The sequence below is a fragment of the Metopolophium dirhodum genome, chromosome 1, assembly GCF_019925205.1.
Source record: "Metopolophium dirhodum isolate CAU chromosome 1, ASM1992520v1, whole genome shotgun sequence".
Lineage (NCBI taxonomy): Eukaryota > Metazoa > Arthropoda > Insecta > Hemiptera > Aphididae > Metopolophium > Metopolophium dirhodum.
The window spans coordinates 3377962-3450050 of NC_083560.1; the positions used below are offsets into that span (position 1 = coordinate 3377962).

The 72089-nt window shown below is 30.2% G+C and overlaps 1 protein-coding gene and 2 pseudogenes across 1 annotated transcript; 2 read left to right on the forward strand and 1 right to left on the reverse strand.

The window, feature by feature from the left end:
• Positions 1 to 4013: 4013 nt before the first annotated feature.
• On the forward strand, positions 4014 to 8610 carry LOC132935776 (putative nuclease HARBI1; annotated as a pseudogene).
• A 16027-nt stretch (positions 8611 to 24637) lies between these two features.
• LOC132935150 (deformed epidermal autoregulatory factor 1-like) lies at positions 24638 to 29555 on the forward strand (annotated as a pseudogene).
• Positions 29556 to 49874: 20319 nt separating this feature from the next.
• Positions 49875 to 69306, reverse strand: LOC132935910 (plastin-1-like). Its single transcript, XM_061002548.1, has 11 exons — positions 69232 to 69306; positions 55347 to 55511; positions 55008 to 55270; positions 54678 to 54897; positions 54450 to 54604; positions 54278 to 54383; positions 53184 to 53397; positions 51556 to 51694; positions 50858 to 50997; positions 50209 to 50462; positions 49875 to 50100 (listed from the first exon to the last, which is right to left on the reverse strand). The coding sequence occupies exons 1-11, from the start codon at positions 69304 to 69306 to the stop codon at positions 49921 to 49923; spliced, it is 1911 nt and encodes a 636-aa protein (XP_060858531.1). The 3' UTR covers positions 49875 to 49920.
• Positions 69307 to 72089: the final 2783 nt, after the last annotated feature.

A 72089-nucleotide genomic window follows, 5' to 3' on the forward strand; every position in this document is an offset into this window, starting at 1 on the left:
TATTCTTCGCTGTGTGTCGATTATTATTTTGCGTTAGTGCAGTGATTCGTGATCGCGCCGTCCGGCGTGCTATTATTACTGTTTATACGTATGGTACTGTGGTGCTATCCCTCGTGTGACGCCAAGCTCGGTGCCGTGAACACGTAACGTGCGTATTACGCAATCCGGTCACTCGCCGTCGTCCGGTGCCGTCGCCAACAGCCGCCGCGCCCCGTTCACCTGCTTGGCATCGCCATCGTCGCCGCAGCTGGCTCAGCCGTCGCCGCCGACGATACACCGCCCCACCGTGGCGCTTGTGCCGACCGGTAATATTTTATCTATGGTCATTATTGTTATCTACGCCTATCAATATTATTATTTGTTCCTTATTATTGTTTTCGAGTATTGCAATACACACCTTATTATTATTATTATTACAACGATAGTGTTTTTATTATATAATATATCGGTCACCTATCCCGTCCAAATTTGAACACCATTTTTTCGTCACTTAGTAAAGTAGCTGCTCGGCCAAATGCTAGTGAATAGCCGGCAGCCCAAACAAACATAATTACTTAGAACTATTGATTTAAATACTTACCAGATTTAAAAGACCTTTGTTGTATAGCAACAAACTCTTCCCTTCTAAAAAAATGTATTTCAAATTAAATTTGAATATAAATATTGTATAACTTGGTTACATTATCTCTTCAAACAGACATCACTACATATGATATCTTCACAACATAAGATGGTTGATGTTTAGAAAATATTATTAACAACATATCATATAATATGGTAATAATAAAGTAATAATAGAAGCCCAGACAAATGCCAAAATGTATTAAGGGTGCCAGTTTTTTAAATTTTCCACAATTCTATGCAATTTGCAAACTAAATTTTATATTTTAGTTGCTACCTCAATTATAAGACATTTCCACAAATCTACTACACGATACCTATAAAGGGGGGGGGGGGGGGTGTGGATAAAGTATATTATATTGAAAAAAAATGACTTTACGGGAATAACTCACAAGCGTTGTAGAATTGTCGGATTTTGATGACTAATTTTTTATATGGAAGAAGAAGACTTCCTACAGTCCGCATCAATTTCTGATTTTGTATTTTATTTCAAATAATTGTATTAAAAAATTTGTGAAAAAATGCTTTTCATCTTGTATTTTTTTAGACATATTTTAAAGTTTGAGAGTAAAATATTGAAAAACAGAGTTCGATGCGGGCTGTAGAATATTTTTGTGTAGCAATTAAAAAAAAAATTATGAAATTTGGTAGATTCTACAAGGCGGTATCATTATTTTCGCAGTGTATTTTTGAAGACAAAATGGCATTGGCACTGGGCGCCTTAAGTATAATCGGTTTCCCTAAATTGATAAAAATAAAAAATGAATTTAATATTTACCAGAATCTAAACTAGAATATGACATTTTTCATTGTTTTTTAGATTTTATTTCTTCAGCTGATAATGAAAGATCAGCTCTGTACTTTGAAAATTGTTTCATATTTTCTTCACAACTGTCAGAATTGCCTAAGATAAAAAAAACATTTTATTTTTAAATAAAGAGAATTTTAACTTGATACTAATTCATAGTAGGTAAAATGAATAGTATTCATAGCCCAAGCGCTTGCTATCATATTTTGAATGCTTGGTTGTAGCTCAAGTGCTACTTTTATAGAGAGTTTATAAAGTTCAGCTTCATCAGGTTGGCCAAATATTTTATTAACAGCGGATTTCTGAGAACATACAAATTGTATTACTTTAAAAGCATTATCAATCAAGAGGGAACTATGTTTTTTTGCTATTTATTACTTTTACCTGATATATTAAATGAAGTGCTTTGAGAAAGGTTTCATTTATTTATTGTGTAGGGTGAATATCTTTAATATGTATTTTAGACTGTATTGAACTTGGTTAGGTTTGTATTGAAGAAGGTCTTCCTGTGATATTGTAATATTGTTCTTACAGTTGAATTTATTACCTAAAATATAATATTAAATAATATATTAACAAAAATACTATCTTTAATTATCAAACATTAATTCCTATTTAGGTAGTATATTCAAATTTGTACATTTTTAAATTTCAATTCAACAAATAATTTATAAAAATTGTAAAACAAATAAGGCTTAATTTAACTCACTTTAAACTATTTTTAAGAGCAATGATATCATGTTACATTCAGTATAAAATGAGGTATAAAATAAATCTAGAATACCAAGAACGGAAAAACTACCAGTTAAATCAATTTAACCAGTTACGGAAACTATAAAACTAAGCCTTAAAATATTTTCAAATAAAAAACTAAATAATCCACCTAAATCTGTTCTGATAGGTGATGAAGCGTTTCCACTGAACACTTATTAGATGAAACCATTTCTCAGACAAAAAATATACAATTATTGATATTGCCAAGCTGGACGAATAGTCAAGAATGCATAATATGGCATAATGATAAGTCGTTTTTAAGTGCTTAGAAAAGCAATACAATTTACTAGATACTGTTAAACAATTAGTAAAGGTATCATGTGCCCTCTACAACTGTATAAGAAAGAGTCGATATAGAAAACCTAGAACCAGTTGATATTAAAGATTATAAAAGAGGCATGTTAGACCATGGTCGCGGAGACATGGATATGAAAATAATAGATTGATAAGCTTAGCATCATCACAAAAAAATTACTGCATTAAAGCAAGAAAAAAAAAGCGGCATTTGCTGACTACTTTATGGCAGAAGGAGCAGTACATTGGCAACGGATAACCCCTATACGGATTTAAATAGTTAAATATATTATATTTAAGAGGACGTAACACTGATATTTGTTGTCTCCGTCTTACAAGTGTGTAAAAATATGCGCACAAATTTACAATCAGCAGAACACGTGTAGCTTTGTTGGTTTAAAAATTAGAGTGAATTGACCTATTATGAAACTTGATGGCAAGAATATTATCAGTGTTTGGATGTTGGTTTTTTGAGTTAGTTTAATTTTTCTGCAAATTATACGTATATAATATACCGTAAATTAAAAACGCTCATAACTCACTTAAAAACTGAATTATCGTAGGTAATAACCAACGTACAAACCCAGATAATGTTCTTACCATCAAGTTTCAATTCACTCTAACGTTTAAACTAATGAAGCTACGAGTGTTCAGCTGAGCGTACAATTGTTATGTTATGTACTGGTAAGACGGAGACAACAAATACCAGTGTTACATCCTCTTAATATACAACAAAAGTAAAAATAATAATGAATTATATACCAAAATTTAATATTTTTCGTTAAATTTTTGTCTTTGGTAAATTATATAAGATAAAATCTGTACCTTCATATGTTGTGTTTCCTAACAGCTCTGTCAAAATTGCCTGAATCAATAAATCATTTTATATCGAAAATATAATTATGTTACAGTCGTTGCCAGATAAATTGAGACGGCAGTGATGATATTTGACAAAAGTAATAGGAACGAAAATTCACACATCTGCAACTGAAACTGAGAACTCGAAAAGACGCAATACGGATATTGATAATACTATCGTACTATAGCCCAATGAACCAAGATTATGGTATAATCACGGATGTGATATTTTCCTAGCTCTGTGCTCAGCAGCAACAGGCTGTCTCTCTTGTTTTTCTTCGTTGAAATTTAGGCTCACATAAGAAGCGTAGCTTCAATAATATATTCATATATTTATAATACCTGTATGGCTATATTTTATATTTTATGTTTACCTACGTAATTAATATGCCACGTAATAAATGTTTTTATGTTGTATTGAAATATCTAATACTATAAAATAATATTATAATACTGTATGTGGCGACTGTAGGCTGCACTGCGGGGTAGTGCTATTTTGCGGTAGCCGTCAGCCGGTAATGATATTTGATAAGGTCAATGATTATTGAGAATTGTCGTGCCCTACGTGAATCCGACAAATACGACAAAAAACAAAACAGTTTGTATTTCGTCGCATCGGCGTGATCAGAATAGAAATCGTCGGATCTACGTAAGGACTATGTTCTGTTCTAAGTATAACAATATCCTAGGACCTAGGAAGTAAAGTTATAACGTTGTAATGTGTGGCGTGTGAAATGGATTTTGATTTGATAACATATTTTTTTCGTTAATATAAATGACATCGAATTAAGAAACAATTTTCAAAGGCCAACACATGATGCTTTCGCGTTGACCGATTAACTGTTTGTGAAGAATTTTCGGCTATCAAAAGAAATTGCGCGGTATTTGATTAATATATTAAAGTCATACATTGTAGTTGATACTCAAATGTCTTCTATTGTTATCCAAACAAAAGTAAAGTAAAAATGTATAATTATTAATCTAGTTTAAGTAGTGTACATTCAAATTTTTTAATTTAAGTTTACGATAACCATGTTGAATAACATGGGATTCGGAAAAAATAATTGATAAATTTGTGTGAGCGCTAAACTGGATTTGATCTGTATTATCATTTGAACTTTAATTAAAAACTGATGTTAATAATAATTTTTCTTTTTAGGTTTTAGTAGCTTTACATTTTTTTGTTACTGGGTCGTATCAAACGTCAATTGACAATAGTAATGAATTTGTCAGTCATCTGTATCTAGATGTGTAAAAAAATAGTTGCTGCTTTGAACCAACTCAAAATTTTTAACACTTGGGTAAAATTTCCTAGCAATATTCAAAAGCTTGATGGTCTCCGTAACATACAGTATGTTAAATTATTTATTTATTTAATATTAATTAACGCCTGTTAGGGCAATTTTACAAAGGTAAAAGTAATTTTTGAAACACTTATTTTTACAATAGTTTTTACTTAGTAGTATACTTACATATTATAAATTATTATAAATTAAAAATGTACATTATACAATTTTATGTGCTGTTTGAAACTAATTTTGTTAAAACTGTGAAGGTTTTATAGAAAAACTGTATTTGGTGGAGTTATGGGATGCTTAGATTTTACCCACATTGTACCTCATTGTATCTCCTTCAAAAAATTTGAATCTTGTGGAAATGTAATATCCGGAATATGTATATGTCAACCGCAAGAATTACCATTCAATTAATTTCAGCTAGTAGTAGCTAGTACCAAAGTAACTACACAATGCTCCACGTTTTAAATATAGGTATGTGATTCAAATCTAAAACTACTGAACGTAATAGCACTGTTTCCCCGGAAGTACTCACAATGTTCATATATAGAACAACAGCAATGTTTCAATCGTACTCGAAGAACTACATGCACATAATTATAGTGACTACTTTTTATTAGGCAAGTTGTATTTAATAATACTAGCTATCCATAATAATTTGTGTACCTACTAGGAAGATACATATTATCAACTTTTTCACGACTTAAAGTGGTTATTTGATACAACCAGTTGATAAAAAACTAATTAGAACAATATGTATGTTTCGAGTATAATTATTAAAAACTTTTTTATATATTTTGATAGGCGATTCTGGTTATGCTTTACGTCCATGGCTCCTAATGCCCATTGCTCAACCAACGATAGCAGCCGAAGAAGATTACAACAAAAACCAAATGTATATAAAAAGTGTAATAGAAAGATGCAACGGTGTCCTAAAAATGCGGTTTTCGTAGCAAATCAATATTTTCTCAAGTTTTATTTATTGTGTAGGTAATACCATCGGTACTGTTAAATCATGTGTAGGAGTCTTTTGAAGAACAGAGTACTCCATTATAAGTCAGAAAAAGTCACTGTTATAATTAATGCATGCATTGTTCTACACAACATGTGCATCGAGCACAATATTGCTAAAGTGATGAATGTAACTGTAGAAGATTTTGATTTTGGAATGTATCACAATCAAAAACCACTCAATGAACACGAGAATGATAAACGCAATAGAAATTTGATGTTAGGAAGAAGACAACGGGACCGTATTGTAGGGTTTCTACAAAATCAATTTGTACTACAAGCATAATCAACTGTTTCAATTTTAAAAAGTATATTTTACTATGTACGAGTATAGTATAGTCATTATAATTTATAATTTATAATTATTACATGATAAGTTCCTTGATTTTTTAGGTAACAATTATTTTATCAGCAAGAAGTGTCTTTGATGAAATTAATGAGGCAGCATCTCGGGTTACGTAAATGATAAGTTAGCAACGTCGCATTGCGTCTCTGAGACCTTCTAGATGGAATGAGGCATTGTCGTAAACTTCAAGTATTAAGTAAGTACACTTATATTTAGATATTATATCATTCATAACTTATTTGCCAAAAATATGAACGTATCCACATGAGCGTGTTCAGACATTTCTCCCAGGTAAGTCGTACATAATACATTAACACATACACATAATATTATATATATTCACATTCATTCCTAAGTTATAAAAACTAATAGATGCAGTAACCTCATTTAACTACATATACCTTAGTAAAAAAAATATTTTATATGTAAATAAAAATAAAATAATTCAAAATATTGAATATTGAGGGGGGGGCTCGCTGAGTATTTAAGTACCTACCATGACTACCTGGTGCACACATTTATGTGTATGGTGTATCCAAACATACATAATATATAGGTCATTTAAGGTTATATTTATATACTTATTTTTATTTATTTTATAGATTAATTGATAGTCAATGTTTGGCCACTGCGATAGGAAAAACTTTGTTATTGTAGCTGGGTTTGTTAATTTAAGTATTTTCAATATCAGAAATACTACATTTTATTGGGTTTTGTGACTTTTCAGATCTATGTTCTCAGACCATGTACAAAATCCAAGTGTACAAATATGTAAGAATTATTCATTGAATTATTTTTTTTGATGTACCTATTTATTAACTACATAATATTGTAACTGAATATCATACTTACAAATGTTTACTAATCTATAAATTGTTGAAGGTACACGCATATGCTCCAAGGCAGAGCCAGTCACCAGCTTTCGTTTTAAGTGCATACGTCCATCCGTGGTCAAGCTTATACGTGTTTGTATTCATGTCCACACTGTCGATGACTATTTATGCAGAGGCCTTTAGGTAAATTGTGTCAGTCAGTTACTTTCAATAATAAAATATTTACAATATAAATATTAGTTAAGAAATACCTTACATTATTGTATTATTATTTAAATAGTTCAAATGGCTTCAATGAGTGTCACACAGGCTGCACACAACCGCCTAAAGCCTATAATTAATGCAGCACAAAATGTCTAAATGTTGTACATAGACTGGCACAGATACGGTCGCCAAGAAGAAGATTTATTTAATTTCCTTTGCCAATTTCAATGAACTCTTCGTAATCCGCAAGAATAATTATAATATAATATAATATTTTATGATATGTACCACTCTCACCCACACTATTACCGGTCTTTAAAATATGTCTTAGTTAAGCATATTAATGTGTTATACATTTTGAAAATTGAAGACCTATTAATTAGCATGATAGTCAAATAATGGCACTTTTTTACATGTTCTAAGCTTATGTTCTGCAAATTTTCCAATACAGTTAAGTTTAGTGATTTTTGATATTAAAGTGATTTTAACCTTAAAGCGAGTTATAACAATGTTTACGTTTTTATATTGTATAACTAGCCTTGAAATTAAAATATTGAAAAAATCCACGAGAGTTTAAACACTGACTTAGTAAACACTAATTCAAAACACTAAAATACTGTATTAGAAATACAGAATGTATTTATTTATTTTATGATTAAATTTGATTTATTCTAATTTTGATTGTGCAATCACTGTTTTTCTGCTATGAAACATAATAAATCCTATAATTTTTTATTATATATTGGCAAAAATTTGTATTCTACATATTATCTAGAAAATATTTTTTATAATTTTTAATAAAATACAACAGAAACCCACAATTTTAATAAACTTGCAATGTATCTTTACGTAATCAGTATACTCCTTTTCAAAAGAGAATATACCGCTTTCGCGCATGTCGAATGATTTGATTGGTGCGTCGAGAACCACGTAATCACGCTAACAATAGGGAATTGGTGGGGAATGCACGCTGCCGGGCATAAATTGGTGGCCGCCGGTATATTTTCTTTTGAAAAGGAGTATAGGTAGGAATTTCAAATTATGAAATCGTATGGTTTAAAACAAAAGTGTGTGAATATTAAAAAAAATATTTAAGTATAATTTTAGCTAAGAATATATCAAAAAATCAATTCTAAAGCTCAGATCTTAACCAATTTGCTTATTTTTTCTTTTTCAGGAATCGCAGAATTGTTTTTTTTATTTATTCTAATTATTAATATTTCCTTGTAAATTTTTATATGCTACTTACATCATTATTGTTAATACCCACATGTTTTATAGTTTTTCACTTATTAATGTCAAAACTAAGTTATAAGAAAAATAATATTTATAGTTGTATTGTAAATAATAATAATAAATTTCATAGTTTGTATGTTATCAACGTTGTATTATGTATTGCGCATCTTTGTCAGTTGAGTTTGATTGCATTAAAGTTGAATATATGTCTTCTAGGGTTTTATATATAATATTTAATGTTTACAATGTTGGGTAGAAATGTAATGAAAATTACAAATTACTGTAACGAAATTAAATCGAGTTTGATTGTATTATAATTGAATATATGTCTTCTAGGGTTTTATATAATATTTAATGTTTACAATGTTGTGTAGAGATGTAATGCAAATTACAAATTACTTTTAGAGTAACATTGTAGTAATTACGTTATAAAAAAAAAATTAACGCATTTAGTTTTAACACATTTTGTTCATGTATAACATTAAGTCATTAATAATATACCTACCTGGCTAACCTATAAAGTGTATATAATAATTAATAGTGTTACCACTATTTATTAGTTTTTATTGACTGATTTTGTAATTATTTTGTAACTTCCTACTTTTTGAATGTAAAAGTAACATAACATGATAAAAATAATATCGGGAAACGTGAATGTAATTTAAATAAAAATTATTAATGTAACTAGTAACGTAATTTTATCACTATTTAAAAGTAATTTACCCAACACTGAATGTTTATAATATTATATAGTTGTAATTTTCTGTTAAAAAAATATATAAAATAGGTATTCAGCATACACTGTGTGCTGTTTATAAATGTAATATACCCTTAAATAATAAGATATTTGTGTTCAACAGAATCAAATATTTTTTTAATATCGAGGAAAATGCCAAGTATATTTAGTTGATTATCAAGATTTTTATAAATTAATTTAGTAGTTGGTATTGTATAATGCATCATTAGTTTTAACACATTGTTCCTAAATCCAAACTGGTTATTGTGAAAAAAATTGTGTTATCTAAGAATTCTAATATCCTAATCTTAAACATTTTTCAACAAAATTTGATATAGTTAGAATTAGACAAATAGGCAGATAATTATTACATTAATTTTTTTCGCCAATTTTTTAAACTGGTATAAATATTGATTCTTTGAATGACCTTAGAAATTCACCTTGATTAACACAAATATCAAATACTAAGGATAATGGCAAAAGATTTAGAATTAACTGTACATTTTTTAATATTATTTCTTAGTGAGTTATTACAGAAGAAATTAAAATTATTACATTTATTAATTTAATTAACGATTTCCAATGGTTCAATTGGTCTTAAGACACAGACTTAACAGTTATTATTTAATTCACAAAAGTGTACTGTTTTAAAATTACTATTTTTAATATTCATAGATATTTCAGCAACAAAATTGAAGAAAAAAGTATTAATAATCTTATCTAATAAGTGCAATACATATTATTGTGTTTGTTGTTCATATTTATAAATTATACATAACATATAACCTATCAACTATTTATCATGTGTATAAATAATTTTTCTTACATTATTAGTTAGCTTAATACTAATTATTAAGTAGATTATATGACAGCAACTAATTCAACGACGTGTTAGGTAAATGTTCAGAATAAAATTTATTATTATTAAAATTTATACTCCAAAATCACTTAAAATTAATCTTTAATTTTAGTTGTTTTGACATTTTTGTTAGTATATTATTTAAAAATGGAAAGCTACATTTTATCAAATAAATTATAGAGCCTATAAATATGATTATTTTTTTCCAAACTTATCTTCGGAATATTATAGGAAGGTACTAAGCCTAAACCTAACCTAACCGAATGGAAAGAATAGCTCGAGATTTCGTACAGCTGCTGTGGGACACGCGACACAAACAACAGAAACCACAGCAGCTTACGGCAGACTGACTCGTTGTCGCGCGCACGGATACATCCCACAACAAAACCATCCGTGATAACGGACAATGCGCGACGGACGAGAGATATGGGCAAAGTTTTCGAAGACTCCTCGTCCGTCACGCAGACCAATTCGAGGAAAAAATGCGGCGACTTGAACAAACACTATCGTAGGCCCTATAATAAAATATTTTTTTTTAGTTTATTATCCCTAAATGATATTATACAATAACACATTTATTATTATTAACTAGATCTAAAATAATTTCAGTTTTTAATTTAAATTCAAAAAAGGTGGATAAGTGGATGTCGTTCTGCTGTACAGTAGGTTACAAGTGGGTCACTGTAATGGATGGTGTTAAATTTGAATTCAATGATATAATATCATTGTATAAGAAAAACGATTCTGAGCGAAAACGGTCAGTCAGCCTATGATAGGAGCCTATGAAATAAGTATATTTGATGATATTATTGTGAATTAAGTAATTTATATATAACCTATTTACGTGGAGCCTTGTTTTAAATTTTCAATCCTTAGCCATAAAAGTTAAACATTTTATACATTTTTAACTACAAAATAATTAATAAATTATAAATTTGATAAATGTTTTCAAAATTTGAACTTTAAATGCTTATAAAAAAAAATTGTGCCTATGTATTTTTAATATTTTCCAACTGCAATTGTAACATTATATCAGGAGCTTTGCATTAAATTTTCACGCTTTTTTACACAACAAATACAATTTTATTGATATTTATAGAAAAAAAAACTAAAAAAATTGAAAACTGACTATGTCCGTAAACAGTTCAAAAAGAGTAAATTATTTTTCAAAATTTTATGGTGTATAGAAAATGCTAATATAAACATTCAGTGAAATTTTCAAGTATCTACAGTCATTCGTTTTTTAATTACAACAAAATAAGAAAATCGTTACATGAGATATCGAGTGAATATCAAATGTTGTAAAAATATAAATGTCAGACGCTCATAAAAATTTAATTTAAGTTTCTTGTAGACATTTTTTTTTTTTGATAAAGGTAGAAAAACTTATGAGTAATCTTATATTACATTTTCAAATCTTAGATTTCAAAAGAAAAATTTTTATGAATTCTCAACTCAAAATAATTTGCTAATTTTCGTGATTTTTCCGTATTTTGTCAAAATTTGAACTTTTAATGCTTATAAATAAAAACTGTGACTAAGGATTTTTAAATTTTTTTCATCTGCCTTTGAAACAATAACCTAGGAGCCTTCTATTAAATTTTCAATTTTTTTTACTCAAAAGATAAAATTTTATTGATATTTTTAGAAAAAAAAACTAAAAAATATGGAAATTGACAATGTCCGTTAACAGCTCAAAATAAGTCAAAATATTTGGAAAATGTTATGGTGTATAGGAAATGCAATTATAAACATTCAGTCAAAATTTCATGTCCTTACGGTCATTTGTTTTAGAGTTACACAAAAAACCAAAATCGATTTTCTCCTAACCTAACCGGACAAACTTCGTTTTGGAGTTATTGATGAAAAACTTCAAAAACTACATTTTTTTTGTATAACGCGAATTTTTTTTAAAAAAATACTTAGAGTTAAATATCGATCAGACAAAGAATCGAAAACATTCCCCGATTTGTTGTGGAAAACTACCTTGGGCAGGCCTCTGAATTAAACATAGTTTTTAAAAAGAACATAATCGGCTAACGTTGCCACTAGCACGCTGCATTTTTCTTAATATACTGTTCGCGCCGCCGCGGTCGTCACCGCCGAACCTAACCTAAGCGCCACTCGCATATTGTAATTATACGTACTCGCAGTATATTCCACCGACCGACACACATACACACACAAACACATATTCGTTATTGTATGTCTTATTTTTGTAACTTTTTCTGTTGTGTATTATAATATAATTGTATATTACGCCCGCACAGTTATCAGCCGCTGTTTGTTGGGCGCGAATCGCCAGAGTTGTATATTGTTTTTTTATATAATTTGTTATACTGTGCGCGCTAATCGGCACTTAACGAGTCGTCGTATAGTGTGAACCTGATAAGACTTATTATTACTTAGTAATAAGTAATAACTAATAACCTATTATTGTTATTTTGAAGCAGTGCGCGCTAATCGCCACGGACATATTATTATTATTATTATTCAAAGGCGCCAATCGCGACTTATTATTATTTTCTTATTTGTTATTTGAATTATTGTCCGGCTCGAATAGCCAGCGATTTAAACTTATTTTTTTGTTTCAAGGGCGGTAATCGCCGCAAATTTATTATTGTATTTGTAAGCGCGATTCGTGCATTTATATTATATTATGATTTATTTTGTAAGCTCAAATCGCTACCTACATATTGTTATTTCGTTAAATACTGGCGCGATTCGCCGTTCATTCTCTCATTATTGTTAGTGTGCGCTAATCGTCACTGATTGTATTTGGTATTATTGTCAGTTCTCGAGCTTTTATTGTTATTTATTATTATTATTATAGGATAGGAGCAGCTGGCGGCCAGCCGTGCTCCGTCTAAATTGTGAGTTTTTATTATACATTATTATACTATAATATTTGTTGAGCCAAAAGGGCTAAAATTATATACAAGTATTTGTCGTGCCAGAGGGGTACTATATTATTATTATGTTTATACATTTTTTGCTAATTATTATATTTCATCTAGTGCATTATTTAGTACCATTATTTGAGTTACCTATTTATCTTAGTTTATAAGTACACACACACACACATATACACACCTACACATCCACCGCATACTAACACTCGGAGTTTTGATAGGCGAACCCGTTCACTTCTCCTGAGTCCTGAGACGCTATACGCCTATACCTGACACACACAAATACACAGGTCGGCCGGTGTGCAAGTATCACGCATAAGTATACGCTGAACGGGCGCACGGTCTATAATTGTACCGTACCCGGCGCGAACATATACAAATCATAGATAATATAAGAATGCATAGGGCATGCCCATACCAGTTTCATATGGGGCTGTGTGTTTTTTTGGGGAAGACAGAACGTAAAGATAGAAAGATATGGGGCTTGGTCCAAAAACTGTTTACAATATTTGTCAATTTCAAATTTTTATTTTTATTTTTATGCTTGTAAATTGAAATTGGAATACTCAAATTACTTTAAACTTTGCGTACATAATTAGTTTTAATTAGAATAATATAGATCGTTAATTATTACTAATTAATCATTTATGTTATTTATTATCATTTATCAATTATCATAACAATATTGGCCCCATATAACCTTAAAAACGTATCACTAAATTGTCTAGTCATAAGTTCTTATATCGATGGCTAAGAGGCCAAAAGTTGTAAGTCCAATTTTCTTCAAAATCGTTTTATTACTCCATAGGGTTTATCTGGGTCGTCATTTTGATTCGGTAAAACATTACAAGTCAATATCATAATTAAAACATGTTTTATTTATACTTTAATTTTTGTGTTTTTAGTGCAAGATAGATTTTTTTTAGTGCACACATATAACAGGTCCTAATTTAATGAGACATACAATAAATATTTTAACATGATCTAAATATCAAGCGGACAAATATAACAATAAGTCCGGACTTGTTACTTTTGTCAAAAACAATACATTCAATTTTGGACGTGTTATGTTTTAGATAATATTGAATTTGTTTATCTATTTATAAAAAATGAATATGTCCGGACGTATTATTTCAAATAATCAAAATTTTTAATTTTAAATTACACTAAATAATATGATATCTTCAATTAGCATAAAATATCATTAAACACGGGTTTTATTTGAATAAAAATTTGATGAAAAATTCTACTTTATTATTTTTTACATTCAATAAAAAATTGCAATATTTTTTATATTTTTTACTTTTTTACTGCAATTATATAAATAAATCAAATTTTTATATCAAAAAAATTAGTCTTACGTACATTTTAACTATTTATATAATAAATAAATTAGAGTTTATATTAAATTAACAACCGTTAATATGTCCATCAAAACCTTATATGTCCACGGTAAAAATATATTATAATTGCCATTCATAACAAGTCCCATTTAAATTTTTGAAAAAAACATTATAATTACGTTGAAAAAAAATTTTAAGACCTAAAAGTAATAATTTATGTAATCTACAGAATATTTTACAAATAAATCAGTCGCAACACCGAAAAACAAAAATCTACAACACAAATGTTTTGGTGTAGAATAATTTAAAATCTTAAAACTACTTTCCTTTAAAATGTAATGTTTGGGACATACAACTTTTGGCCTCTTAGCCATCGATATTATTTATGATACACACAGTTACCAATTTGTAACCTATTGTACAGCAGAGCGACACCCTCATGCCCACCTTTTTTAGTTTTTTTTCTATGAATGTCAATAAAATGTTATTTGTTAGGTAAAAAGTTTAAAAATTAAGGGTAATAGACTTAACGGTGATGTGCGGGCCGGGAGCGTACAATAATAATACGCGTGCCCGGACACCAACTTAGGGTCTTTTCACCACTAACACCTAAGACCTAGAAATATGGAGAACAAGTTGGGTGTGTAATGGTGTAATAGCTCGAGCAGTAGTGGTCGGGATCACCTATAGCAATTACTGTCGGCTATGTAGTGCGTGTTGTGTAATTATGTGTATTTGTGTATGAATATGTGTATGTGTGTAGGTGTGTATAAAATTAAACAAATAGGTAATAAAAAATGGTAACACGGTTTCTGATAGCTAAGTTGCTGTATAATACGCAAATTGAAATAATAGCAGTACAAATTATATATTATAATATATTGAATTAATAATAATATATTGACGCTGCTATTTGAGCTGAAGCTCGTTTAAAATAATATGCGGCCCTTCTGGCCAACAAATTAATAATAATAAAAAATATCTATAGCCTTTTTGGCCCAACAGTTAAATGTGTATAAATGTATAATAAATAAATAATAATAAAAATAATGAAAAAACTCACAGTTTGTGGAGCGCAGACTAGCTAGCTGGTCCTGTGCTATAGTATGGGTATAATACACGCAAATGACAAAAATAATAATGTAATGATTGCCCTTATGGCTCACAATTATAAAATAATATAATATACGAACAGACGTATAATAGACTCGTGTCTGGTCACCGTTACGACGAAAATCGATGTTCGCTGAAAGACGTACGATACGAGACAAAATATCACGGCGACCGTGTTAATAATGTTCGCGGAGCCACCTCGGCGACGTGTGATAACGCGGTGATACTGTGATAGTAAAAATAATTATGTATAATAATATTATAGGTAGGTACTATTACATAATAATTCACTGAACACGTTTGAATAATATATACAAAAATTAAACAATAATTACAACAGTGATTGTAAGTGTGTGTGTATGTGTGACCAGCTGTTCCCCCATGGTCGATATCCTATATCTATGCTTAATGCTTATATTTCGTTATGTTGCGGCGGCAACAGGTGACTTAAAGCTGCCTCACTTCACCCGCTCATAAATACTCGTCACCCGAGAATCGATAGGCTAACCGCCGGTTCTTTAAGAACTCGACGGTGCCAAAACATAAGAAAAAGACAATATTGTGACTTGACTGTTACAAGTAAACAACTTAATAAAATATAATTACCTACGTAATACCTATGGGCTATGATGCAAATAACATAACGATTAAAGCGATAATCGTTCGGCTTTTACTCAAATAAAAATGAACGATTCTGAGCGAAGACAGTCAGTCAGCCTATGATATTACTAAGTATATTATTTTGATTATATTATTGTAAATAAAGTAATTTATTTACAACCTATTTACGAGGAACCTTGTTTTCAATTTTCATTCCCAAGATATAAAAGTTGAACATTTTATACATTTTTATCTACAAAATAATTATTAAATTTTAAATTTGATAAATTTTGTCAAATTTGAACTTAAAATGCTTATAAAAAAAATTGTGCCTATTTTTTTTAAAAATTTTTCAACTGCTATTAGCATTATACCAGGAGCCTATTGCATTAAATGTTCACGCTTTTTTACCCAATAAACATTCAGTGAAATTTTCAAGTATCTACAGTCGTACGTTTTTTAATTACAATAAAATAAAAGAATCGTTACATGAGAAATCAAGTGAATATCAAATGTTGTAAAAATATGAATTTCAAACGCTCATAAAAATTTAATTTGACTTTCCGGTAAGAACTTTTTTTTATAAAATTAGACAAACATGAGGAATCTTGTATAATCAAAATATTTTTAATTCTTTAACGTGTATAGAAAAAACTTATATAAACAACCGGTGAAAATGTCATGTATCTACAGTGATTTGTTTTAGTGTTACACCAAAAACCAAAATCGATTTTGCCGAAAAATTCCTTAATTTTTTTTTGTTTTTCTCGGCGCTTTTAAAAATTAATGGGATTTTCAAATTATGATAAATGTACCAAGTAGATTCACTTTCTCATCGAACAAGATACTGAAGTTGAAAATCGAAGCATTACTTTGACTACTTTTTGTGTACACAGACACTAAAAAAAAAAATAAAACATACATTATTGTAAAATTAATACATTCATCGCTCCGCTCAGAATCTAAAATAAAGTAAAATAGCGTATAAAATGAATAATGATAGAAACAATTAACAAATTCTGATTTTTACAAATATTGAATTATATATGAGATTGTATATTGTAATAGGTATAATATATAATAAATATGATATATTATTCAAATAATAAGGATAAAATGAAAATAGTATTTATAACAACAGCCTATACTTAGTGCAAAGCAACGATTTTACCAAAACGCGTAATTTTAGAGGCGTCTGTTAAATAAGTCACGATTTACGAAAATATTACATTAGGCTTTATCGCAATACGCGTGTTATTATCATTTATTATACATTTATTGGTATTTTTATGATTGTTAGAAATTATTATATATTTATATAATTATATGATACGATGTATTCGTCTTTAAAGAATTAACAATTTTTAAGTACATTTTAGTAGACGAAAAGCACTTACGTAAAATAATACGTGAGTGTATAGTGACAAGGGCAAAACATTGTTTCTTATAATTTTATATTTAATAATTGTTCGAACTTGCTGCCTTTTATTATTCGTATATACGTCGTATTACGCTGTACGACAACCTGCCCGTGAGACATCCCGCGAGACAGGCTAAGTCGCCAGCGGCGACAAACTTTATCTTTTTCGCTCGAGTTGAGCAGACCGTGCGCGGTGTCGCGTCTTGCCGTTTGCTGCCGCTGCGACAACTCCGTGGCGCTTTAATACTTTATAATTCTGCACAATTTATTAAGTGCCTTTTATTACGGTGTGTTAGTCTTATTATTCTCGCTGTCAACGTCAGGGCCTGATTTAATAAAATTAGGACCAAGTGCACAATTTTTTTTGGAACCCCCAAGTCAAAAAAAATTGTCTTGTCTGAACGTATTTTTAATTTATCAAATGAACAGTTATAATTTATATGGTTAGATGTTCTAATTTATAATTATTATGATAAAAATAAATATTTATGATACTATTATTTTTGTAATAAATGTATTATTGGACATTGGTGATAGTGGGATGGTAATTATTAAAAAGTCTAAACTCAAAGAATATTTTTTGAATGTAAATTAAATTGAAATTTGTTTTTGATCTAATTAATATTAATCAATGTGTTATAATTGTTATTCACTAAAATTAATGACTAATTGGTATTCAATGTAGAATATATGGTGTTTAAAGTGGAAACTGTACACCATTTAGTGAGCACATTTTTGAAACCTCAAAGGAGGGGGGGGCAAAGCCCTATACTTTTACGTATGCCATTCAATGGCTCTTCTCTTCCCTATAACAATTCTTAAATACGCCACTGTACACAGTTTACTTCTCATTATTATGATCTCGTGTTAATTACACTTTTTTTATCTGCATGTACAACGATTGTGAATTCAAATTTAGAAGAAAAATTAATATTCTTATATTTTTATATTACAATAAAATGTCAATGTAAAATCACTGAAGGAATCGGAAATAAAGAAGTGCAATACTTACAGATGACCACTATATAGAGTTTATAAAAAAATACCAAATATATTATATACACAATAATTTGCAAAACCATTTTTACACCACATCATTGATATTATAAGTTTATTTGGTCTTACGACGTTTTATAGTTTTCAATTCATTACCATCGGATTTCCAAAGTTTAAATACCGTATCTGGTATCTCTATTATTTATTAAATCGGTGGATTCAGTTCTCCCTATTCCAAATTTATCTGTGAGAGCACGCGTGTTCACATTTTCTTTTTCATACAATTATAACAGCCTCATTTTTTCTGCTACAGTTATATATTCTAGGATAATGAATATAGCCCTATAATACCCAAGTACAATATGCATTTGTTTTAGCCTTTCGTATCTCTAACACTGTTATATTGACATGCACATTTATCATTTATAGCTTGAGAGGAACAGATTTCAATCGGACAACGGAGACGATTACGATTACCGCTAATCGTCGATGAATGCTGTATACTGCCCTGCACTAGACGAACACTCAAAATGTATTGTGCTCCGGATGCCTAAAAGGTACTTCACCAATACCAATAATAAATTATCAAATTGTTTAGATCCATACGATCAGCGTCAACGAGTTTCATTCCATTTACTAATATTGATGATTTTTTTTCAGATCACTTACAAAATGTTTGTAATAAGTATAATATATACAATTTTGTTCTTATTTTAATAAACCATGTATATTGTGTATCATTTATTTTAATTGAACTTGGCAATTTTAGGAATTTCGATATTACCTATGTATTTTTTATACATGGGTATAAATAGGACTTAGGATAGATTATAACAAATTAGTATTCAAGTTGATAACAGCACTTATACTTGTTAGAACCATGTAATAACTTTATATATATATATATTAACTGTACAGGTTTTTAGTCAGGTTTTTAGTACGGTTTTTGTCAGGAGTCAACAGACACTATAGGGATAAAAAATCTGTGAATATTTAAAAATGGTTACCTACAATTTTATTAAATTAAATATTATAACTGCATTAACATACTTTTTATTTTTGGTACTTACAGTATATTAGGTACAAATACTCACACCAAAATGTGTAAGCAAATAAAATTATATTGTTGATTCGAGAATAATGGTACCAAAATGTGCTACAATCAAAATATACTTGAGCATTAACGAATTATATGAAACGACAACAATGTTAATTTTGTAAAAATCTGAATAAACATTAATTACCTATTAGGTACCTACATATTTCGTCCAGTGCCGCAAATAATGTTTATAGGTCCGGCGTGCAAAACAAATTAATAAGGTCCCCTACTTTCCCGATTATACAAAATATTTTCATGAAAACTGAACTTATGCGTGTAGATTTTAATTACCTGCCACCATTTAATTTTCCTTTAAACTGAAAAATGCATATTTACACTGGATATAAAATGGTTGATATTATAAAAATAATTAAATATTTATGTTTTTAAAAATACTTAAAAAATTGTTTCTGTTTTTTGATTAGCAGAGTCTAAAATCTATTTTCTTATTTCGCAGATCTTCACTGCGAGCTCTTTCTATGTTTAAGATACTTACTTATTTCGATAATATGTCTTGAGATATCGAGTTTATTGAATATTTTCTTTTTTACATTTTACAAAAAATATGTATCTTTATACGATTGAAATGAATCGAATAATACTATAAGTATATAACATATGAAGTTACCTATTGTACCTATACTTGTGTAATATTATACCTACTTCGACATAAGAACACGTAGGTACCTATATAAGTTTTTATACAGATTTGTAACATTTTTATAATGGGTACGTGCTGATATACAGCAGTTTAAATTATTTGGAATAATTGCAGAGGATTTTAGTTTTTTTAAATTTTGTTTGTCAATATATTATGTTTCCAGAGAGTTCAAAAGTTATTTAAAACTATATACAATATAAACAGTTGATTTAAGTTTGTTTAATTATGTAAATTATAAAATATTGCATTTTCATATTTTATTATATTAAAAGTTGTTTTCTACTTCAATTATTTTAAATATTTTAATGACAAATTTAAAAGTTAAGATTGTTAATTTTTGATTTTAAATTATTTTGAAAGTTTATTTTAGGTTTTCTGAGAGTCTTAGATGTGTTATTTTAAATGATTTGCGATTATAGGTATTTACAGTGAATTTTAGTTAATTTTAATTTTAATTTTTTCTTTGAATATTTTATAATATTGATTAAAATATTTTAATCTATTTAAAGTTTGTTACATTTTTAATTATTTGAGTATTTTTGTTCATGAAAAAAAATTTAGTAGTTAGTTAGTTTATGATTATTACTATTCTTGGTGTAAAAATAGTGTTTTATTTTTTTAAACATTTTTTTTTTTATTGTAACTCGTAACCCTCGGCAACATAGGCCATTGGGTGTGGGGGAGGGCACTGTAGGTTTTTTATATTGGGTAGGTTGGTACACGTGTGTGTGTGTTTTGGCAGAATTTCTAATGGGACACCCGTAGGTTTCTGCCGTGCCCCGGGTGGGGGGGGGGGTGGCGGCACTTGTTCTCCGGACACTGTGACTTGCCCGAAGAAAAATGCCGCCCGCGGCCAAGGTATCGAACTCGGGTCGCAGCCGACGCCTTAGTCCACTCGGCCACTCCGTCCCCTTAAACATATTTTATTAAGTTTAATATACATACCTATAATGCATTTTTTTTTATTTATAAGGATTTATACAATTACAATTGAATAAAAATTATCTACCTTCCGTAAGCATAGCTTGTGTTGAAGGTAGAGAGTTAACTATTTTTATAATATATGTAAATTTACTATTTAATTATAGATGGTTATATACTAATTATGAACAATATAATACAGTACATTATAGATTAGATTTGAAAGAGAGAAGAGAATTTTCATTTACAGATACAAATAATTATTGATCTAGAGACATTAACAACCGTTTTATAACTAATGTTTTGGCATTAGAATATTTACAGTCAATGTTTTTTTTTGTAATAAAAGGCATAGAATTAAAATAGGTTGAACCAAGGTAGGTAGTCTACGAATTTTTGACCAAATGATTTTTTTAAATAATCAACTTAAGCATCATAAGCTACTGTTTCTCTTTTATTTAGATTTAACCAGTTATTTGAGTTATTTAACACCCATAAGATTAGACAGTAGGTCCACTGGTAAAACATTAAATAATGTGAAATTAGTAAAAGTTGAACCTTCGAGAGTGGATTAATGTAAACAATAAACATATACGAACTATTTGTCTTCGATGTATTAATAATAGTTTCAGTGCATTAGCTAAGAGACCTCCCTATATTAATAGTCCATATTGTCTTATTGCTTGGTATAGGGCTAAATATACTGTACGAACTAATGCATATAATTACATATTTAGCCACTTTTCGTATGCATATATGCATCATATTTGAAAATTCCGGGCTCTAGAAAGAATATTTTCGCCGATTAAGAGGACGTTACACGGACATTTGTTGTCTCCGTCTTACAAGTGTGGAACATAGCGAATTTTACGCTTAGCAGATCTGTTGTTTTAAAGATACGAATGAATTGAGTTTGAATCATCAAATTTATAAGCAAGAATATTATATAGGCAATCACACAGACTTTTTATTATATTTTAATTTTAAAGCAAGTTATGAGTATTTTAAGATGTACAAACAATTTACTAAAATTTGCTATGTTAAGCGCTCATAATAAGACGGAGACAACAATTGTCCGCAGTGTAATGTCCTCTTAATCGGCGAAAAAATTCTACAGATCGCACTAAACTCCGTATTTTAATACTTTACTACCTCGTTACTGTTAATACTTAATACTGTAATAGATGTTTTAAATTTGATCGCTATGATAAACAATTACATATTTCTACCTACGAAAAATAATTTTGGGTGGACAAAAGACATGGTTTTTCAGCCTACAATGAGTATCTATACCTATTACTATGTAGGTATATTTTATGATATAGCCATATAGGTAACGTCGTAACGAAAATAAATACTACTACAATAATTCATAAAGTGTAATACTATGTAAAAAGCTTTAACTAACAGAAATTATTAAAAATATCGAATTAAGCAATACAAATTAAAAATAACCTAATAAAAGACCTAATAAATGAAACAATGCCAAAAACCGAACGGGCTTTACTTGCTTAGCTAAGTTATAAGTTATTGCGTATGCGGTCCACGGATTTAGAAGTAAGAGTATTATCTAGTGAACCTTATAGGTTTTTTTACATTTTAATTTTAAAGCACAAGTTATGAAAAGGTATTTAAAAACGTACAAACAATTTACAATTTTAAAATACTCTCAACCTGCTTTAAAATTAAAATGAGTGGTGTCATGGGACACCCGGGAGAAACGAAGTTTATTTTCCAACCAATATTATAGATTACAAATACATTTTATTGGAACCATTAGAAAAAAAGTAAATATCAATAAGTAAATGTGAAAAATAAATAAAAATAAAAATAATTATTATTACTATTTATAATTACTATTATATTAATCATATTCAATAATCGAAATTACAGGCCTGTAATAACTGAAATATGATACGTATATTTGTAACGTGATCTTCTGAGCGTAAATTTGCCATGTTACGCACTTGTAAGATGGAGACAACAAATATCGGTGTATCGTCGTCTTAAGTTACTTCACTCGTTACATAGAAATGTAAGTGAATTAGTTACTTTATTCGGTATTCTAATAAAATTGTAATGTAATTGCTTTAGTTTTCTATCTAAAATGTAACTACGTTACAAACAGTTCATACGTATTTCTTTAGTATCTTCATTTCTTTAAGAGGACCCACACCCGTCAGTCGTCACCCGCGTGTGTTGTCTCCGTCTTACAAATTATTTGAAACATGGAAAAAACTGTTTTGTTCAGGAAAGAACTGAGAAAGCTACGATCATAATTTACTACTAAGAAACGAAATTTTTACCACATAAAAAGGAAAACTTTAGCTGTGCAATACCGTTTTTATTTTTGTAATATCACTTATACGAAAGAAGTTCTTATGCTTTCAAAACCCATTATTGTGTGTGTTATTCAAACTTGAATAACTTTTTTTGTTCCGATATCAAAAAAATATATACGTTACTGCACAGCCGAGGTTCTCTTTTTTATGTGGTAAAAATTTTGTTTCTTATGGTCATACAGTCTCTACAGTCGCCTTTTGTTAGTAAATCTTATATTCATTTATTCAATTTTAAATAATAAGTACTGATCAAAAATGTACATATTACTTACATAAGTGTTTAGCAATTTATGTACTCTGGGTAGATATTTATGATTGTATTAGAATATTTTCTAATATTTTATGGACACATTTATTTGTGTTTTTATTTTTCCTGCATGAATTGTAGGTATTTAATCTCTATTTATTATCAAATAGTAAAATATTGCTATAAAAGGACATTGTCCGTTTATAAAATAAATTAATATAAATAACAATCTACTATAAATGAATATACATTTGACATAATTCTCCCATGTCAGTACATTATAGTGTAATAACTTAAGTATAATTTGTTTGATTTACACATGATTTATCATAGTAGGTAAATGTTACTTTACTGTGAAATGAGAATTATTCACTATTTTAATATTAATATCAATATGAAATATAGTAACCAAATTGTTTGTTATGTTAATTTTAACATTGAAATAGGAAAAATGTTTTTTTTTTAGTTACTGACACTGCAAATTGCATAATTAATTATTATTCAGTTTCAAAAAATAAAGTTATAGGTACCATGGTGTTTGTAGTTATGAATACTTTCCCTAATACCATACAATAATTTTATTGTATTCAATTTGTAATTATTATTACATCGTCGATGGAAGGAGTGTTGGTGTGATCTTTGCGAACATGGATGCAATTGACAAATACAGAGAAGAATTATTGGCCTTGGTGATCAACACATAATTAATTATTTCATGTTATAATATTTTTTAAAATTGCCTAATTTTACTCCTTAAAAAATTATTTTATATTGTTATATTAAAAAAGGATTGCACTATTTAGAATAAATTATAGAACCACGATTTGTATTTTTAGATGAAATATTGAAACTAACGCAGTAAACGTTTTTTTTTATAATATTATAATATTTTAATATTTATTTTTAAGGGGTAAATAACGACAACTACAACTACAATTTTTCGGGGGGAACTGATAAGGGCCAGTTTTGACCATAGCTGCAGCTGTCCTGTATTATTGTCGTAGCAAGGTGTATTGATACACCTTGTGTCGTAGATAGTATTTGATATTATGTAGATACTAGATAGTGCGACGGATACATCGATAATCTGTGCACGGAGCGTCGAGCGGGTGTTTCTTATCAACCTCGGCGGCTCGGCGTTCGGTTTTGCACGCGCTGCGATCGGACCGTAAGCTCCGTAGTACGTGGTACGTGTTCTACGAACCGGACGTGAAAAAACGAACGACGGAACGACCATTCGTCACCGGCATTGGCAGTAAAACGATAAATATCACGCGACTATTACCTTGCGTTGTCACAGATCGAGAAAATATATTTTATTATAATATGTGCGTAATCGACAGCGGCGGCGGTTACGCGGACGACCAACAACAACAGCACCGTCGGCACCACCAGCACCAGCAGCAGCAGCAGCAGCAGCAACAACAACAACTTCGACTGCAAGCGGCCACGGTGGACGAACGTGACGGCAGTGGTGGTCGGCAGCGTCATTCGGAAAAGTTCGCCGAGACCGGTACGGGGGCCACCGAAGTCGTAGTCGTCGCCGCCGCCGACGCGTTTAAAGAAAACCGCAACGGATCGCCGCCGCCGTCGTCGTCTCAAGTACAAGTGTCCTCCAATTCCATACGCGCTGGGCAGTGGGCAGCTCATTAACGTGTCAGGCGCTGGCACGTTAAACGTTATCACCGCCGACTCGTTGCAGGTATGTGATAGACAACGTTGACGGACTCTGACGTACCACCGACAACGTTTTGTATTTCTTATAATTTTTGTGCCGTCATGACGCGATTGTTGTATATTATAATATTTTCTCCTTTTTTTTCCCGTTAGGTAGGTAATTATTATTTATCGTTAAAAGGTTTAGTTCAAGGGCGCCCACGGGAGGGTGGCCAATTGGTCCGTTGCAAAACATAATATTACATAAATATGTTATGTCCATTGGATTTTAATATTGCTACGAGTGGGATTTTATCCTGCGGATGCTCTTTGGTTTAGACACCCATTCCAAACACGTATTAAGATATTCAGCGGCGGCGTCGACTTACATTATGTGCGAGACAACCAACAATTGTTTGACCTACCCACCATTTATTGATATAAAAGACCCCCTCTTTCATATTATAACAGATATATTACAGTTTTATTATTAAATAGATTAAAGCTGATGTACCCAACTTCTTTTGCTAACACATTTAAGCAATAAAATCTACTTCAAGTACCTACTTTCACTTTAACGTAGATCACCCACGACTTACCTACCTATTATCAAAAAAACTACAAGTCTTTGGACTCACAGAACTATGCGCTGATAATAATTTTTCACTTAGACTATAATCTATCACTAAACAGTTTTTAGGTATTTATTACTGCACGGGTTTTCAATTGCATTAAGAGTATTCAACATTCATAAGTTTTGAGAATATTTTGTAATATTATGTACTGTTGTGTACTAGTGTAGTTAGTAATACCGTCAAGACACAGTATAATTTTTGGAACCTTTTTCTAGGGTTAACATATGTATTTGACAAAGAAAAACATTTTTTTAATTATAAAATTATTAATCTGTGGCTGATGTGTTCTCCATCGGCAGATTAGTCAGAGTTGTTTGGTACTTAGGCAAACTGTTTTAACCAAAAGTATTTAATATAATACAAACATAAAATATTGAAGTCTCATTCCAGGACAATTCGCTGTCTCAAATACATTATGGGGACACCGGGATGCCATACTGAAAACTAGTACTCCGGACAAACCGGGACGTATGGCAACCCGACAGTATTTCCTATCGACCAATTGATAAAATGACAGATTGTTATATGAATATAATCTGTGTTAAAATTACTTTTTTTATTATCACATTATTATAGATGAACTTAATAGGGGATTATTACCTTTAAAGTTTAGGCACCAGCAGTGTTGGATAGGCTAAGTATCAAGCCACAAAGTTTTAGAACTTTTACTAGCCAAAACCTGTTAAATTGGGTTAAAATAAGTAAGTTATATACAAGATCTACCAAAATATAGTCTGGCCCAGTGGCGTAAACTCGGCAACTTACTAGATCTATCTGAGCTTGGGAACCTATCTAAATTTAGGCAATTTATCATAATAATATACATGTACATGTTATAAACTTATAAATATATTAAATATTTTTTTTATCTTTGCTGTTATAGTGATTGATGTAGTGTAAAATTGTATTAACCATGACTTAAGTTATTGAACTTGTATTTTTGATTTCAGCTTTCGGAATCAAATGATTTCAAACCTCTCTTGTGCGTGGATAACGGTTGTTTAAATTGTGATACACACACTCAAGTTGATGGTGATACCTGGCAAACTGTAGTTCGAGCCAAAGTAATTTAAATTTTAAAACTCCTTGGTATTCACTACTGAACATTTACTAATACAATTTAATCTATTAAGGATGTCACTTTCAAAACTGCTCATATTGTACTTGGACCAGATAACTCGACCACTAATAATGTTCACAAAGAAGAGACTGATCAAGGTGTATCATCCTCAAATACAGCACCTTGTTATTCATATGCCGAAGCTGCCAAGTTGTCAGTATTACCTGTACGATGTAAAGTAAGGATATATTTTAATATACCTATTACCTACATACTAGAGTTATTGTCTTAATTTTTCATCATGTCTTATGTCTGTAGACCACCAACGCAGAGCTACATAAAAAAAAATTTGGTTCTGGCTGCCGAGGCAAATGTATTAATTTTGGAAACCAATGGTACACACCTAGTGAGTTTGAAACCCTTTCTGGGAGGGCTTCTAGTAAGGACTGGAAAAAAAGTATACAATTTGGTGGCCGTAGTTTGCAAACATTAGTATACGATGGAGTTTTATTACCACATGCTATGAGTTGTACATGTGCAGTCTGTTGTGATGACAAAGCTGCTGTAAGTATAATATTATTCTAGGTCATTGGTATTTTTCGTGAGATGTTTATGATGGTTGTATATGTTGTTTTAGACTGGCCCCATACGACTGTTTACTCCATACAAACAAATACGTACCAAAAAACATTCGTCTAGTCATTCAAAAAAGAAAAAAATTGAAGACTGTATGAATGATGAAGATAGTTGTGATAGCAGTATAGGTATATCATTAGACAATGTTGATATCGATATAAAAGATAAAGAATCCATACTTCAACAGACGGGTCATATTTCTCAAGCTGAAATTGTTCAATTAAATGATTCAATAGAAGATATGTTTAAAAAGTTAGAAAATGTAAGTTTTTTTCAATTATATTTCAATTAACTCGTGATTAGGGGGAACAGATTATAATTTAAATCAATATTCTTATCGAGGAAAATAAAATAAATATAATATTTCTTTAAAATGTGTACAAAAAACATAATTGTATGGGGCTATTAAAATTTCACAGTTATCATACTTATAACTTATTAGTTATAAATTAAAAATTACTAAAAACTAAAAAAAAAAATACAATCATTATTCAAATGTAAAGAAAAATGTGTATGTAAATGTTTTTTATTTTTTGTTCTTTCATTCTTATTATAGAGGTCAAGTTATCTTTCTCTTCTAGGCATTAAATTACCTTATAAATTAAGAGAAAATCTATATATATATATATAAATGAATTGCTGTTCGTTAGTCTCGCTAAAACTCAAGAACGGCCGGACCGATTTGAATGAATTTTTTGTATGCGTTTGGGTGACACCTTGGATGGTTTAGATTCTTAAATCATCCCCCTAGGTCCACCAGGGGATGTGCTCAAACGGGGATTTAGAGATTTGCGGTGGAAATTTTTGTTTATAAATGGTTGCCATGGGTTTTAAAGCTATTAAAACAATAATTATTGTGACACCGTCACACCGTTATTACACCGTGAAATCAGTGTATTCATTCAATGCATTTAATTTTTTTGTACGCTGTGTTTTGATTTTATATGTATCAGTGGTTAATCCACAGTAGGTGGAATTAAGTAAAAATGACAAACTTGGTATAACTTTGATACTTTAAAGTTAAATCATACACCTACAGCACGGGGTTCGCGATCTACCGCAGGTAGATCGCCTACCTAATAATATACTGCTGTGAATAAGAATTTTTATTCCGGGCAACAAAAAAGTTAAAAAGTCATATACAGTTTGTACATTTAACGGGTACAGAGTGCATGGGATCAGCTAGTATCTGTTAAAATCTTAAAATTGTTTACCCTATGAAAATTATGGTTTTATAAATGTATGTATGTATATTTTTTTAGTGCTTTTATTGAATTAGTAAAACATTTAAACTTTTCTTATAAAAGTCTGTTCCTTACTAAATCAATTATATATAAATGTAATGTATAATTAGTATCATTAATATTTATATTTCATTCGGAATTAAGATGTCATCGAGAATGATTAAAATGGTTCACCATTTTCGTAACTCTATGCGTGTTGCTAAGTACAAATGGAATACGGAAAAACAGGAGTTGTTAGCAGAACTTAAGAGGGCCAATGAGAATTCTATAGAAAATAGGTAATTATTAATTTATAATATTTGTCACGTCTTTGATTTTAATCTGGTGTTAATTTATTTCTCATAGGAATGATTTTGACGTGGAGACAGTTTCAAGTTTTGCGGCAGGATTACAGCCAAATAATGATGTTATACCAGATGTTAAAAAGGTAGAACACACATACTTGGTTGTATATTATTCTTTGCAATACAATTTTTTTTTTCTGTAGTGTGCCAACTGCAATAGAGATTCATTTGCAAAATGTTCATTATGTCGACGCACATCATATTGCTCTACGTTTTGTCAAAGTAAAGACTGGAACAATCATCAAGTAAAATGTCACAACTCGCAGGGGAACATTATGTGCATTGTTCAAACTCAAGAATGAATCATAGTTTAGATTAGTATTTTTAACCTCTATCATAGAGTGGAATATTTGTTAAAGATAAGTGAATGTTATGGTTTCTCAACAAAAAGTGTTTTAAGTTACAGATGTATTCATTTTTTATTTTAAAACTGATGTAAATACAATATCAAGTGGAATGATTATTACATAAACATTATTTTATAATCAACGACTGATAATATAATTTCAAATATAACATACTTTATTTGAAAATATGAAGATTTTCCTATAATAATTGTTTTCATAATTTTCAAATAAATAATTGTTATAGAACAAAAAAAAACCTCAGTAATATGTCAACAATAACTTGATAAGAAAATTTGATATAAAAAACTATTCTGAGGTTAAGAGAATACCCATCAGTAGCCAGGATTATTTTTAGGAGGGTACTTTTAAATTTAAATATAACTTGTTGGGATTCACACACTTTTTTTTTCCATTGTAGTCGTCATTCGTCACAATAATTTTATCAAATATGAACCATATTTTTTATATTTGAACCACTTTGTAAATTTATTTTTTGCATAAATATGGATGAGCTGTGAAGGGGTTACAACGCTAAAAATACGTGGCTATTTCATTGATTTCTTTAGTTGCTTAACAGTGAAGACTCTGTTACAGACAGAAAACTATATGAGATTCTCCTAGACTTAAGTTTTATTAGTAAAGCAATTTTTCATAGAATGCAATCATTCAATAAAACAGTAATACCAATTTAATATCATTAAAGTCAGTAAAGTTTATCAATGGATGCCCAAGAGAAAAATATAACTAAATAGGCACTCAAAAACAAATTATTTAAACTATGTGCATATATATTATAAGGTTTACACTTACAATTTAAATTTTTACATTAATATAATTTACAAGATAAAAGTATTTTGGGGAATTTCAATATTTTTGATATTATGAACATTAATATTAGGTAATATTTTATATGTATAGTGGCGGATATATTTCTATACCTTAATAATATAGTATTTTATATATATTTATTCTGAGACCATAAATATAAAATGTTTTAAAATAAGAAATATATAATTTCAATAGGTGATTGAGTCCTATTCACGTGTTCGACGTCTATGAACGCTAGGTACAAATCAAACCTTGTCCCCAACTTTCAAACCAAAATAATTTTTTCTAACTGGTAAACTATTTATATTTTATTTCAATAACAACAATAGGTAGGTTTATTATTCCTATAACCTACCATATTATATTAAATTTAGTTTAATATTTAGACTGTAATTGATGCCAAATTGTTTTCTTGTATTTTTCAGTTTTAAATAAATAAATAAAAATGTAGCATAAAAAACTATATAATTGAATTTATATAAAAAAAATATGGTTAACTGAAGTCATTTTTAAGGTACATTAATTTAGGTTTTTCATTAGAAATAATACTAGGCGTTAAGTAATAAGTCTATACCAGCCATCCATAACCAGTATTTTCCAGTATTTTCATGGTTGTGCAGCATACATATTTTGTTAAAGGATAAAAATTTATTTTTTTTTTTTACCACTTAATAATTTATTGTATAATAATTAATAAGGTACGGAAGTTGTGTATAGTTGATATTTTTGTATAGGCTCTCAATTTATCAAAGACTGAAGAGTAAATTCATTATATTATATCAATGAGATAAGACAATTTTAAATATTTTCTTAAAGCATAATAATTTTAATACCTTATGTATTAGATACTCAATAATGCAAAGGTATCTATTTTTTTTTCTAAAGATTTGTGAAAAGAAGCAAATAGCAAATTTTCTGCTATAAGAAAACTTTTTGCAATACCTTGGTTATGGATAGGTCAACCACATGAATGAGGTATTATTATTTTTGTCCAGCCAATTTCATTAATGTATTTATTTCAATTATAAAAAGGTGGGCAAGTGGGTGTTTTATGAATTCTCAATTAAAAATAATTTGCTAATTTTTGTGATTTTTCAGTATTTTCTCAAGATTTAAGCCTTAAATACTTATAAAAAAAACTGTGACTAAGGATTTTTAATACTATTTAAATGTCATTGTAACAATATAGTAGGAGCCTGTAATACATTTTCAAGCTTTTTTACCCAACAAATAATGTTTTATTGACATACATAGAAAAAAAAGGGGGCAAGTGGTTGTAGCTCTGCTGTACAGTAGGTTACAAGTGGGTCACTGTAATGGATGGTGTTAAATTTGAATTCAATAATATAATATCATTGTATAAGAAAAACGATTCTGAGCGAAGACGGTCAGATAGCCTATGATATTACCAAGTAAATTTGATGATATTATTGTGAATAAAGTAAATTATATAATATAACCTATGTATGTGGAACCTTGTTTTAAATTCTCAATCCTTAGATATAAATGTTGAACATTTTTTAATTTTTAGAGCCTTGCATTAAATTTTTACGCTTTTTTACCCAAAAAAACAAATTTTTATTGATTTTTATAGAAAAAAAAAACTAAAAAATTGAAAACTGACAATGTCCGTAAACAACTCAAAAAGAGTCAAAATATTTTCAAAATTTTATGGTGTATAGAAAATGAAATTATAAACATTCAGTAAAATTTTCATGTATCTACAGTAATTCGTTTTTGAATAACAATAAAATAACAAAACCGCCACATGAGAAATCGAGTAAATATCCGATATTGTAAAAATATGAATTTCAAACGCTCATAAAAATTTAATTTGACTTTCGTGTAGACATTTTTTTTTTTGATAATGGTAGACAAATTTATTAGGAATCTTGTATTACATTTTCAAATCTTTGATTTAAAAAGAACATTTTTTATGAATTCTCAACTTAAAATAGTTTGCTAAGTTTTCAAAATTTTTCGGTATTTTGTCAAGATTTGAAATTTAAATGCTTATAAATAAAAACTGTGTCTTAGGGTTTTTAATATTTTTCAAACATCAATATTGTAACAATATAGTAGGAGCTTTGTATTAAAATTTCAAGCTTTTTTACCCTACAAATAAAGTTTTATTGACATTCATAGAAAAAAATCTAATAAAATTGGAAACAGAAAATGTTCCTAAACAGTTCAAAACAAATCAAAATATTTTGAAAATTGTATCGTGTACAGAAAATGCAAATGCAAATATAAACAATCAGTGAAAATTTCATGTATACATATACATATATTAATTTGTTTTAAAGTTACCCAAAAAACCAAAATTCACATTACTGTGAGTGCCAGAAGGGCCTCTTTATATTGTTTTAATTGTTAACTCAAATTGTGGCGCATCGCCGTTTTATATTATACAGCCATCATCCATTATAGGATCGGCACCTGCTGTGATTATATTTTTTGTCACGCCTGCACTGAAAGTTTAGTTTTCGATGACGGTTGAACCGTTGGAAAGCGACGTTTTTCTGTCCAGCGGGCGGTAAAGTGGAAATCCCCAAGAGTACTGAGCTCGGAAATCACGCGTATTCTCTGAACAAACTGACACTAAAATCTATACCTACTACGGTCCTCATAAAACATAAACTTTTGGTTACATCTTATATTCATATTATAACCTCCTTGCATGACGCGGTAAACATTTTTCTTTCGTGAAATTGTTTTCGTATAATAATTTGGTTGTAGCATAGATCCCCGCATAATGTATTACCTTTGCCTTGATTACATTTTGTTATTCTTATTTTGTTTTAATATAATTTTGCGCCGCGCCGCTCCTACTTTCACTATCGCGGTTAGCGACAACGACTCGCGTAATGTTATGGACGGCAGAAGGGTAAACTCACTGTATTACCTCGTACAAATATGTCTAAGTAGATTTAGCGCAATATATATATTTTACACAATAATAAATAAATAAATAATGTAAGCGCCGTGTGCAATTCAACGCAGGCTACAACTAATAATAATAATAATAATAATAATTTGAAACGCAAATAATGCTAATATAATATGACCTGATCGACACCTCGGCGTAGGTCACTGGTCAGCACGGTCCTCGCTGGTAAAGCGACAGCGTCTTCCTCATGAACAACCAAAATCGGCACTGTGGCGCAGTTAAACGACGGCCCAGCGTTGACACGTATAATAAGTTCAGTGGTGGGCGGTGACACAATCCGTCAAACTTCGACTATCTCCAAGTTTACGACGGTATAAAAATGAGTAAATAATATTAGTGGTTTCGACGTTCAACCTGACTAAATATTAATAATAACAATAAACGCAGTGTTGGATGACCACGATGTCGACCACATCCCAATAACACGACGCGAACCGGCGGTACGTAATCCGCCTGGTTCAAACGTTGGCAAAAGACCGAAAAAGTGTTCCGGCCAGAGAGCCGTGGACGCCGGCCGACGTATGGACACCGTGGAGGGGGAACGACTCGTCGCGAACATTCCGCGCCGATCACGCGACTTGGAAAGCCACTGGACTGTGTGGATTCGGCGGGAATTCAGCCGCGTTTGGACAATAATAATTATTATTTATACTGAAATCTATACCACGGTCCTTACAAAACATAAACTTTTGGTTACATCTTATATTCATATTATAACCTCTATGCATGACGCTTAAAATAAATAAAACCAAATCGTTTCTTTCATGAAATATTGTTTTCGTAGAATAGTCTGGTTGTTGCATAGATTTTAGCCTGAATTACCTTTGCCGTGATGGCGCGATCAGTGAACGCAGAGGCGTGACAAGAAATAGTATGACGTGTGGCTCGTGCGGGAAGGAAATTTTCCTAAATAGCTCACTTCCCGCCCTTGCCACACGATATACTATTGTATTGCATATTGTATTATTATTTTAGCACAGGACCAGCTAGCTAGTCTGCGCTCCACTAACCGTGAGTTTTTTCATTATTTTTATTATTATTTATTTATTTTACACATTTAATTGTTGGGCCAAAAGGGCTATAGATATTTTATATTATTATTCATTTTTTGGGCAAGGTGGGCCGGCCGCATATTATTTTATACGAGCTTCAGCTCAAACAGCTGCGTCAATATGTTATTATTTTGGTTTTGGCCATAAGGGACATTCAATATTATAATTTATTCCAGTTAGCAATAAGGGCTGTGATTTATTACTATTATTATTATTATATTTTTTATACATTTTTGGGTTGCGGTGAGTTATTATGTATTTTGAACTTCTATTATTTAAATTTGTGTGTAACTTACCTACCAGAAACCGTGTTACTATTTTTACTATTTTTGTATACACACCCACACACATACACATATTCATACACAAATACACATAATTACACAACACGCACTACATAGCGCCGACAGTCATTCTGCCCTCCTAAGCCAAAAGGCAGTAAGCGACAAAATTTAAAAAATGAGTTTATTATATCAAAATATTCGTTATTTTAAGGCGGATTTTTTGATTCCTTAGCAAAAATACCGTAAATTCGATAGATTTTATAATAAACATGGTTAAACATATACGTATTTACAACAGTGGCGTATATAGGAATTAATTTCGGAGGGGGGGACTTATAAAAAAAATATATTTAATTATTATTATAAATTAACTTTATTTTAATAATAAATTACAAAAACTAGAATATTATACGAATTAAATTAAAGCAAAAATCCAATTTTCGAGGCAGGTTTGCAAAATTATTAATAGTGTTTTCAGTGTCTATTGAAATACTGCGATGAATTGACATGAGGGCTAATCCTGTTAGTCGATTTTCACTTTTACTATTTCTTAAGTACCTACGACTTGGGGGCTCCAGCATACCATGTTTTAAGGAGTAATATTTAGGCAATTCATATCTCACGTACATTTGAACTGTGTCATTGTGTGAGTAGTAAATAAACATTAGTGTGTGTATCCATTATCGCACGCCACCGCCTACCGACCGACAGTTTAATGGTTTCCCGGAACTACGATGATGAAAATTAAAATGTACAAATAATAATAATAAAAGTGTCATTATACCTACGTACGTACGAATATCTTATATATTGTAGAGTTATCTTTTACCATAGTACTCGCTATCTCGACTTTTTCATTATTACACAGCTTTATTTTAAATGTAACTATTTAAAAAAGTATTACTATTAAACAATACCTGATAGGCAACCCACGCTCATATGTTGAATCAATTAATTCCAAAACTATACTATTCATAAGACGACATAAAAATGTTGAGTCATGCCTATGTGTGAGTAAAAAATGAACATTAGTGAGTTATGTGCCAATGTGCATAGTAAAACAATATAACATGAATATGAATTACGATAGATACAATTTAGAGTAAATAAATAAGTGTTGGCAAAAACAATTATTATATTATATTTATGGGTATAAATTATAATAATATATATTATATATATTTTGTAGATTAAAAAAAAGTACTGCGGTAGATTTATTGAAGCAAGTTTTCTTTAGTTAATACGGGTAAAAGTTTTTCTAAATAAAACGATTTAATTTTAATTGCCATGTTGTTTTGCCAAAAATCGTCGTCTCTTTTTATTTTTTCATACATCAAACCTGTAATAATTAGTTTTTACTATTAGCTATATTTTAAGTTTATAATTTTATAATTTTTGTTTACCTTTTGGGGTCCATACACAAAAGTAGCAATACGTTTTTTGACTTATGTGCAGTTGACCCTGAACTTGATAATAATAATTATCGTTGCGTTTTAAATACAATTGTCCATCCTTAATTGAGCAACATTTAATTTTCTTGATTTGTATAGCATCTTCTGGTGTAAGGTCTTTGGCACTAGCTGGACACTTAATTTCTATTAATGATCCATCATCCAGTATTCCATCAGGAGAGGCTGCTATAAATGGCATATTGTTGTCAACTATTAAACCTGCCGGTTGTATTTTTTGCTTTAGAATGCCTTCTAGTTGTTCTTTAGCAATTATTTCATTGGCAATTCCATACCTAGTGGCGGCATTTCCAGTGAATGTACCAAATAAAATATCATTCACAGTTTTAGCACGTGACGTTTTATCACGCATTTTACACACTTTCCCGAAAATGGATGCTGTGAGACTGTCAATATTTTAAATATTACATTAATTAATATAAACTATAAGTTATAACTCAATAAAATGCATAGTTAACTACAACAACAATAATAATAATAATAATAATCATATATTCTATAACTTATAAGTAATTCTAGGAGGGAGAATTGCTAATATATATTTACTGTATACAGTAATACTTTAAAAAAAGTTTAAATAAGAGGATGTCCTCAGATCTCCCTAAAATTTCACCCCTTCCACCACGGAACAAATCTTGGATCTGAGCTGATAAATAATACTAAATAAACAATAGGAACTAACCGTTTTTTCCTTTCAATATACCATTATTCACACTGGTGTTGCCTTCTTGTTCTAATTTCCAACATTGTTATTTGACTCTTCGATAATTTCAATTTATTCAAGAAATCACGTTTATGCTCTTCAATTTGGCTTTCGGTCAAATCTAAGAACGGGTCATGTAATACATTCCCGTAATTTTCATCTGGTCCGGTATTCGTCAGTGGTTTGACAACAGTTTTTGGACGTTCAGATGTTTTAAAAAGGCAACGACGCCGGTTATGATTTTCGGTTCTCCTTACGTTTTTTTTTATGTAATGTTTAGTATACATCCCTGGGCTTTTATCAGTTATTAGTTTATTAAACGAAGATAGACGATTTGCCCCTTCATTGTAAGCTGTGACTGCCGCGTTACATCGAAGTTCATAAGAACCTAACATTTAAAACATTTATTAAACATTTTGTGTTTAAAATTAAAAGGTGAATAATATTATACGTGTGTATTGTACATTTATCCTAGTGTACTATAGTACTATAGTACTTGAGTATACTCAATACGGTTTATGCAGGGCCGACGGAGTAGTCACTTGTCTAAGGCGGAATTTTAGGTAAAACATATATGTACTGAAATATAAATTTATATTTATTTGAAATAAATTATGTAACTTGAAAAATAAAAAACAAATTATTAAATAGGTGTTTAAAATTGTTTTTAAAAGCCATAGTGTAGGGGACGTCAAATTGTATACTTGCAGCCTACTCTCAAATGATGTCTTGCATCGGCCATGAGTTTAAATCATTGTATGTATGGCATTAGATTGTAAGCGAAGCGATGAATGTATTAGTTTTACAGTAATGTTTATTTTTTTTCTGTAGTTTTACTATTTTAAAACTGTTATGTGGCATAATTGTGGTGAATTTTGACAAGATAAAATAATAAACACGTTTTAAATATTACAAATATATACGAATATAATATATAGTCAGCCGGCATTTCAACGTAAAAACACATTATCAGTAAAGATGTTATTGTTACAATCGAGACTCGGGACAGTCCTAATTAAACCGTTGTCCGTTGTAATATCTATTGATAATAATTTTATATTTATCATTAGTCATTTCTATGTCTTGACGTCTTTCGGTGATTCCGGTTCGTAATTTTGTATGGGGGGGGGGGGGGTAATACATAGGTTGCCTCACCAAAAAAATACTACCAGAACCGCCACTGGGTAGGTCAGTAAATTTCTAGCACGTGTAATATCATCCCATAGTTCAAATCGTTTTAGTTCATCTACAAAATTATCTTCACCTATACATTTTAAAAATATACACTACATTTATAAACTATATAATATATGCTAGTTATATTCAATGATATTACCTTCTTTTGTGCCCTGGCAGAAGTACTGTCTACAGTTAGTATGATCTCCGAACACATGGTTGGGCTCATTTACTAAATTTGATTTTAAAACCATTAATCTGGTTTCGTATGGTATATTTTTCTGAAGATGTTGGTTATATTTTACAGCCTCAGTGACAGCGTACCGTAATCGCAATAGACGAGTTTGAATAATTTTTCTGAGATAACCCGGTATTGGCTCACCTTTAGAATTTTTTCTTTTGCTTGTTAAATCTCGTAATCTATTAATGTAGTTTCTCAATAAATGGTTGCTGCGTTCAACTTTTTTTACCATACAATTAGGTCCATATGGTTTGGCAATGCGTAAACGTTTCATAACGCTGCTATCTCCATCACCTATACAATTATAATATATAAAACGTCTTAGAAGCAAAGCAAAACCGAATAGCTCCGAAGTTGTTGCATTTAGTTTTTTTTTGGTTATTATATTTATTAGCAACGTTAATAAGCTTGAAATTAATTTTATGACACGACAAAAAAATTAAAAGTTCATAGTGCATAATTATTGCATATTCAGTAATATTGACATTTAAAAATACTTTATAATGTTTTTAAGTTCCAAGCCCTAGTTATAATTATGTAGTACTAAAAATGACAGAAGTTAGTTTAATATATTTATTATTTATCATACCAATTAGCTGTGAATAAATAACATTGTGCATCTCTAGACTATGTTTAAACCCATCAACAATTATGTCGGCTTCCATAGCTGTAGAAGGTCCATCCCAATTCAAGAAACAACTATGAGGCCCTGCCTCTTTATCAAGCTTTTTAGCCGAAAAACACACACAACAAAATTTGTTTCTTACTCCAAAAAAAATAACTTTTTTAGTAACTGCTCCAATAATACAAGCCTATTTGAAAACCAAAAATTGTTAGTTAATTTTAATATTTATTCACATTTTTTATAAATTACACTTACAACACCAGATAATGCATTATAGTTGGTTCTATAGGATCGTTTACTCCAAGCACCGTCGGCTACAATAGCTATTTTAGGACGTCCTTGCTGGTCTACATCACCCCTTTCAACGGCTAGCCTACCTTCTTCTTTCCCTGCTAATAACATTCCTTCCAAAGCCATTTTGTGGGTATAATGAAACACTTTTGAATGCATTTCTTGGTACATCCTATTAGAAATTACCGGCATATTCAATGTTGCAGCAAATTCTTCTTCTGGGCATATCCTTGACCAGTATTTACGACAGCAGATACGACGGCCAAATTAGCATTTATATTTATATTATCAGAAGGATTTTCACTATAAACATTTTCTTCTGAGCCACATATTTTGCAAGTAAAACAAAAAGTACTAACAAATCCTTTCCTTTTCTCTTTAGTAAATTCCAAGTCTCGGAATGAACAATCAAACCCTTGGTGTCTGATCGATTGAATAGACTCAAAAATATATCTAATATTGACCAATCTTCTTCCATCCAGACTATCAAATGAGTTATTTATTTCAGCACTATTATTTTCCTCCTCAACTATTTCAGTAAATAACTTTGTATTCACCGGAGTAGAAGCAAAAAATGATTTGGTTTGAAAAGCAAAATTATCGTGGTACGAAGATTCGGTGTTTATACATTTTGAATCATTGGTTTTAGTCCTATGCACAAATAAAAATCACAACAAATTAAATCTGAACCTATTTCGTAACCTACAATATTTCTACTATCCAAATAAGTTTTTTTTAATCAGTACTTTTTTATATCAGTCTTTTACAATAATTTGAAAGTCAGTAGTTCTAATTCCAATAATATAGAATGCAGACATTCTGCAGGTATCTGGTATCTATGTTTATATTATATAATGCTGGTTTTACGCGAATTCGTAAAAAATTAAACTTCAGACACTTTAACTTAAATTTTTCGGATAATGACGCTACGATATAGCGACATATACGACACGATTGAGCATAAAACACATTTTTTTGCGACACGATTGAGCAAATTTGTCAGCGTATCAAAGGAAATTGAAATACAAAAGAAAACCTACAAACTCTGCATCGTTGCCATTTTCAATTTTGAACTATATTTTACAAAAATATTTTTTTAAATAATTATAATAATAATTCAATATATAACACGGCAAAAAAATAACATGATTTCATAGTCAATAATAAAGTCAAATTTCATGAATTTAGTCATAGATCCGTTTGATAATAATAATAATAATAATAATAATAATTTTCGTGATTTTAATATATTTTGTAACAATTTGAACTTTATACGCTTATAAAAAAAATTGTAAGTTACAATTTTTGATTTTTTTTAATTGTGATACATACAACTTAGAAAGTAATTTATAAAAAAATACTTAATAAGTTACATTTTTTTATAATATGTTATTACTTATATATAGCCGTCGATAATATTTAGACATTTAGCATATTATTATCTATAACTTCTACGTCCTACTACTGTTATTTCACAATGACTTATATCCAAATCCAATAACTGTTTTACTTACCTAGTGACGTTAGTAAGTTCTATATTGTTTTCTTCTATCGTCACATTTTCAGATACTGGTAAATGCGTATTTTCCTTTTACAATTAAAATAAATAATACTGAATTATTTTCATTTGTAAGAATATTATTATTATTCTAAATGTTATATTTTTGTTTTATAATTACCTGATCGCTGCTATTATTTAGGTATATCACTTTTTTTCTTTTGTAAATTTTTTAATAGATATTTTTTTGGCCTGTGCGCACTTAGCTTGCATCTAGTTTTTCGCCCAAAACGCCAATCTTTACCCATTTTTTAAACAAATTTAAAAAAGAACACAATACTAAATTACAGACAACTTTGCTGATCGGCGCTAAGTACTGAAATGAAATGATTCATAAATCATAGACCATAGGTATATTTCCTGTACGTATATGGGTTGTACATATTATTATAATATGTAGGTATAATTTTTGAAATAATCATTATTATTGTTGCCCATTAGTAATTTTACTATACCTATTCAGTAACTCTTATCGGCCAAGTGTTTCCGAGAACCAGCCGCGCCGTGAATGCAACTCTCGTACGCGCACGCACATGTCAAAGCTCGCGAAAAACGAAATATATTTTTATATGCACAACCTATAAAAACTACTAAAAGCGGTAGTAAATTAAACATACTTCCTGAAGTTCAATTTTAATTTCGAAAAAAGGGTTAAATTCGTAAGCTTCTAGACTATGTTTTGTAGGAACCACTTTTTTGATTTAAAACCAGATGTTCCCAAAATAAACATAAATGTAATGCAATTATTTCATGAGGTTTTTTAAAACTAATTTCTTAATTTTAAGGTCCTTTAAAATTGAAAATTGAAAATCGACTTCCTAGAAAGCCTAGTAATTTTGTCAAAGAGTACATACATGTATTAAAAATTAAAATCAGACATTCGGAAGTATGCATATTTTACTACCGCTTATTGGTCTAAAACATACGAAAAATACGTATGATGCGATCCCCTTAAATCTTTTTAGCGATGAAAATGAACTTTCCGATGATGCTGTTGATACCGGTAAAGTTACTAATATTGAAATCAAGCACCATATATTTGGAAAAAAATCAACGGATACTTTATTGAAAGTATCAATAGCAGACTTTGGACACTCATTCTGAGAAACTTTTTTCCATTTTTCTATCCATACTTTTAATTCTGATTCAACATGTTTATAAAAGTCTATACATTTTTCAAAATCATTATAACTAGGTTTAAATTTGTTGAGGAGATTTGGAATCAACTCTTGTAATACAGAAATAATTTCATTGTGTTTAGAAAATCGTTCTATTAATTGATTTTTAAAATAATCGATAAATGGTATAAATATTGTTCGTTTATAATACTGTTCCGGTGATTCAACTGACGTATTACTACGAGACATTTGACGGCCAGTTATTCGAGGTATTTGAATAGTTTCATCCAATATATTATTCAATTTTTTTTCGACTTCTAAAAACAATGTTTGAAATTCTTTATCGGCAATTATGTTAAAACTTGGATACAATTTTCAACATTTTCACAACATTTCGATAAATGACTATTTACTTTTTGTAATGCATTACATAATGGCAATGTAAAGGCAAAAAGTTTTTCTATGATATATAATGTTATTATAAATTGAGACATTATATAGTTGATACATTGATTAAATAAATTCGTATGAGTGCCGTACCAACAAACAATTTAGGGGGGGTTGGGGTTGAACCCCCCCCCCCCCTATATATGTCACTGATTTACAAATAAATGAATGCATAAATTATTATATTAAGCAAAAAAGCAGTATCAAACGCATGCTAATCAAAAAGGCAGTAACTGACCACGGTATACTGTAATTTTGCTAAGTATTGGCTCAAAAACTGGATTTTCGTTTAGTATTGATGATAATTTTCTAGCCGTATCACACTCACACAATATCATATTATCATAGATTATAATAATTTATAAACATACGCTGTTAACTACGGTCTTAGAAGACCCCGCTGTTAATATTCTGGTTGTTATTAATTCTGTGATTGTATTTGGCCCATCATCCATTGTTTTATTATATTATTTTATATAATTTCATGGTTATGCTATTAATAAATGTGCTCATACTGCATTTTCCCTGTGTAAACAATAATATTAATGTCTCACAAAACTAAGCTAAAAGTACGTATATGCGTTTTGAGGTGTTAAGAGGTATCTTAGAATTTATCCATGAGTGTTATTGGATTCTACAGGAAAAGTTATTTGAGAATCATTAATTTATTGATGTGTAAACATCTATGCTATCGGTTTGTAGTACGACCTTCTTGGGGAATCGAGCGTCAGGCGTAAGTCATGTAGATGTGAATGCTTGAGTGTGTGTGTGTGTGTGACGGTCGTCGCGCAAGCTACCAAACATACGCGGCGGCGGAGGCGGCGGATGTCACGCGCGTAGAGGTGATCGTCGGGCGGAGTGGGGTGGCAATTCGTACGGTGTGCTGCCAACATAATATTATTAGTTAATTATTATTCTCGTTTACGTATACTCGCGAATATTATTAATTATTATACACTACGACTGCCCGTTCGGACTTGTTTTGTGCGTCGTCGTCGTCTTCGTGTCTGTACGAGGTATTACTATATTATTACGAGGTATTGACTATTGAGTAACTCAAACATTACTGTGGTTCATCAATTGAAAAGGTAATAAGTAATTACTTTTTGATTTAATTTAATTAAATATAATTTACAGTCAAGAACGCCGAAAATACCCACGTATCTTTATTCATTATTATGCGTTTATGCTCGCGCACGCACGGAAATCTGAAAGTACGGTGTATTTAAAATATTGAGTATAATACGCGTCTTAGGTTAATCGTATTATTCATTTTATACCTATTCATATATTGTTATTTTTTATTTTATTATTTCAATTTTCAATAACATCAATACTACCGTACACCTCTTATATTTTAATTTTGTATTGCGATTTGTGATCTAATATTACTTTTCGATGGAATGTATAGGTATGCTACGTATACCTAATACATACAGTTCGTAATATAACAAACGGGAAATACATTTATTATGCTATAGCTATACTATCAGTCTATATACTATCAGACTGCACTTTTATAAATTACTATAAAAGCTATTATTTTCTATGGATTATTATTACGAAAATATGATATTTATATTATATTTATTAACCTAAATAATTAAATAATCATTAAGTTAGTTAACGATAAGTTGTCTTTAAACAATAAACATTTTAACGTTAATATGAAATAATATTCCCGAAAAAAACAGATAATGTACATATTTAAAGGTGCCTACCGACGCTACCGTTTTTCTACAATTTAAACAATTTAAACGAAAGACAATTCAGGTTACTTTTATTGTTGCCTTTGCCTACTGTTGCGAACAATTACAATAGGTACCCGTGATGTATTATATTATAATATAATATAATATTTTGCATTTATAATAAAATAATGACTTAACATTGATACAATTTTATTATCAATTACATTTATCATATCACGCCATCATAACATCCATTCATTTAATCCCCAATCACACTAGACGGTGTGTTCTCGCGATTTTTAAAAGTTATACAATCAGAAATTTATATATCTTATTTCAGCTACCATAAACCAATAATTACATGTATAAAAGATATTGAAGAAATATAAATTTTAAAGAGAACGCGATCTTGTATGATTATTGTTACCGTATTATACAAATTCCAATACACAAAGTGAACGACCAGATTGTGAAATAAATTACCTATGTAGTGACCAGTTCATGAAAAAGTGACCATTTTGTGAAATATTTTCGATTTTCACCCTGTGTGCATAAAGGTGATTTCGATATCCAGAGATTGTATTTTTAAGTCTCAAATGTGACATCGCATAACTACTACTATGTAATTTTAAATAGATGTTATAAAAAAAAGTGTTTAGAATTATATTCTCTGAGATGTCACAAAGTGATTTCTATGCGATTTAAATTTGAAATAACAAATAGAAATTACTATTCGACGACTATGGGTGTTATTGTATGCGCAGTCGTATCGATCTATCAACTAGATATAATGCAATTGTCGAATGCGATATCCCAGTGACATCTTGACATCTCGTCGTTGTGAGATAATCATCGTAAAAATCTAAAAATAGAAACTATAAAACAACTACAACCTATTAGGGAGCTATTGTGTAATCATCGAGACATATCAAAATTTAATATAAATAAAAATACATAAATATAAATGCATCTTATTGTAACTCCATTAAATTATTGTATTATGTATCAATATCCCATTCCATCTTGCTTAATTAAATAATTTTATATTAATAATAATAATCATAATTCTTCAAAATTAATTGACTTGGACTGTTTAAAAAATAAATGTTTATAATATATACCCATAGGTAGAAATCTATCGCTATAACTCTACTTCATGAATTATAAAAAAAGATATGAGTACCTGCCTTATATCTAAAATTACCTAACTTACTATTCTTATGTTAGCTCTTAAGTTATACCTACTAAGGTATACTAAATAATAAATAGTCTGATTTCTTAATGCTAATAATAATTTATCATTTCTGTACCTAATTTAAAGTTTTAATAATACCTAAATATTAATAAAGAATTTAATTTTTTCAAAAATTGAAATTAATACTTGTTTTATTTTATTTATGTATGATTGTATGAACTTGCATAAATTTAGTTTGATAATTGATAACCAAATTATTATAACTACATAACAAACTAACAAATAAATTTGATTGGATTAATTACTTACTGCATGTTGCTTGGTAATAATTAGTACTTAGTAGGTAGGTGGCGGATAAGTTTTATAAGTTTATACCTACCTATCTACTTTATTGAACAATGTTTAAACTAGAAGTCTATAAATCATAAGTATATACCTATACCAGTATTGTTGTTTGTAATACATTCATATTTCATTATAATACTTATACCGAGTACCTCGCTTTTCAAGTTTCTGAAAAACTACGACTATTTGATTTATGTTATTAATTTATTATAATATACTTATTGTTGATTTGTGTATTTTAAGTTTAAATAAAACCAATGCAGGTCACATGATATTGCTGGTGTATTATTAATATTTATAAATCCTTTGGAAATGGTATAGGTACTAGAATTTTTATCGAAAGTATTCGAAAGAATTTAATAATAATATAGGTAATCTTCATATGTAAGGACAAGCACGCGTGAAGGTATATTTCGAAATTATTTTTATAGTGAACTTTGCGGTACTAATTTATGGATTTTATATTTAAGGGTATTCACTATTCGATACCGTGATTTTTTGATTTTGTCTAACACACACGTGACATAGGATTTTAGACTGGTTCTTTGCCAAACATACCAATTGATCTAACGAAACGATAAGAATTCTAAAAACAGATTTAAATTTGTCGTCAAGTCTACTTGAAATCGACTTTCTCATATTTTAATTTTTTGATCTTAACTTCTCCAAAAATTAAAATACGATAATTTTTAAATACTTATTTTTAATATGTCATTTTTAGGAATTTAGAGGATAATTTCAAACTTGTGGGAAAGTCGATTTCAAGAAGTAATTCTTATCGCTTATAGAAAATTTTTTAGTATTAAATGTTATAGAAAATATTACCTATATTTAAGAATACCATCAAAACTCACAACACATAAATAATTACAAATAATATAAAATATCCAGACTGACAAACCGTCTTCGCTCAGAATCGTTTTTCTTATAAAATTATATTATATTATCATTGAATTCAAGTTTAAACAATCCTTTATACATTTACCCATTTGTAACCTACTGTACAGCAGAGCAACATCCACTTAGCCGATTTTTTTTATTTTTATTTTTTAAAACGGAATTTTTTTTTGAAGCAACTCATTAATTTGAAAAAATAACTTTTCAAAAAAATATTTACATTTTAACAAGTATACTTACTTAAAAAATGCTCATAAAATATTGTTTGTACTTTTTGAATTTAAAACTCTTTTTATTAGGTACGACTGGATCAACTCTACTTGACAAAAACAATGAGATTTCAAAATCTTGTAAAAAAAATAAACTACATAATATGATTTACCTAAATAAAAATTTTTACAATCAATATTTTTTGATAAACCAGATTTACGAATTGGCTGTTTTATTTCAGTGTTAAAAAAAATAAACAATGTTACGCTACACGCAATGACTTTCGTCTTCAGAAATCCAGATGATGAAACTTTATTTTACAATAATATTGACCTTTCTATTAACCTGTTAACTGCTATAATATGTAAGTTTACACAGCATAATATTATATGACTGTACTCGTACAATAGTATTTATCAATTTATCTTATATATATAATTATTTATAAAATAAATAACAGTAGGTAGTTTAATTTCTAATAAAATCTAAAATATATAACATAAATAATGCATTTAATTATTTAATTAATGTAATTACTAGGTAAATACTTAAAAAGTAAAAAACATATAACTAAAGATGATTAAATGTTAAAACAAGAACTATAAGTTACGTTTATTTTTGGAAAATTCGTCAACAATACATTTTAAACTAAATTTAAATCTTGAATTTTCTGTCTACGTACCTATACTAAGCATGCATAATCCAGAGAATAAATTATATTATATTTATTATTAAGTTTAATGTCTATGATGATAATATACCTGTCGTTCAAATCATTGAATTCCGTGATAAAATCATCAACATATTTTTCTTATATCAATATAATATTATCGATGGGTAAAACTAATTTCTGTGATTATATAGAACACGAAGTTAGTAATGAACACTAATACAATTATCAATTTTCTTTATTCAATGTATCGATTATAATATAATATTTTGTAAAATGTATATAATAGTATAATAGGCACGGAAAGCCAGAGGGGCATGTCCCCCTTGCCCCCCTAATGGACGCCCTTGTCGTTACGGCTCTGTTATTGAAAGTAAAATATTGAATAAAACAAAAGTTATTTTATTTGTCAGGTCTTCGTGTTACACTCTGTATCACGAATTAAGATTTATATTATAAATCTTAATGAGATAATATTATATTGAAGGTTACCTCAAAATATAGTTATTGCTATTAAGCCGGATTTCCACTTTCCACTAGACCGTGTCGTGATCTAGAGTTGAATTTTATTTTTATACCTTGTAACCTGTAAGTAAAGTGCATTACTGATCAAGGGGGGCAAGTAGGGGCAGTTGCCCCCTTGGCTTTCTCTGGGTTGATCATTATCAATTATAATTGATGATTATAATGTTCTAAAAAAACTTAAAAATGCCCAAACAATATTGTAAATAGTGCACTAAATTATTATTTTTTTTAATATTAAAGATATAAATTCAGTATGAATTATAATATACATTTTAAACTTTTCAATGATTGTGTAACAGTTTTACAGATAGAACTTGTAATTTGAATTTGAACAACCTACTTATTTAATCTGAAAGGTTATATTTTTTTTTTACTATATCCATAAGTTTAGACTTTAGATCAAATATTTATTATAAAAACCATGTAAAAACATGTGCAAATTTTAAATTTAAATTTAAAAAACTTCAAAATCCTCCAAAAATCTTTAGATGCAAAAAATTCCATGTCGGTATGTTATACAACAAGTATTGCTAGATTTGGAAAACAATGCAAAGTGCATCGTAATCCTAACTTCAATCGTTACCGTTGTAATATAAAATATCGCAAAATAAAATTTTTTTAAGTTAAAATTAAAAACATTATTTTTTTTTTATTACAGAGTGATTTTTATTACACTCGATTATGAACGTCAGAACTAAGAATGTTGCTTTTATAGATTATTAGATGTAGTGGTGGGACCAAGTGCAATACTGCAGTTTTTACTTTTTTGATAAAAAATTAAATGTTCGCATATGGCATACCTACACAATAGTTTCAACTGTTCAAGTTTGTGGTATCAATGACTGAATAAGTTAAAAATATTTAATTTTCTAAATTATCTAAAATTATAAAATCATCGGTAACATTTTATTTTTTTAATAAAAATGTACTTGATAATTTAAAATTACATAACAACTAATTAAAATGAATGCTGTAAGATTAAGTTTTAACTAACTATCTAATAATAATAATTCATAAATATTTTTACATTCCTTGTCTATATAAAAGAAAACGTAATTTCACAAAAATACTTTATAACTAATAGGAAAGTGAGACAAAAAATTTAAAAGAAAATATTTTGCTCTCCCCTTGACAAATTCCTGCGGACGCCCTTGTGTATTCACCTACTTATCTATATTCATGCCAAATTTGAACTTTCTAGATAATCTGGAACTAGGTGAGAGTTTTGATCTATTGATCAGTCGGTGTTAAAAATAACGATATTATTCATTATTCAATATAGTATTATGTCTATCAATTTCTGATTATCGGAAATTTTTATTTTTGTCACAGTTTATATAAGTCGCGATCCGATAACGAGAAACGCGAGTGCTTCAATGGAGTGGGGGTAGCTGCGTTTTGCCGTTTTGCGCCATCAGGGAATAATTCGATAATAATTATATTAGAAAAATTATTTTACAATAATTTCACATGTTAAAAACTATTTTTCGCGGAACAAATTTACTCCCTCAATAATAACATAAAAACTACCAACATTTTACATCCCTATAAGGAAAAACTTCATCTGCGTCATAGCGTCAAGTGTTAGCACTACCCAATAAGTTTTAATAATTAATTGAAAAACACAAGAAACGTAATGTTCTCAAACCGATAACTTTAATCGTATATTTATGTTAACCAAATAATAAAAATACTACGACATAGATAAAATTCTTTTCTATGTGTTGTACGCTTTTGTTTATTATATTATAAATATGATACGATAAAAGTTGTCCCACGCGAAACAGTTTTTACAACCAAATTACGAGTGGTATGGCGTCCTCTTAAAGAGAAAAATATCAAAGTAATATAATACCGAATACGCACAAGTCACACACACTTACACAATATGTAGGCCAACATCTTTCTGTAATACAGACTTAGATAATTGTAATATAATTACGTATTTATGGCAGAACAACTAGGGTATTAGGTTTTACCATTCGATCGATTAAAAAAAAATCCGTATAAAATAACATTTATGTAACAATTATTATAATTAATATGTTTATTACAAATTCATGAACTTACAAAAATAAGCAAATTGTAAAATTGGCTTTAATCATTGACTCAGAATAATTAGCTGACTCACATTTATGTATATATGTTCTAAACTGGAAATGAAAATTTCCAAGAATAATAATACATAATTTGGTTACGAGTCTGATTTTCCAGTTACGGCCATGTAAGGAACATAATCTATAGCCATAAGACACGCAAAGAGAGTCATTACCATTTTTGGTTTTACTTCAGTAATATCTTCTGGTAAAGCATACACTCTGGCACCCGTCTTTCTGGCCATTGATATTGCATACTTAGCATTAGCTAAATTATCCTAAAAAAATAATTCAATTTAGTTACTAATCAAATATTCAAATATTCAAAAGCAATTTTTGATAATTGTTATTATTTTTTTGATAATTTATTTTATTAATAATATTACCTCGGCATCACCACACTCTTTAACTGCATTATAATTGATGGTGCCTGGTTTTATTGCATCAATTAAATCAATAATAATTCGCCCATCAGCTAATGCATGATCTTGGAATCCTCTTAAAGTTGAAGATTTATTGGCATTTTGTAACTTGTTGTTCACCCAGGTAACAATTTCTTTTTCAATCGTCAGACTTCCAAATTTAGCAAGTTGAGTTAAGACTGATAAAGTATATGCACGCATTAATTGCCAAATTAAAGCTATAATACAAAACAGACAAAATTGTTTAATCATTAGCTTATACCTAGTTATGCTCCATATTAAATAGTTAAATTTTAAATAAAAAACGGTGAACAATTATTTTATTAATTATATCGATCTCGGCAGATATACATTACCGTTACCATTGAAAATAATATACAGATAAGGCATAGTATTGTTAATATTGAAAGCAGTCGAATTCGAATGTAATTAGCGCTGTTTCCAATATTAACAACACAATGGCTTATCTATGTATTTTAATATCAATGACGTTACCCTAAACAGTTAAAATTATGGTATAATTGCAAAAAATATTAAATATGTCACAATGTTAATAACTTTGACCCATTTCTATTTTTTACTGTACCAAAAATTATTTATTTATTTTGCTCACCTAATGTAAGTGTTGCATTTCCATTATTTAAATCTTGTCCAGCAATACCAACTAACGAAAACTTTAATTGACGACCCAACTCAACAGCATAGTTGCAATTTTCCAATTTTTCCATAAATGTTCGCAGTTTAGAAAATTTTCTACATTATAAACATATTGATGTTTGAATTACTCATACTATATTATAATTGTACAAAAACAAAGGATGTCATTACACAATTTGTTTTCTCTCTGACATTTCACATCAAATTAGCGTTCAGCAGAACGTAATTACTGAGAACTGTATCGTTATCTTTAATATTAAGATTGAATTAATCTATTATCAAAACTTAAGTTAATAACATAATTTGTATTTGTATATTGGTATTATTAAGATATTAAACATTTTCAGCGATATATTAGCACTTTTTGATTGTAATATTTTACAGTTTTACACTCATAACTTTCATCAAAATTGAAATATTTTAAAAAAGCCAATAAACACAAAAAATGTGTTTAACTTTGAGTTGGATAATAGGTCAATTCACTCTAAAATAACAAGAACGGTTTGGTTCAATGCAAATTTGCCATGTTATGCATGATTCACAGAGAATAAACTTATTGTGCGCTAACTTCCTCTTATGTGAATTTGAAATGTATAACAATTTATTAGTTTCATTTTAAGATTTCAAGCGAAGTTCAAATTATAATTTTTTTACCTGTGTACTTTGGACCAATTAACAATTCCTGGTTTAATAATATCATACAATTGAAAAATTATGAGACCATCTGCCAAATCTGAATAAAGCCAATTAACATGAGGTGTAACACCCATAGAATTCATCCAATTTCTGTATGCTATAATCAAAAATTAGAGAATTTATTACACATACGAAAATGAAATAAAAAAACTAATCAACATATACCGGGTGATTTTGTTATCATTATAATCGTTTTACTCATCATTTCAAAAAGAATAAATGTTAAAAAAAAATACTTTATTTCTAGTCTCTAAAAACAATATTTTTAAAAAATATATAGATTTTTAAATATTTTTATCCTTAACATTTTTGAAGTTTTTACTTTTTTGAATGACAAGGACAACATACAGTTTTAATTTCACATTTCAAAGCAGAATATTTTTCTCAGTATTTAGATACATGAAAATCAAAATTAGGAAGAGTAGCTTATGAGTTATTAGTAGGGGCCGGAATTATATTATTCTTTTGCATATTTTTTTTGAGTCTATGCAGTCAGATGGGGGTTCGAAATCTTTACAAATCATGAAACAGATGCACCTGTTAATATAATGAGTTAATAGAAAAAGTTTTTTTTGCATATTTGGGAATATTTTAAAATAAAAGAATATTTCGTATAATAAAGAATATTAGAGAATGTATCGATTCATTTTTATAGATGTTTGATATTTTTTGTTGCAGTCGCGTAAACAATATAAATTATATGTTCGATAATAGTGATATGATATTGTATAAATTGCAAAATCTACAATTTCGAGCATTTTTAGAGAAATTTACTGTCAAACATAAACCCGCTGAAAGTCTCTTAAGAAAAAATTATCTATCACATTGTTATGATAAGACTTTATCCAATATAAAAAAAAATGAAATAAGCGATAATAATATTTAGTTTTCTGTTGATGAGACAATGAATATAAATGGCCGTTATGTGGCGAATTTATTTGTTGGAATATTAAAGTCAAATCATCCGACTCGTTCTTTTTTCTTAACATGTTAAGTATGTATCTATTTATTTCAGTTTTTTAGTATAATGTTTTTAATTATTTTGCATATAAATGCATATTTTTAGTTCAAGAGAATATTTTAATAAAAAAGCATATTTTTTACATATATTACTATGATTTTTAAAGAATATTTTCAACTTTTTTAGAGAATATTAGCATCTTATTTTGGCTATTTTAAAAGAATATAATTCCGGCCCCTGGTTCTTAGCATTGAGTGTTTAGATGAGCGGAGTGGAATGGTAGGCGAGGACCCTGCAAAATGTTGGTCCACTACTCTATTCTTCTAAACTTTAAATACTTAAAACCCATAAAGTATCAAAATACTCGGAAAAATATTCTGCTTTTGAAGATGAAATTAAAACTGTATGTTGTAATTCAAAATAGTAAAAAACTTAGACAATTTATAAGGATAAAAATATAATTTTTTAATAATCCCGTTATTTTGTAACCACTTGAAACCGTTTAAAAAAATATTTTCAAAAAAAATAATACTTTTTGAATAATAAGTGTCCTATGTTAAATTAATCACCTAGTATATAGACCTGAGTTTCAAATATGAATCTCATTAAAAAAATAAAAACTAACTTTTTTCTTCTCTTGTTTCTTCAATTGATTCTAATCTTGAAATTTCTACTTCGGGTTTGTCTAATCCTGGATGATTGTTAAACAAATTAGCAACAAATGCAAGATTTAATTTGTATACACCATTCACGACATCAACGGGTGTAACAAAACTTCGACAACCTAACTTAGCTGCTTGCTGCAACATTATACCTGCTCTTTTGTTCAAATCCGGTTCCTTTATAGACAATAAATGTAATTTAATTATCCAAAGATTTATATACTCGATGAAAATGTTGGTTAATTAATCAAAAATAAAACATAGTTAATAACTAGGGGTCTTACTTTTAGTGAATACAAACATAAGTGTACACGGATATCGTGAACACGTATGATTAATATTTATAAAATATGTGAATTAATAAATGCTAAAACACTATCAGAATCATATTCACGTGAATTCGTTATTCTAAGAATAATTTTTAATTGATATTAACTGAGCATTTATATTATTTATATAAAAACATTTATTATTTTACAAAATGAAATAATTGTTAACTAATGATTTTTAGAAGGTGGTCAGATATTATATTACTTGACCTAAGTAGTTATACTTTATAGTTTATGTTATTGATTATTAAATTAATCTAAATTATTAATATGAGTAAAATCATCTTTAACCTACGAATAAAAATAGAAAAATAAGTAAGTAAAGACGTAAATACGTGAGTAATATTATAAATTCACGGAAAATTTTAAGTAATAGGTCTTAAAAATTAAACATTAATTTCACGTGAAAACGTGAAAGCAAGTACATATGAAATAAGGAACACTATTAAAAACATACTTATAAAAACCAAAATATATATTTATTGAATAACATTTAAAAAATAAACTATCAATTACTAAAATCAATAAGAAATTTCCAATTATAATAATATTTGATTAGTCAAAGGTCAAAGCTAAAATAATAAAATACAACATTATTGTGTTCAATTTTAATTATTTTAAATATTGATCAATAAAAGAATATTATGTTTCTTACACACATTTACTTTTATTTATTCCTAGATCCTCAGGAAACAAAAATGTAAAAGTTATTCATAATTAGTAATTACCATTAACGCAGACATATCAACATCCGAATCAAGTGGTGCAATTTGCTTCATAAGGTATGTGTATATTTCGGAATCAGTTATATCATTTTGAAAATTATGGCATTGTCTGAAATTAGCAAAATATTTTACAATTATCTTTACTTAATAAAACTAAATATCATTTTATACCTACCTTGAGACTCCAGAACGATTCAAATGGTAGTTAACCCATCCAAGAAGTATAGCTTCTGGTGACAGTTTTATAAGCTCTTCAATTTTTTCTCCATCTTGTAACAATGCAGCTAACCCAGGACAGTTTTCAAGAGTAATTTGATTAAACAATCCTTTCTAAATAATTTAAATTAAATTATAAAATGAAATTAGGTTTTTTTAATTGTTTTACTGACAAAAATATATTTACCCTAATAATTTGCCAGAGTAAACCAAGGACTAAATGTGGTTTTCCTTTAGCAAGATCATGAGCGTCAATATTCACAATATTACAACCAATAGATTGACTAGAAACTAGTGCTAGTGTTAAATTTTCTAATTTTTTGTAAACAGTAAGGTTGCTTTTATTTGTTTCTTTATTAATTGCCCTTTCGTCAATTGTATCAGGACAAGAATGATTAATAATTTTGCTAAAAAAAAGATTTTAAACAATTATGATATATTATGTATAATTATACATACAAAATTACCAACATAAATAATACAATAATTGTTGGTTTTAAGTTTAAAATCTGTTTACCAGAGCAATATTCCATCTATGACCTTTTCATACAAATTTTTCCCTTTACTTTCTATTGGAAGTAAATGCTTAAGGTCAGGATCATTACTCAAGCTAGTATTGATCCAATCAGAAAATGCAAGCTGTTCTTCTAAACGTACAGAATGTGTTGTTCCTTCACTTGATGCATCAGACATACCACCTAAAGTTTCTAAGTTTTCTTTTTTAGAAACAACTTGTTTAAATGAGCTAGCAACTTCTCCTGCTTTTAAGTCTGAACATAGCTAAAAAGTATATTATGTTAAATGTTTATAACTTTGAGTTTGTTTAGATGTTAGATAAGTATGTAAAATATTCAACCTTTTTAAATTCTGAAAATACAAGTTTTTCTTTTGTTTCAGTTCTTTTACCATCATAATCTTCAATAATTTTTCGAACTTTCCATGCAGGTAACTTAAAACCACATAAATCTAGGGCCTGTTGTAGTTCTGAAAGGTTAACAGTTCCATCTCCATTTTTATCAATCTAAAAAAAAATAAATTCTTTTATTCAATACAAACTGTTTTTTATGTAATTATAAAATTAAACATATTTGAAAATAGTAGAGAAGTAATTAGACATTAAAAAAATGTTAACATATTTTATGTAGGTAATTGAAAAGTTTTGTATGGAATTTTAAATGTTATAGGTTAGGTTAGAGATTAAGAGCAGCGAAAAACAAAACAAACAATGAGAAAAAACAGTAATTTTTACGCAAAATTGGATTTTGGTTGGCGTAACTCTAAAACAAACAACCGTAGATACATGGAAATTTCACTGAATATTTGTATTATATTATTTTTTTATACACGACAAAATATTTTGACTTGTTTTAAGCGGTTTACAGATATTTTCAAATTCCAATTGTTTTAGTTTTTTTTCTAAAAATGTGAATTAAATTTTATTTGTTCAAAAAGCTTGAATATTTAATACGAGATTTCTAATACATTGTTACAATGACAGATGAAAAATATTAAAAATACATATTCACAATTTTTTTTAAAAGCATTTAAAGTTCAAATTTTGAAAAAATTTATAAAATTTAAAATTTAAAATGATTTTGTAAATAAAAATTTATAAATTGTTCATCTTTCATTACAAATGATTGAAAATTTAAAAGAAGATTCTACGTTAGTAGATTATTAATACATTTGACCCAGTAATAGGAAAGGTGACCGACGGTGAAATAATAACACCTCAATTTGGGGAAAATATATATATATATATATATAAGATATTTGAACAAATTCAGGATTTAAGTTGGTGCCGAGAAAGCCGAAGGCATAAAACTCGGTCAAAGTAAATTATAAAAATAATAATAAGAATGCATTTTAATAATAATAATGCATTTTACCAAATAAAATATAAACATTACTCACCACACGGCTCCGACGGAGCGGTTTACCGGTGGGAGGCAGGGGCGTAGCTAGGATTTTTTTTTTGGGTAGGCCCATTATAAAACTTTACTTGCCGACGGTAATGGGGACTTTTCCTGATTTTTTTTATTAGCTTACTATTATTTCAGTTTTCAATGATTATTCTAATAAATAAATGAATAATTAATTACTTAAAAATTAAAACAAATTGAACCAAAAAATAAGCATATAGTTTCAAAAGATTCAATTTTTATTTAAGTACCTAAATACTAATATTTTTACAAAATACAATTATAAATATTAATTTATATACTCGTAAACTTGTAACTTACAATAACTTCAAACTTGGCAAACTGTAAAATCAATCCCTTTGCCTCTGCAGCCTCTCGTTTTTTAGAACTTTCTTTAAATGTATTAAGAACTTTTAAAATACTACCAAAATGAGTTTTGAAAAATTGTATACTTTTATATTTTGAGACCCATCTAGTATCACAGTGCTGTGGGATTTTGAAATTTGTTTCTTGAAAAAAGCATGATGACGAAGAGTAGATACTGATTGAAATGCAAAAACAGCTTCTAATAAGCCTATTATTTCGCCTACTTCTTGAACATTTTGTGTAACATTAACAAGAACTAGATTTAGCCTGTGAGCATGGCAATGTATATATGGGTATAGATTTTTTGCTAAAGTTCTTATTTTTGTTTGAACACATTCTCTTGAAAATTCTCCCGACATAACTGAAGCACCATCATATGATTGACTAACACATTTACCAATGTCTAAACCCGTGTTATTTAAAAATAATATCAATCCGTTACACAACGCTTGGGCATTTAATTCAATGAATCCTAAAAATCTTTCTTTTATTTTTGAATCGTATACATATCTTATACAAACGCTCATTTGTTCAATTTTCGATTCATCTCTAGCCTCATCAACAATTAGATTAAAAATGTTGCTCCCGAGATTAACTTCTTTTACTATTTTACGTAATGTAAGATTCGATGCAGCTTTAATTAAATCATTTTGTATATCAGGTGACATATATTTACTATTTTTTGGTAATGATTTAAAATTAGTTTTAAAATTTTCATTTTCTAATGAAAGTAATTTAATCATTTCTAAAAAATTACCTTCGTTTACGTCATGACAAGGCCAATTTGGATTATCTTCGGTAGAATTGATTTTTTTATGTTCTCGTATTCCGATGTCTTGTCGAGAACAATACAAAATGCATCGTATTATACTTGTTAATGTTTCTCTATTATTTATAATTTGGTCCTTAACTTGTTGGTTAATTTGAGATGAAACTGAGCCGGTTTTTTTCGTTGACAGCCATGAGTTGTATTTTATTACAGCATTTTTGTGAGAACTAGTATTTTCATGTTTTTTTGTCAGGTGACTAATATTTTTCCAATCAGAATATCCACGATTAATTAAAGCATCTTTTTCAGTATGAGACTGAGAAACCGTTAGGTGAGGAGGAAAATGACGACAGTAATAACAAAAAACAGCATTTAGCGTAATTGAATATTCCAACCAAGGATATTTACTATACCAACTGCTTTGAAAACATCGATGTTTTCCATAAATAACTGTACGAGAAAAATTAATAACAGGTTGTACGGCACTTTCGTCACAAGTTGAACTTAAATCAAGAACGTTCAATTTTAAAAGTTCATCGGAATTTGTTTGTTTCGAATCTGGTTTTATTGATTCAACTACTGTAGTAGATGTACAAGGAAAATAAATTTTCGATGGATCCAAAACACTTGAAACATTTTCAGTGACATCATTTGATTTAAGTTTATTAGGAATCAAAAACCGTTTCATATTATTTATTAAATGTTCACTGTAACGACAACAACCATTCGAGATTGCGAATCGCTCAATATTAATAATTATAGGTAGATACTAGGTAAATGCTTAAAATGTTTATGAGTTTAATCGTGAAACTAAATTTCCAACAAAACTTTATCTCGAGAATTTTGTAAGCAACGATTTTATCGATTACCTATTTTTCAATATTATTTTTACGTATCGTCTATCGATTAGTGCGATAGTCCTTATGACATTTTAATGATGTCGCCGTCTTGATACAGACAAATTATTATAGTGTTATAATAATATTATACATTTATGTAAAAACTGTTGTAAAAACGTGTATAAGTGTCTGAATATATTATTATTTTTAATATTATTGGTATTTTTCTAGAGAAAATCTGGGTAGGCCCAGGCCTACCAGGCCTACCTACTGGCTACGCCCCTGGCGGGAGGACAACAATAATGTACCATAATACATAAGTATAATAATAATAATATAATAGTATAGTAATAATAATATAATAGCATAGTAATAATACCCTAAAAGTACCGGCCACGGTGAGAATAATAAAATGATGTACCAAAAACGTTACCAGTAAAATAGTGTGTGTCCTGTACCGCTCTTCGGCGCATCAGCAAAACGCTTGCTACTCGCTCATGGTACCGGGAGCTGAGACGCGAAAAAAGTTAGTGGTGGCTTTTGCTGGTGTCGGTCAGTACTTTGCGATCTTGGGTGGCACGTAAAAACGACAGGTGAGGGGGGGGGGGGTCACATACGTACAGCTAACATGAGTGGCCGGTACTCTGATCCGTGGGTACTAGGAGGGGAGCGTGTGCGCGACTGCCGGAACGATGGTTCAGTATTGGATCGGCGGAGACTGAGGCGCGCGGAATAGTATGCCTTGTCACATGTCGCGCTCCTACGGCACCTTCTAGTACAATTATAAATTATAATAATATTGGTTTGCGTTGGACCTCACAGAAACCCCCCCATGAAAGTTCGCTACACCGGAGAGAGCTTTCATGGATGACGATGTTTGAACGCAAACTTAAATAATAATCGGTAATAATAATTGACAGGAATTTCATACGGGAGATGTGTTCGATCCATTCTTATGATACCTGAGTGCTAACAATGACTTCAGCCTGCTGCAATGGTGAACTGATCGGTTCGTAGAACGGACGGAGGTGAATAATATTGTAAGTCCCAATAGTTCTGTTGGTGTTTGGATCTGCCAGGTATATGCATTGTCTTGACGACGGCTGGTGATCACGTAGGGCCCTTCGTATAGCAAGAAGAATTTCTGTATACATTTGTCGACGGAGGAATTTAGGCGATGCGTTTTCACCAACGCGCGGGTACCGATGACAAATAATAGGGGTACGCCCGGCTTGTCATGGCGGTGTTTTCTTCTTTCAGAATGGGTGAGCTGGATCTCTCGGGCCATGGTCAGTTTAGTTCTCTGTGCTAGAGGAAGACGAAGAGGAAACGAAACGATATTTCCGAATGGGTTATATTGTTTGACGGAAAGAAAAAGCTCTTGTGGGGTGTGGCCTGTTGACTCATGGACTGTGTTGTTTAACACCCATTCAATGTACGATACGTACCGTGGCCACTCTGTATGGTTTTCGTGGCAGTACGCCCGGAACATGCGTCCGAGTTCTCTCATAACTCTCTCAGCTGGATTGGACTGGGGATGGTACACAGACGTCATTGTTGGCGGTACACCGAGGGGCGAGGGCTAACAACCGATTCTGCCACACGTTGCTCCGGAACTGTACACCATGATCGGATACGAGGCATCGGGGTTTACCGTATGTGGATATATAATCATCAATCATACGATTGGTTACCGCGACAGCGGTGGCCTTCTTCATTGGGTATAGACGGACAAATCGGGAGAAGTTATCTAGTATGACAAAAATATATCGGACTTGGTTCCAACCCGGAGGGAGAGGGCCATATAGATCGACTAATACTCGCCCGAGTGGGACATCGGCCAGAACAGATCGCATTTCCCCTTCTATACGGACTGTAGACGCTTTAGTCTTCTGACACAACACACAACTTCGGACTACTTCTCGGATACGTGACTGAAAGCTTTTGAAAAAACAGAAATCACGTATGGCGAGTATGCACTTCTTTGGTCCGACATGGCCAAAATGACGATGCACCTGAGTGATCAGTTCGTCTACCCCGTTGATGGGGATGTAAACCAGCCATTGATCAGTAGACTTGTGTCATCGATAAAACAGTACCCCCTCTACTAAGCTATAGTGTTCGAGATACGGGGTCTGCTGACTCTGGGGGTCTTTCAGTAACTGTTGAAGTCTATCAAGGTTAGGGTCCTCCCTTCTGGGACAAGCAAATTGATTTGAAAGACGATATTTGACGCTCAAACTCGGCTTGAACCTTTTTTGACGTGATTGTTAAAACATATGGACAACTGGATATCACCTTCTCCACCTCCTCTCGTCCGGCAGAACTTCTGGATAGAGCATCAATAACATTATCTGAGCCGGGGATGTGTTTTACTTGTAGATTGAACTCTTGAAGGTGTAACGCCCATCGAGTTAATCGAGCGTTTCGCAGGCGACATTGGAATAAAAAAGTTAAGGCTTATGATCAGTCAGGACAGTGACTGGGTATCCTAGGATGAATACCCGAAACTTCTCACAAGCAAAGACTATAGATAACAATTCCAATTCTGTTATGGAGTAATTACGCTCAGCGGTGTTTAACGTGCGGCTAGCAAAAGATATGGTACGTCGGTCCTTTTGGAGAGATTTGAAACAGCTCAGCACCGAGTCCAACTTTACTCGCATCAGTCTGAAGGTAAAACCTCTGGTCGAAATGTGGATGTGACAGATATTGTTCTGTGAATGATTCATGGACCGCATTAAATAGCTTCAGCTCTTCATACCCAAAACGCCAAGTACAATCTTTTTAGATGAGTTCAATAAGCGGGCTTATAATTGAGGCATGGTGAGACGATATCACAATACGGTGTCGTTTTGAATTATGTAACCCACCAGGTCGAGTTCCCGAAATGGAACACCGTTTCGCCATTCCGACCAGAGATCGACCAGAGATAAGCCAGTCATCGCCGAGAATCATTTCAGTGGACAGATGGGGAATAACCAGAAAAATCCCTGGAGCTTCATGTCCAAACACACTTAGTGGTACATACACTTGCCGGGTGATCTTCTTACTTCGACCTTGGATGGCGGTGGAAATAGTGACCCCCGTTACGGGAAGCGTAGACAGTTTCGATGCGGTGTTAGTTTGACTCTTCAGGGTCGTGAAAAATTGTTCGGAGACCGCAGATATGGACGCACCAGAATCCAACAGTGCGGACGTACTTATTCCGAAAATTTCGACGTGAAGCTCAGGACGTTTCACAGTGCGTTCAGGAAAATCAATGGGAGACGAAAATGGTTGGTTGCAGACAGATGGGTTTTGGCTCTCGTCACGTGCTGCAATCACTGGCGAGAAGCTTCCTCGTTTCCCGACACATTTAATTGATGAATGAGCGGGGCGGCGGTAGTAGCAGACTGATTCCTCGGTGGCTGCCCTCGATTGTACCCTCCACGATAGCCTTGTCGGTTGTCCTGTGCCCTCCGTTTGTTTTGTTGATTGGGTTGAATATTGTTGTGATGTGGTCGGTGATCATCCTGACGTGGCTCGCAGAACGATGTGGACTCTTCGAATTCAGTCAAAACAGCTAACAATTCGTTTGTATCACGTGGTCCACGTCCTCGTAGGGCCATACTAAGGGGAATCGGATAGTGTTGTATTATTGTCGAAACCAAATCAATTGGGTCAATGGATGGTGACAGATACTTTGCCCCGGCAATCCATTGCATGGCGTGCGTTGCGAGACCATCGTATCTCGTGTATTGAAATGGCCGAAACACCTTGTTGCGAGTCTTACGTTGAGTCGCATCGGACCAAAAACGTTGACGGAATAATATTCGGAAATCACCGTAGCTCGGAGGGATGGGGATTAGTGAATCGAACCACAGACGAGCATCCCCATTAAGTCTACGTTGTGCAGAAATTAATTGTTGGTCTGCTGACATTGGAACATTCTCAAAATATACATCTAGCTGGCGGATAAAACGTTCTGGATGGATGGAACGGGTTTGTCCTGAGAATTCCGACACAGCATCGTTGAGGCGTTCTTGAGACCCAAAAAATGACGAATGACCTGTGATATTCAACATTGTATAATTACCCACGGGATTCATTGTTGATGATGTAGGTATGGTGTTCCCCTTAAATGATTGAAAACCTTGGGACATATCTGGCGGTGCTGGGGTGTGCGTTGGTAACCCAGCTGTCTCATTGGCGGGTGGTGTTGGATTTGGTTGTTCGACAAAACGGTTCAAATCACTCCGGATTGTACGAACATCGTCCTCCAGCGAGATTATACGGTTGGTGTTGCGTCCGATAGTTTCGTTCAGTTTAACCGTTTGATGTTCAGAACGGGCCATGTCATCTTCTAATTTTGTGAATCGTGTATCAACTGACTGCCACCTCTCCAAACATTCATCCCACCGCGCAGTCATATCCTCCCTCATAGCCTGGATTCCGGCTTCATTGGACCGTTGACTTGCCAGTAACTGCTTAAACATATTCTGAATCGTTTGATTGGGGGTGCTCGGCTTGGATGTGGATTCACTAGAGATCATCTTTACAGTCTCAGTGGTTCCAGTATCAATAGACGTTGTGACAACAGGAGGCATGTTGAAAATTTTGAAAATCACCGTGGCGCGGGATATATTAGAATGTATGTGCATAATTCAAATGAATAGTATAATAAAAAATAATAACTAAAGAGTACGAAAATAACTCAATACTACACGAATAATGATTAACGAATAATAGTTGTACTCATACAGTACTAGGAGAATACAAAAATAATTATTCGTGTTGAACGACAACAATCAGAGTCGTTAGTACGGAATAATACGAAAACGCGACAATCGTCGAGACTGAAACCACAACTCGATAACCATTAATAAAATAAAATGGATATAGTGTTAGGCACCACACCAAGTAATCATTTTACGCTCCTACTAAGTAGGCACAAATACTCCTGACGACCCCCCATACGTGCACGGGACGTACAAACGACGGCACCGATGTGCGACAACCTACATTGTGGGTGACGATAATCACCGCGGGCTACAACGTATGGCAAACTTATAACTAACCGTCGGTGTGTGTACGGGCCTAACATGGATCATTAATTTTTGGTCAGTCTACCAACCGGGATTCGACTACGTGTAAAGTACAAAAAAATCATTGTTGCAAAAATAAAACATTAATAAAAAACTAAATTGCACGCGCGTGAATCTATACGTGGACGGGAAAATTGTCGTCAGACAGTATACCAGGCGAACAAAACAAAATCTCGACTGATGGGCTATATGAGCATGATCAGGAATAAACTAAATAAATATGCAATACGATAATAATAATGATGTACGTAGAACGTTGATACTATCAGAATTTAATAAACAAAATAATATGGGGAACGACCGCACAGCTGTGGTGGAACGATACGCACCCAAAAATAGAACATTAATATTATACAGATAGTCAGCGGCGCGGCGGTACACCGATAAAAATAAAGTGCTACTGGTTATGTAAGTGAACCAGGTAAAATGGGATGAGATATATATATACAGGCACACGTCGACGTGTACAGATAAGCACTTTACATTACGCCCCATCTCCGCCGATCAAACTTGCACCATGATGACGAGACACCTCCTGTCGATGGTGAAAACCTGAATAGCAGTTTCGCGGCGTTAGCAAAGCACGGGGCAAAGCACGGCATAAAGCGGAGATCGTGAACTATATAGCTATACATATTACAAATATATATATATATATATATGTAGCCTTGTATTATAAATCGTGACGGATTTTCGTCTTATGGCTCGTGTGTCGCGGCCTTGAAAAGTTACTCCCAGCGCGCGTATAGAAGATTTACTTCAATAATGTACAAATCGAAATAGTCAAAATTTATCATTCATGAATATCATACAATAATAATTGTAGGTACCTATAAAATATTTATAAATAATAAGTAATAACTAATGAGTACTTAGTAAGTAGGGGCTATGAATCGGGGCTTCAAGGGCTCGTATATATTGATGTCTTTATAACGTGGGAGTTTAAATAAACATGGGTACATTGTTACCCCTACGTATATTATTATTAATTAGTACCTAATTAGTTAATACGACATTATTAGTTTTTATCTATAAAAATAAATACGAAATTTTTCGTAAATGTATCTTTTTTTCTAATAGTATTATATTTTACGAACTTATAACTACTTGTATAAATAATATTTGGATAATATGAAAATTCAAAATTAACTTAATTGGGATTATTAAAAAAAAAATATAAGTTGATTTTAAGTTAACGTAGATACAAATGAGTTAGGTTAAAGTTAAGTTAATTAAAACAGCCAACTAGTAAGTTAAATTAATAAGTTAAAAATATCTTAACTTTTAACTTATTAACTCGTTAATTCCCAGCCTTGCCTTTTAGGATAGTTAAAATGCTTAGATTTTCTTCAACAGTATCTTTTCTAATAGGAAAATGAATCTAGATTGGATTTTGAAGGGGCAAAAGTAAAAATTCCCCAGTAGTTTTCAAAAGCAGCATCAAAAACAAAAGAAAACTTAAGGAAAAATGGTTATCGACAAAATCGATTTTGGTTTTTGGTGTAACTCAAAAACAAATGACCGTAGACACAAAAATGTTCAATGAATATTAGCATTTTTTATACACGATAAGCTTTTCAAAATATTTTTTGCATTTTTGACTTGTTTTGAGCGGTTTACGGACATATTCAGTTTCCAATTTTTTTAGGTTTTTTCTCTATAAATATCAATGAAATTGTATTCGTTGGGTCAAAAAATTAGAAAATTTAGTACAAGACTTCTAATATATTGTTACAATGACAGTGAAAAATATTAAAAATACCTTGTCACAATTTTTTTTTGATAAGCATTTAAAGTTCGGATTTTGACAAAAAATGTAAAAATCATATTGTGCAAATTATTTTGAGTTAGAAATTCATAAAAATTTAACTATTTAAATATAAGATTTAAAATGTAATACAAGCATCCTTATAAGTTTATCTACCTTTATCAACAAAAAAATATCTTTAAAAAATCAAATTAAATTTTTATGAGGTTTGAAATTCATATTATTACAACATTTGATATTCACTCGATTTCTCATGTAACGATTTTCTTATTTTATTGTAATTAAAATACGAATGACTGTAGATACTTGAAAATTGCACTGAGTGTTTGGTACAAATTTATTATATTAGCATTTTCTATACACGATTAAAATTTTGAAAATAATTTGACTCTTTTTGAGCTGTTTACGGACATTGTCAGTTTTTAATTTTTTTAGTTATTTTTTGTATAAATAACAATTAAATTTTATTTGTTGGGTAAAAAAGCGTGAAAATTGAATGCAAGGCTCCTGATATAATGTTACAATGCGTTGAAAAATATTAAAAATACATAAGTACAAATTTTTTTTATAAGCATTTAAAGTTCGAATTTTGACAAAATTTATCAAATTTAAAATTTCATAATTATTTTGTAGTTAAAAATGTATAAAATGTTCAACTTTTATAGTTATAAAAGGATTGAAAATTTAAAACAAGATTCCACGTAAATAGGTTGTATATTATAAATTACTTTATTCATCTTAATATCATCAAATATACTTAGTAATATCACAGTGGCGCCGAAGTCCATGTTTATGTATGGCAGCTGCCATACATATAAACATTTAGCTGGGGGGTGGGTTCATAGGAAAATAAAATTATGAAAATTAATAGGAATAGGATCCCAAATTATTAAGTAATATTGCCCATCGAGAGTAATAACAATATTAATATTGATCTTAGATAATTTGTAAAATGGTAGATAATATATATATATCAAAATAAATATATAGACATGAAGTTAATAACTTTTACTCTATAAAGAAAATATGCAAGGTTTATTGATGTTAATAAATATGATAACATTTTAAATTATTTAGTATTTTATTTCTTAAATTGAGTTAAATCTATAAGAATTAAGTCAGTATTTCTTTTTTATTCTTAAATAAAGATGAAGAGATACAGTGATTTTAGGATTTAGCTAAAAAATATGGTTATATGGGTTACACCACTACACCAGTTATGGGTAAATGAGTACAAATCACTGACTGTTCAACATTTAATTTACTTGTATATGCCTTTTAAATTTTAAAATTACCAGGCAATTGTTTGGACTATTAATATCTATTATGATCGAGGGGATTATACCAGTTGGCCACTTTCTTATATATCAAGGCTCTCTAATAAATTCTAATAGATTCTATTAGTGTTTAAGCCAGGGCTTGTATTTGAAAAAAATTCTGTTTTATGTTATTTGCAATTAAAACGTTACACAATGTTTGCGTTTATTTTAATTCTGAATCAAAACATTATCCAAGTTTTGCGTTTATCTTTATATGAATTAAAACGTTATCTAAGTTTTGTGATTATTGTTATTTAGAACTAAAACGATATACAAGTTTTGCGTTTATAGTTATTTAAAATTGTGTAAATACCTATTAAATTTAAAAATAATAACTAATGTGGGTAATGGCCCAGATACGGAATATAATATAATCGATTTTTAGATTGTTTGCATGAAATAAATGTTTCTACAAAACCAATAGACCTTTTAAATAAATAGATTTAAAAATATTTCGTTTTGCGTTATGTATTGTTTAATGGTTTATAATATAGTTTGTTATATTCTTTTTTTTATCGCTTTCCGTTAAAATTACGTTTACAAATTACAATCGTTTTTCGTCAAACATAACGTTATGATTACGTTTGTAAGTCCTGGATTAAGCTGAAATTGACATATTATTATCAAATTTAAAGGTTAGACATTTAAAACAATGTAAATCTTTAAAATGCTTATAATTTGCTTTAAAATTAAATATCAAAAATAAACCTATTGTGGGGGCCCTGGGTTTTTACCTTTAAATTTGATTTTAACCTTTTAATTTTTAGGTCGATTCGCTCTAATATTGAAAATAACAGTAAAACGGACTCATCTAAACGTAAAATTTGGTATGTTACCTATGTGTTAGTAAGACGGAGATAACACATATGGGAGATAATGTCATCTTAAGTTATTCAATAACATAATGTAACAAATATTGTCTGTGGTCCAAACGCAACATAGCAAATTTGTGTTTAGTACAACCAATCCTTCCTGGGTAAATTTTATTTTGAGTTTTATTTTATTATTTAATAATTTCATGTTATATGAATCAAAAGTTGTCCTTGTAATCCATTTTTTAGAGTACCTACAAAAATTGCATTTTGAATTGAAATTGGAGCCCTAGCCATAACTCATTTTTATAGATAAATATTTTATATTTATCTAATAAATTTAATTATTAACTACTTATTACAAATTTGGTGTTGATGTATTATTAAATGACTCATACGAAAGGAAGATAACATTTCATTATTTTATCTGTACAGTGAACACGTAAATTAAAAAATATAAATAATTATTCTAAATAGAACTTTATTTTATTTTATCAGTTTATAGTCTATACAGTTAAGATATGAATACCCCTCCATCCTGAGTAATGTAATTTGAAACAAAATTAATTTATAATTACACGTAATTATAAAGTAGTTACAATCAGTTTGATAACTTATCATAAATTGGACATTTCAGATCATAAAATATTAATAATCACATTCATGTCAACTCTAGCATCACAATATTTGAATGTGAATATTTGTGGTTGCATATATTTTATACTAAATGGTAATAGTAATATAATATAAAATCTGAAATGTCTTTTGTCAATTTAGTATATGTTTGACACTCGTCTTGTCGTCTTTGACCTTAAACGTGTATTTGGCGTTCGCGAGTTTAAGTGTAAGTTTGACAAAGCTTGCTCAGGTCAGAAAACTTTCGAGATAACACGCCAGCCGATTCACCAGAACAATACTATAAACGTACTATTTTTTTTCCATTATTGGATCATTTTATTCTTCAACTAGAAGAAAGTTTTCCCAAACATCATCGTGTAATGTCCACTTTACAATCATTAATTCCTAAGTACATAACTCAAAATACTGCATATTTAAACAAATTTACGGAATGTGCACTGTTTTACAAACCATTATTACCTCATTTTGATACCGAGATTAAAATCTGGCAAACACAGTGGCAAAATGTATCTGATGATCATCATCCAAAATGTTCATTAACTACCTTAAGTCAAATGTCTAGCGATTTCTATCAGAATATAAAGTGTCTTTTAACAATATAAGCTACTTTGCCTGTAACGACTGTTACTGCAGAGTGTTCATTTTCAACATTGCGGAGACTGAAAACCTATTTAAGAAATAGTATTGGACAAGACCGACTGACAGGATTAGCGTTCATGAATATTTATAGAAATTACGACATTGATATTGGCGAAGTCATCAACATATTTGCAAGACTACCTCGAAAATTAGAGTTTATATTATAAAAATACATATTTTTAAAGATTATTTAAATTTTTTTTTTAATAATGACGTTTTTATGAGAAATAAATAGTACTCTAATTGAAATTGTGTAAACTTCTTGTTAGGTTAGATTATATACGAAAATGTATATTATGTATATATCATGTACAAAAATGTACAACCTAACACCCCCCCTCCCCTATATTTTTTTGTGTACGCGCTGGTACCATTCAAATGTTGAAATCTTAAGCCTCCGCGGGGAAGACGTCGGCAGGTATGACAACGAGTGACAAAGATAATCTATCGCTTGGGTACTATATCGTTGGGAGAAAAGCCAGTAAGGCACAACACAAATACCTTATACCTAATATTAAATAAAATATAATGTACGACATTCGAGTAGGTAGGTACAGGCAGCGTCGTCGTTTGTAAGTTACCTTGGAAAATTGTTCCTTGAGCTCGTCGTCAACGCTGCCGTTGAGTGCCTTGACGTAGTTAGAGACCTTAGACATTTTTCAGGACTAACAGATCACGCGAGGGCGGGTGGAAGGTGTCTAACACGAATTGCTGCGGTCGAAACTAGAAAGCGACTGATGATTTCTGTAACAACGATGATGGTGACGCGGCGCCGACGGTTTACGACGAGAGCCCGAACGGCATAAGGATTTTCGATATTGGTACTTATAACGTCGAACGGCAAAAACGAAACTGTTGTTGACGGTCTGTAGTTCTGTACTCTGTAGTAAGCAAGTGACGACGAGGCGGGAAGGAGGCACCCCTCCGTACTGCTGGCGGGGACTAACGTGTGACGACTGACGAGTGACGACGTGTTCTGGGCGCGGAGTGTTCACGGAGCAGAGTAGTCATAGGCGGAGGCGGAAGATTCACCGCCACTGTGTGGACTGCGCACACTAAACTGACGATAAAGCGATGTTTGTGTTGAGATGGTTTGTCGTCTTCGTCTATCGCATGCGTGATACCTATAATATTATATGAATTTATTCTGCTTGAACGACGACGTGTTCTATTTCCAACACGCCGATGACCGATCGATCTATTAGGCCAGTGGTCGGCAACCTTTTTACCTACACGGGCCATAATTTGTTTCAGTTTTTTATGGAGGGCCGCAAACAAAATTAAAATATTAAAAATATAATTTTAACATATAATTATTAATATATTTACAGATAGCAACATACATATTATGAGTTCAACATTGCGGTTGTCCTTATTAACTAATTCTTAATTAAATACATTAGTAGAGAAAATTTAGAAGTTTAAAAATAATTATTAATTAATTCTTGAATGCATTTTAGTATACAAATATTAAGTTACTAGTGTGAATTTTGAGGTTGAATTTTTCCTGCCAATTCGTTTATATCCGCTTTTATATTGGATGTTGATATCCTTAAAACAGCATTCAAGTGTTCATCGCTTAATCGTGAACAATATTTATTTTTTCGAAATTTAAGTATTGAGAATGTCTGCTCACAATTATATGTGCTACCGAAAGCAGTTATCATTATTTTAGCAAAACTTTTGATGCCTTTAAAATCTATTTCAGAAATACTTGAATAAAATATTTTTAGGTCATTACTTTCTTTAAAAGCATTTTAAGAATATCGTTGTTTTGAAATTCTATGACTTCCATCTGTAAATTAGATTCAACATCGTCAATGTCGAGTTTACCAAAAAAATTATATTATAATATCATATTAGGTACCAATCATATTTTCGTCAGCAAGTTGAAGCTGGGAAAATAATTTTAAAATAAATTCCAAAGGTCAACCACATATTCTACTTGATTATTATATCATTTATCAAAACAATATTTTATCTCTATTAGAAATGTTTAGTAAAAGACAAATTATTAACATAAATTATTGAAGGTTACCATCCCTTGAAGGTTGTGTAAATGTGTGCGTAGTAAGTGATCATTAGTGTGAGTGACTGTGTGTAAATAAATAGCGAAGCGCACCCGCACGTGCACACACATGTCAGTTACACAGCATTTTACACGCTATTTATTATTACAAATGTGAATTTGTGTGAAACACTGAAACTTAGTTTTGTATTTCCAATAATATAGCTTACTGAGTGACATTACAGTATGAACACTTATTATACAAATTGAAGAGAAGAAGTTTATCTAGGCTTGTATAGGAGTCGATTTTCGATATTTTATTTTCAAAGTTCAATACCTATTTAACTCTAAAAACTTGTGATATTTTACTTTTTCAATTTAAATTATGGAGTTTAGTAATTAAAATATTTAAAATTGACTTTTAAACAGGAATAAATTAACTTTTCTTCTACAATATTGATAATGGGTGTATTTACTCTCAAACCGCTCAATAAACCATATTATTGGAAATACGAAAGTACATTTTCATAGAATTTTTCAATGCTATTCATACCCCTTAATAGAATACCACACACGCACTCCGGTTTTCTCTGTCTTATAGTACGCACATAATGCATGGACGGAAATGAAAATCTGGTACAATTATTGCCTATTGGTGGAGGGTTAAGTAATATTTATATGTATCTACACATGGACAAAAAAACTGCTTTAAAATAACAGTTACAATTTTATAACAAATAACATTACTAAAATTCTGAAGTTTTTGAGGTTTTTAGTTTTTTGGATGACAGTAAACCTACATTTTTTATTTTAATCCCGGAGGAGAATATTTTTCTGTTCATTTCAGTGTAAATATAGAAAATGAGGAAGTCGTTTTGTTGTATAATGGTAGATTTTTAGTTACTCATTGTCCTCACCGTATGTACAATGGATGTGCTTAAATTGAATTAAATGATTTCAACTAGGAAACTGCATGGCATCCTATATTTCTAAAGATATACATTAATTGTTTATGTGAGGTTCATTTAGAATTTAGAAATCTGATGGCGTGGTATACCTAAATGGCTTAAAATTTGTTAAAATATTTTGAATATTTTATCGTTTATGGAAAATAATAAGTACGTAAAAACGTAATGGTGAAAAGTTTCAAATTCCTACAGGCTACAATATTAAGGCTACTATATTAAGATTTTTTATAATTACAAAATAATAACTAAAATTGTTATTTTCGTTTACATATTATCTAATTTATAAGAGGGTCACTCGGTGGATTTTACCCTTAGGTCATGAAGCTTAACTCAAATAGCAACAGTTAAACTTATTTTACGAAAATTGAATAAATTAATCTATGCATGTTTAAATATACATATATATCAAGTATACCTACACAAGTACACAGTACCTACATAATATAGGGTTTTAAAGTATACA

What these genes read in the sequence shown, in the direction of transcription:
- LOC132935910 (XM_061002548.1), bottom strand. Translation starts at nt 69,306, where the DNA reads ATGTCTAAGGTCTCTAACTACGTCAAGGCACTCAACGGCAGCGTTGAC. An exon ending in AATCGTTCTGGAGTCTCAAG is followed by an intron (nt 54,384 to 54,449) that starts GTAGGTATAAAA and finishes TGCTAATTTCAG; the next exon opens with ACAATGCCATAATTTTCAAA. An exon ending in AATTGGTCCAAAGTACACAG is followed by an intron (nt 50,998 to 51,555) that starts GTAAAAAAATTA and finishes TTTATAATGTAG; the next exon opens with AAAATTTTCTAAACTGCGAA.